The sequence below is a fragment of the Coregonus lavaretus genome, assembly GCF_964263955.1.
Source record: "Coregonus lavaretus genome assembly, chromosome: 10".
NCBI lineage: Eukaryota > Metazoa > Chordata > Actinopteri > Salmoniformes > Salmonidae > Coregonus > Coregonus lavaretus.
Genome location: NC_139997.1, coordinates 1043 through 73131, shown reverse-complemented (window position 1 = coordinate 73131; position 72089 = coordinate 1043). Strand labels below are relative to the sequence as shown.

The 72089-nt window shown below is 43.1% G+C and overlaps 2 protein-coding genes across 3 annotated transcripts; one reads left to right on the top strand and one right to left on the bottom strand.

Moving 5' to 3' along the window:
* Positions 1 to 33876: 33876 nt before the first annotated feature.
* On the top strand, positions 33877 to 39883 carry LOC311135880 (transmembrane protein 267-like). The gene is made up of 3 exons (XM_084169903.1): positions 33877 to 34005; positions 35315 to 35735; positions 35985 to 39883. Exons 2-3 carry the CDS (start codon positions 35358 to 35360, stop codon positions 36318 to 36320), a joined length of 714 nt encoding a protein of 237 aa, XP_084026029.1. The 5' UTR covers positions 33877 to 34005; positions 35315 to 35357; the 3' UTR covers positions 36321 to 39883.
* An 8089-nt stretch (positions 39884 to 47972) lies between these two features.
* On the bottom strand, positions 47973 to 71207 carry LOC311135519 (interleukin-6 receptor subunit alpha-like). 2 transcript variants are annotated; one of them, XM_084169528.1, is made up of 6 exons: positions 71047 to 71207; positions 70399 to 70543; positions 62064 to 62153; positions 55714 to 55807; positions 55435 to 55514; positions 47973 to 51976 (listed from the first exon to the last, which is right to left on the bottom strand). In XM_084169528.1, the coding sequence occupies exons 1-5, from the start codon at positions 71158 to 71160 to the stop codon at positions 55436 to 55438; spliced, it is 522 nt and encodes a 173-aa protein (XP_084025654.1). In that variant the 5' UTR covers positions 71161 to 71207; the 3' UTR covers positions 47973 to 51976; position 55435. The 2 variants fall into 2 exon arrangements, with proteins under 2 accessions (XP_084025654.1, XP_084025655.1); XM_084169529.1 differs by lacking the exon at positions 47973 to 51976 and adding an exon at positions 52242 to 52268.
* Between the last annotated feature and the right edge of the window lie 882 nt (positions 71208 to 72089).

The following is a 72089-nucleotide window of genomic DNA, read 5'->3' as shown; positions in this document are numbered from 1 at the left end:
CACTGGGACTGACCACTACAGTAGATATCTATTTAAACACTTCAACACTGGGACTGACTGACCACTACAGTAGATATCTATTTAAACACTTCAACACTGGGACTGACCACTACAGTAGATATCTATTTAAACACTTCAACACTGGGACTGACTGACCACTACAGTAGATATCTATTTAAACACTTCAACACTGGGACTGACCACTACAGTAGATATCTATTTAAACACTTCAACACTGGGACTGACCACTACAGTAGATATCTATTTAAACACTTCAACACTGGGACTGACTGACCACTACAGTAGATATCTATTTAAACACTTCAACACTGGGACTGACCACTACAGTAGATATCTATTTAAACACTTCAACACTGGGACTGACCACTACAGTAGCTATCTATTTAAACACTTCAACACTGGGACTCACCACTACAGTAGATATCTATTTAAACACTTCAACACTGGGACTGACTGACCACTACAGTAGATATCTATTTAAACACTTCAACACTGGGACTGACTGACCACTACAGTACCTATCTATTTAAACACTTCAACACTGGGACTCACCACTACAGTAGATATCTATTTAAACACTTCAACACTGGGACTGACCACTACAGTAGATATCTATTTAAACACTTCAACACTGGGACTGACCACTACAGTAGATATCTATTTAAACACTTCAACACTGGGACTGACCACTACAGTAGATATCTATTTAAACACTTCAACACTGGGACTGACTGACCACTACAGTAGATATCTATTTAAACACTTCAACACTGGGACTGACCACTACAGTAGATATCTATTTAAACACTTCAACACTGGGACTGACCACTACAGTAGATATCTATTTAAACACTTCAACACTGGGACTGACCACTACAGTAGATATCTATTTAAACACTTCAACACTGGGACTGACCACTACAGTAGCTATCTATTTAAACACTTCAACACTGGGACTGACCACTACAGTAGCTATCTATTTAAACACTTCAACACTGGGACTGACTGACCACTACAGTAGCTATCTATTTAAACACTTCAACACTGGGACTGACTGACCACTACAGTAGATATCTATTTAAACACTTCAACACTGGGACTGACCACTACAGTAGATATCTATTTAAACACTTCAACACTGGGACTGACCACTACAGTAGATATTTATTTAAACACTTCAACACTGGGACTCACCACTACAGTAGATATCTATTTAAACACTTCAACACTGGGACTGACTGACCACTACAGTAGATATCTATTTAAACACTTCAACACTGGGACTGACCACTACAGTAGCTATCTATTTAAACACTTCAACACTGGGACTGACTGACCACTACAGTAGATATCTATTTAAACACTTCAACACTGGGACTGACCACTACAGTAGCTATCTATTTAAACACTTCAACACTGGGACTGACTGACCACTACAGTAGATATCTATTTAAACACTTCAACACTGGGACTGACCACTACAGTAGCTATCTATTTAAACACTTCAACACTGGGACTGACCACTACAGTAGATATCTATTTAAACACTTCAACACTGGGACTGACCACTACAGTAGATATCTATTTAAACACTTCAACACTGGGACTGACCACTACAGTAGATATCTATTTAAACACTTCAACACTGGGACTGACCACTACAGTAGATATCTATTTAAACACTTCAACACTGGGACTCACCACTACAGTACCTATCTATTTAAACACTTCAACACTGGGACTGACCACTACAGTACCTATCTATTTAAACACTTCAACACTGGGACTCACCACTACAGTAGATATCTATTTAAACACTTCAACACTGGGACTGACCACTACAGTACCTATCTATTTAAACACTTCAACACTGGGACTCACCACTACAGTAGATATCTATTTAAACACTTCAACACTGGGACTGACCACTACAGTAGATATCTATTTAAACACTTCAACACTGGGACTGACCACTACAGTAGATATCTATTTAAACACTTCAACACTGGGACTGACCACTACAGTAGATATCTATTTAAACACTTCAACACTGGGACTGACCACTACAGTACCTATCTATGTAAACACTTCAACACTGGGACTCACCACTACAGTAGATATCTATTTAAACACTTCAACACTGGGACTGACCACTACAGTAGATATCTATTTAAACACTTCAACACTGGGACTGACTGACCACTACAGTAGATATCTATTTAAACACTTCAACACTGGGACTGACTGACCACTACAGTAGATATCTATTTAAACACTTCAACACTGGGACTGACTGACCACTACAGTAGATATCTATTTAAACACTTCAACACTGGGACTGACCACTACAGTAGCTATCTATTTAAACACTTCAACACTGGGACTGACTGACCACTACAGTAGCTATCTATTTAAACACTTCAACACTGGGACTGACTGACCACTACAGTAGATATCTATTTAAACACTTCAACACTGGGACTGACCACTACAGTAGATATCTATTTAAACACTTCAACACTGGGACTGACCACTACAGTAGATATCTATTTAAACACTTCAACACTGGGACTGACTGACCACTACAGTAGATATCTATTTAAACACTTCAACACTGGGACTGACCACTACAGTAGATATCTATTTAAACACTTCAACACTGGGACTGACTGACCACTACAGTAGATATCTATTTAAACACTTCAACACTGGGACTGACCACTACAGTAGATATCTATTTAAACACTTCAACACTGGGACTCACCACTACAGTAGATATCTATTTAAACACTTCAACACTGGGACTCACCACTACAGTAGATATCTATTTAAACACTTCAACACTGGGACTGACCACTACAGTAGATATCTATTTAAACACTTCAACACTGGGACTGACCACTACAGTAGATATCTATTTAAACACTTCAACACTGGGACTGACCACTACAGTAGATATCTATTTAAACACTTCAACACTGGGACTGACCACTACAGTAGATATCTATTTAAACACTTCAACACTGGGACTGACCACTACAGTAGATATCTATTTAAACACTTCAACACTGGGACTGACTGACCACTACAGTAGATATCTATTTAAACACTTCAACACTGGGACTGACTGACCACTACAGTAGATATCTATTTAAACACTTCAACACTGGGACTGACCACTACAGTAGATATCTATTTAAACACTTCAACACTGGGACTGACCACTACAGTAGATATCTATTTAAACACTTCAACACTGGGACTGACTGACCACTACAGTAGATATCTATTTAAACACTTCAACACTGGGACTCACCACTACAGTAGCTATCTATTTAAACACTTCAACACTGGGACTGACCACTACAGTAGATATCTATTTAAACACTTCAACACTGGGACTGACTGACCACTACAGTAGATATCTATTTAAACACTTCAACACTGGGACTGACTGACCACTACAGTAGATATCTATTTAAACACTTCAACACTGGGACTGACCACTACAGTAGATATCTATTTAAACACTTCAACACTGGGACTCACCACTACAGTAGATATCTATTTAAACACTTCAACACTGGGACTGACTGACCACTACAGTAGATATCTATTTAAACACTTCAACACTGGGACTGACCACTACAGTAGATATCTATTTAAACACTTCAACACTGGGACTCACCACTACAGTAGCTATCTATTTAAACACTTCAACACTGGGACTGACCACTACAGTACCTATCTATTTAAACACTTCAACACTGGGACTGACTCACCACTACAGTAGCTATCTATTTAAACACTTCAACACTGGGACTGACCACTACAGTAGATATCTATTTAAACACTTCAACACTGGGACTGACTGACCACTACAGTAGATATCTATTTAAACACTTCAACACTGGGACTCACCACTACAGTAGCTATCTATTTAAACACTTCAACACTGGGACTCACCACTACAGTAGATATCTATTTAAACACTTCAACACTGGGACTGACTGACCACTACAGTAGATATCTATTTAAACACTTCAACACTGGGACTGACTGACCACTACAGTAGATATCTATTTAAACACTTCAACACTGGGACTCACCACTACAGTAGCTATCTATTTAAACACTTCAACACTGGGACTGACCACTACAGTAGATATCTATTTAAACACTTCAACACTGGGACTGACCACTACAGTAGATATCTATTTAAACACTTCAACACTGGGACTGACCACTACAGTAGCTATCTATTTAAACACTTCAACACTGGGACTGACTGACCACTACAGTAGATATCTATTTAAACACTTCAACACTGGGACTGACCACTACAGTAGCTATCTATTTAAACACTTCAACACTGGGACTGACTGACCACTACAGTAGATATCTATTTAAACACTTCAACACTGGGACTGACCACTACAGTAGATATCTATTTAAACACTTCAACACTGGGACTGACTCACCACTACAGTAGATATCTATTTAAACACTTCAACACTGGGACTGACCACTACAGTACCTATCTATTTAAACACTTCAACACTGGGACTGACCACTACAGTAGATATCTATTTAAACACTTCAACACTGGGACTGACCACTACAGTAGCTATCTATTTAAACACTTCAACACTGGGACTGACTGACCACTACAGTAGATATCTATTTAAACACTTCAACACTGGGACTGACCACTACAGTAGATATCTATTTAAACACTTCAACACTGGGACTCACCACTACAGTAGATATCTATTTAAACACTTCAACACTGGGACTGACCACTACAGTAGATATCTATTTAAACACTTCAACACTGGGACTGACTGACCACTACAGTAGCTATCTATTTAAACACTTCAACACTGGGACTGACTGACCACTACAGTAGATATCTATTTAAACACTTCAACACTGGGACTCACCACTACAGTAGATATCTATTTAAACACTTCAACACTGGGACTCACCACTACAGTAGTTATCTATTTAAACACTTCAACACTGGGACTGACCACTACAGTACCTATCTATTTAAACACTTCAACACTGGGACTGACTGACCACTACAGTAGATATCTATTTAAACACTTCAACACTGGGACTGACCACTACAGTAGATATCTATTTAAACACTTCAACACTGGGACTGACCACTACAGTAGATATCTATTTAAACACTTCAACACTGGGACTGACCACTACAGTAGATATCTATTTAAACACTTCAACACTGGGACTGACCACTACAGTAGATATCTATTTAAACACTTCAACACTGGGACTGACCACTACAGTAGATATCTATTTAAACACTTCAACACTGGGACTGACCAATACAGTAGTTATCTATTTAAACACTTCAACACTGGGACTGACCACTACAGTAGCTATCTATTTAAACACTTCAACACTGGGACTGACTCACCACTACAGTAGATATCTATTTAAACACTTCAACACTGGGACTGACCACTACAGTAGATATCTATTTAAACACTTCAACACTGGGACTCACCACTACAGTAGATATCTATTTAAACACTTCAACACTGGGACTGACCACTACAGTAGCTATCTATTTAAACACTTCAACACTGGGACTGACTGACCACTACAGTAGCTATCTATTTAAACACTTCAACACTGGGACTGACCACTACAGTAGATATCTATTTAAACACTTCAACACTGGGACTGACCACTACAGTACCTATCTATTTAAACACTTCAACACTGGGACTGACCACTACAGTAGCTATCTATTTAAACACTTCAACACTGGGACTGACTGACCACTACAGTAGCTATCTATTTAAACACTTCAACACTGGGACTGACCACTACAGTAGATATCTATTTAAACACTTCAACACTGGGACTGACCACTACAGTAGATATCTATTTAAACACTTCAACACTGGGACTGACCACTACAGTAGATATCTATTTAAACACTTCAACACTGGGACTGACCACTACAGTACCTATCTATTTAAACACTTCAACACTGGGACTGACCACTACAGTAGATATCTATTTAAACACTTCAACACTGGGACTGACTGACCACTACAGTAGATATCTATTTAAACACTTCAACACTGGGACTGACCACTACAGTAGCTATCTATTTAAACACTTCAACACTGGGACTGACTGACCACTACAGTAGATATCTATTTAAACACTTCAACACTGGGACTGACTGACCACTACAGTAGATATCTATTTAAACACTTCAACACTGGGACTGACCACTACAGTAGATATCTATTTAAACACTTCAACACTGGGACTCACCACTACAGTAGATATCTATTTAAACACTTCAACACTGGGACTGACTGACCACTACAGTAGATATCTATTTAAACACTTCAACACTGGGACTCACCACTACAGTAGATATCTATTTAAACACTTCAACACTGGGACTGACTGACCACTACAGTAGATATCTATTTAAACACTTCAACACTGGGACTGACCACTACAGTAGATATCTATTTAAACACTTCAACACTGGGACTGACCACTACAGTAGATATCTATTTAAACACTTCAACACTGGGACTCACCACTACAGTAGATATCTATTTAAACACTTCAACACTGGGACTGACTGACCACTACAGTAGCTATCTATTTAAACACTTCAACACTGGGACTGACCACTACAGTAGATATCTATTTAAACACTTCAACACTGGGACTGACTGACCACTACAGTAGATATCTATTTAAACACTTCAACACTGGGACTGACTGACCACTACAGTACCTATCTATTTAAACACTTCAACACTGGGACTGACCACTACAGTAGATATCTATTTAAACACTTCAACACTGGGACTGACCACTACAGTAGATATCTATTTAAACACTTCAACACTGGGACTGACCACTACAGTAGATATCTATTTAAACACTTCAACACTGGGACTGACTGACCACTACAGTAGATATCTATTTAAACACTTCAACACTGGGACTGACCACTACAGTAGATATCTATTTAAACACTTCAACACTGGGACTGACCACTACAGTAGATATCTATTTAAACACTTCAACACTGGGACTGACCACTACAGTAGATATCTATTTAAACACTTCAACACTGGGACTGACCACTACAGTAGATATCTATTTAAACACTTCAACACTGGGACTGACCACTACAGTAGATATCTATTTAAACACTTCAACACTGGGACTCACCACTACAGTAGCTATCTATTTAAACACTTCAACACTGGGACTCACCACTACAGTAGTTATCTATTTAAACACTTCAACACTGGGACTGACCACTACAGTAGGTATCTATTTAAACACTTCAACACTGGGACTGACTGACCACTACAGTAGATATCTATTTAAACACTTCAACACTGGGACTGACCACTACAGTAGATATATATTTAAACACTTCAACACTGGGACTGACCACTACAGTAGATATCTATTTAAACACTTCAACACTGGGACTGACTGACCACTACAGTAGATATCTATTTAAACACTTCAACACTGGGACTGACCACTACAGTAGATATCTATTTAAACACTTCAACACTGGGACTGACTGACCACTACAGTAGATATCTATTTAAACACTTCAACACTGGGACTCACCACTACAGTAGATATCTATTTAAACACTTCAACACTGGGACTGACTGACCACTACAGTAGCTATCTATTTAAACACTTCAACACTGGGACTCACCACTACAGTACCTATCTATTTAAACACTTCAACACTGGGACTGACCACTACAGTAGATATCTATTTAAACACTTCAACACTGGGACTGACTCACCACTACAGTAGATATCTATTTAAACACTTCAACACTGGGACTCACCACTACAGTAGATATCTATTTAAACACTTCAACACTGGGACTGACCACTACAGTACCTATCTATTTAAACACTTCAACACTGGGACTGACCACTACAGTAGATATCTATTTAAACACTTCAACACTGGGACTGACTGACCACTACAGTAGATATCTATTTAAACACTTCAACACTGGGACTCACCACTACAGTAGATATCTATTTAAACACTTCAACACTGGGACTGACTGACCACTACAGTAGATATCTATTTAAACACTTCAACACTGGGACTGACTGACCACTACAGTCCCTATCTATTTAAACACTTCAACACTGGGACTGACTCACCACTACAGTAGATATCTATTTAAACACTTCAACACTGGGACTGACCACTACAGTACCTATCTATTTAAACACTTCAACACTGGGACTGACCACTACAGTAGCTATCTATTTAAACACTTCAACACTGGGACTGACTGACCACTACAGTAGCTATCTATTTAAACACTTCAACACTGGGACTGACCACTACAGTAGATATCTATTTAAACACTTCAACACTGGGACTCACCACTACAGTAGATATATATTTAAACACTTCAACACTGGGACTGACCACTACAGTAGATATCTATTTAAACACTTCAACACTGGGACTCACCACTACAGTAGATATCTATTTAAACACTTCAACACTGGGACTGACCACTACAGTAGATATCTATTTAAACACTTCAACACTGGGACTCACCACTACAGTAGATATCTATTTAAACACTTCAACACTGGGACTGACCACTACAGTAGATATCTATTTAAACACTTCAACACTGGGACTGACTGACCACTACAGTAGATATCTATTTAAACACTTCAACACTGGGACTGACCACTACAGTAGATATCTATTTAAACACTTCAACACTGGGACTCACCACTACAGTAGATATCTATTTAAACACTTCAACACTGGGACTGACCACTACAGTAGATATCTATTTAAACACTTCAACACTGGGACTGACTGACCACTACAGTAGATATCTATTTAAACACTTCAACACTGGGACTGACCACTACAGTAGATATCTATTTAAACACTTCAACACTGGGACTGACTGACCACTACAGTAGATATCTATTTAAACACTTCAACACTGGGACTGACCACTACAGTAGATATCTATTTAAACACTTCAACACTGGGACTGACCACTACAGTAGATATCTATTTAAACACTTCAACACTGGGACTGACCACTACAGTAGATATCTATTTAAACACTTCAACACTGGGACTCACCACTACAGTAGATATCTATTTAAACACTTCAACACTGGGACTGACCACTACAGTAGATATCTATTTAAACACTTCAACACTGGGACTGACCACTACAGTAGATATCTATTTAAACACTTCAACACTGGGACTGACTGACCACTACAGTAGATATCTATTTAAACACTTCAACACTGGGACTGACCACTACAGTAGATATCTATTTAAACACTTCAACACTGGGACTGACCACTACAGTAGATATCTATTTAAACACTTCAACACTGGGACTCACCACTACAGTACCTATCTATTTAAACACTTCAACACTGGGACTGACTGACCACTACAGTAGATATCTATTTAAACACTTCAACACTGGGACTGACCACTACAGTAGTTATCTATTTAAACACTTCAACACTGGGACTGACCACTACAGTAGATATCTATTTAAACACTTCAACACTGGGACTCACCACTACAGTAGATATCTATTTAAACACTTCAACACTGGGACTGACTGACCACTACAGTAGATATCTATTTAAACACTTCAACACTGGGACTGACCACTACAGTAGATATCTATTTAAACACTTCAACACTGGGACTGACTGACCACTACAGTAGATATCTATTTAAACACTTCAACACTGGGACTGACCACTACAGTAGATATCTATTTAAACACTTCAACACTGGGACTGACCACTACAGTAGATATCTATTTAAACACTTCAACACTGGGACTGACCACTACAGTAGCTATCTATTTAAACACTTCAACACTGGGACTGACTGACCACTACAGTAGATATCTATTTAAACACTTCAACACTGGGACTGACTGACCACTACAGTAGATATCTATTTAAACACTTCAACACTGGGACTGACCACTACAGTAGATATCTATTTAAACACTTCAACACTGGGACTCACCACTACAGTAGCTATCTATTTAAATACTTCAACACTGGGACTGACCACTACAGTAGATATCTATTTAAACACTTCAACACTGGGACTGACTGACCACTACAGTAGATATCTATTTAAACACTTCAACACTGGGACTGACTGACCACTACAGTAGCTATCTATTTAAACACTTCAACACTGGGACTCACCACTACAGTAGATATCTATTTAAACACTTCAACACTGGGACTGACTGACCACTACAGTAGATATCTATTTAAACACTTCAACACTGGGACTCACCACTACAGTACCTATCTATTTAAACACTTCAACACTGGGACTGACCACTACAGTAGATATCTATTTAAACACTTCAACACTGGGACTGACCACTACAGTAGATATCTATTTAAACACTTCAACACTGGGACTGACCACTACAGTAGATATCTATTTAAACACTTCAACACTGGGACTGACCACTACAGTAGATATCTATTTAAACACTTCAACACTGGGACTGACTGACCACTACAGTAGATATCTATTTAAACACTTCAACACTGGGACTGACTGACCACTACAGTAGATATCTATTTAAACACTTCAACACTGGGACTGACCACTACAGTAGATATCTATTTAAACACTTCAACACTGGGACTGACCACTACAGTAGATATCTATTTAAACACTTCAACACTGGGACTGACCACTACAGTAGATATCTATTTAAACACTTCAACACTGGGACTGACCACTACAGTAGATATCTATTTAAACACTTCAACACTGGGACTGACCACTACAGTAGATATCTATTTAAACACTTCAACACTGGGACTGACCACTACAGTAGATATCTATTTAAACACTTCAACACTGGGACTGACCACTACAGTAGATATCTATTTAAACACTTCAACACTGGGACTGACCACTACAGTAGTTATCTATTTAAACACTTCAACACTGGGACTCACCACTACAGTAGTTATCTATTTAAACACTTCAACACTGGGACTGACCACTACAGTAGATATCTATTTAAACACTTCAACACTGGGACTGACTGACCACTACAGTAGATATCTATTTAAACACTTCAACACTGGGACTGACCACTACAGTAGATATCTATTTAAACACTTCAACACTGGGACTGACTGACCACTACAGTAGATATCTATTTAAACACTTCAACACTGGGACTCACCACTACAGTAGATATCTATTTAAACACTTCAACACTGGGACTGACTGACCACTACAGTAGATATCTATTTAAACACTTCAACACTGGGACTGACCACTACAGTAGATATCTATTTAAACACTTCAACACTGGGACTGACCACTACAGTACCTATCTATTTAAACACTTCAACACTGGGACTGACTGACCACTACAGTAGATATCTATTTAAACACTTCAACACTGGGACTGACCACTACAGTAGATATCTATTTAAACACTTCAACACTGGGACTGACTGACCACTACAGTAGATATCTATTTAAACACTTCAACACTGGGACTGACTGACCACTACAGTAGATATCTATTTAAACACTTCAACACTGGGACTGACCACTACAGTAGATATCTATTTAAACACTTCAACACTGGGACTGACCACTACAGTACCTATCTATTTAAACACTTCAACACTGGGACTCACCACTACAGTAGATATCTATTTAAACACTTCAACACTGGGACTGACTGACCACTACAGTAGATATCTATTTAAACACTTCAACACTGGGACTGACCACTACAGTAGATATCTATTTAAACACTTCAACACTGGGACTGACCACTACAGTAGATATCTATTTAAACACTTCAACACTGGGACTGACCACTACAGTAGATATCTATTTAAACACTTCAACACTGGGACTGACCACTACAGTAGATATCTATTTAAACACTTCAACACTGGGACTGACTGACCACTACAGTAGATATCTATTTAAACACTTCAACACTGGGACTGACCACTACAGTAGATATCTATTTAAACACTTCAACACTGGGACTCACCACTACAGTAGATATCTATTTAAACACTTCAACACTGGGACTGACCACTACAGTAGATATCTATTTAAACACTTCAACACTGGGACTGACTGACCACTACAGTAGCTATCTATTTAAACACTTCAACACTGGGACTCACCACTACAGTAGATATCTATTTAAACACTTCAACACTGGGACTGACTGACCACTACAGTAGATATCTATTTAAACACTTCAACACTGGGACTCACCACTACAGTAGCTATCTATTTAAACACTTCAACACTGGGACTGACCACTACAGTAGATATCTATTTAAACACTTCAACACTGGGACTCACCACTACAGTAGCTATCTATTTAAACACTTCAACACTGGGACTGACCACTACAGTAGCTATCTATTTAAACACTTCAACACTGGGACTGACCACTACAGTAGATATCTATTTAAACACTTCAACACTGGGACTGACTGACCACTACAGTAGATATCTATTTAAACACTTCAACACTGGGACTGACCACTACAGTAGATATCTATTTAAACACTTCAACACTGGGACTCACCACTACAGTAGATATCTATTTAAACACTTCAACACTGGGACTGACCACTACAGTAGATATCTATTTAAACACTTCAACACTGGGACTCACCACTACAGTACCTATCTATTTAAACACTTCAACACTGGGACTGACCACTACAGTAGATATCTATTTAAACACTTCAACACTGGGACTGACCACTACAGTAGATATCTATTTAAACACTTCAACACTGGGACTGACCACTACAGTAGATATCTATTTAAACACTTCAACACTGGGACTGACCACTACAGTAGATATCTATTTAAACACTTCAACACTGGGATTCACCACTATAGTAGATATCTATTTAAACACTTCAACACTGGGACTGACCACTACAGTAGATATCTATTTAAACACTTCAACACTGGGACTCACCACTACAGTAGATATCTATTTAAACACTTCAACACTGGGACTGACTGACCACTACAGTAGATATCTATGTCTGTGTGTGGTGGGGGGGGGCAGCTCCTCTTCCTGGGGTTTATTATGGATCCCCATTAGTTCCTGCCAAGGCAGCAGCTACTCTTCCTGGGGTTTATTATGGATCCCCATTAGTTCCTGCCAAGGCAGCAGCTACTCGTCCTGGGGTTTATTATGGATCCCCATTAGTTCCTGCCAAGGCAGCAGCTACTCTTCCTGGGGTTTATTATGGATCCCCATTAGTTCCTGCCAAGGCAGCAGCTACTCTTCCTGGGGTTTATTATGGATCCCCATTAGTTCCTGCCAAGGCAGCAGCTACTCGTCCTGGGGTCCAGGAAAATTAAGGCAGTTACATACAATTATCAGATTTCACAACACATTTAGTGTGTGCCCTCAGGCCACTACGCAACTACCACATTTTTTTTTTTTTTACATTTTACCACATATAGACAACACAAAATCCATGTGTACAATGAGGGAAAAAAGTATTTGATCCCCTGCTGAATTTGTATGTTTGCCCACTGACAAAGACATGATCAGTCTATAATTTTAATGGTAGGTTTATTTGAACAGTGAGAGACAGAATAACAACAAAACAATCCAGAAAAACGAATGTCAAACATTTTATAAATTGATTTGCATTTTAATGAGGGAAATAAGTATTTGACCCCTCTGCAAAACATGACTTAGTACTTGGTGGCAAAACCCTTGTTGGCAATCACAGTGGTCAGATGTTTCTTGTAGTTGGCCACCAGGTTTGCACACATCTCAGGAGGGATTTTGTCCCACTCCTCTTTGCAGATCTTCTCCAAGTCATTAAGGTTTCAAGGCTGACGTTTGGCAACTCAAACCTTCAGCTCCCTCCACATATTTTCTATGGGATTAAGGTCTGGAGACTGGCTAGGCCACTCCAGGACCTTAATGTGCTTCTTCTTGAGCCACTCCTTTGTTGCCTTGGCCGTGTGTTTTGGGTCATTACTTGTCTCTGTCCCGGCTGCGTTGGTCAGAGGGTCACCTCTTTCCTGTCTGGTATTATCAGGCCTGGTCTAAAGTAGTGCACTATATAGGGAATAGGGTGTCATGGCCCCTGGTCTAAAGTAGTGCACTATATAGGGAATAGGGTGTCCTGGCCCCTGGTCTAAAGTAGTGCACTATAAAGGGAATAGGGTGTAATTTGGGATACATCCATCGTGTAGTCAGCCAACATGCCACATTACTAGAGAGTCAGTCAATGGGATATCACTGCTGTATGAGCACCAACTGGTACAAATGATTTAGGCCCCGTGTAGCTCAGTTGGTAGAGCATGGCGCCTGCAACGCCAGGGTTGTGGGATCGATTCCCACGGGGGGCCAGTATGAAATTGTATGCACTCACTAACTGTAAGTCGCTCTGGATAAGAGCGTCTGCTAAATGACTAAAATGTAATTGAGGTCGATACATTTGTGCCAAGCCAAGTCATTATGAATCACTGATGCTGACTTGCTGATGTTGCAACATATTTATGGTGACGTTTGTAGTTTCTAAATTACACACCCCAAACCACTACAACAAGCCAAACATCTCACACAGACACTCATACACTTTATGGATGTAGACACACACTATAATAATGTGACTCTAACACACACCTGTCCATGCAGCCTCTATGTGTGTGTGTGTCCAGCTGTTGCCTCCCGGCCTGCTGTGATTTATTTTAAGCAAGGAGGGTATGTCATTTCAGAAAGCAGTTGTTTGTTCCTCATTCACACAGCCTTCTGGGGTGTTGTGCTGTCATGAGCGTGTGAAGGTATAAAAGGGGAGATTAAATTCACTCTCAAATTCACACCAAAAAAACACAATATTACGTTGTGCAACGTACAATGTGTGCAGTTCACTACCAGCCTTCAGAGTTGAACACAGACCACGAGGAGGACAATATCTAATAATATCTAATTAGCCTACTGTCACTGAGTCCCGGTGGCCCAGCTGCCACTGTATGTCTGTTGTCAGACTATAAAAGTGTCTGTTGTCAGACTATAAACGTGTCTGTTGTCAGACTATAAACGTGTCTGTTGTCAGACTATAAACGTGTCTGTTGTCAGACTATAAACGTGTCTGTTGTCAGACTATAAACGTCTAGATCCAGTCAGAACATTGGCTCCCATTCTCCTTTTCAAAGATGAATTCAGCACCATTCCCATTCCCAACTCCATCCCCAGCCATCCCCAGCCATCCCCAGCCATCCCCAGCCCCAGCCATCCCCAGCTATCCCCAGCCCCAGCCATTCCCAGCCCCAGCCATCCCCAGCCCCAGCCACCCCCAGCCATCCCCATCCCCAGCCAGCCCCAGCCATCCCCATCCATCCCCAGCCATCCCCAGCCATCCCCATCCCCAGCCACCCCCAGACATCCCCAGCCATCCCCAGCCACCCCCAGACATCCCCAGCCATCCCCAGCCATCCCCATCCCCAGCCACCCCCAGACATCCCCAGCCATCCCCAGCCACCCCCAGACATCCCCAGCCACCCCCAGACATCCCCAGCCATCCCCAGCCATCCCCAGTCATCCCCAGCCATCCCCAGCACCAGCCATCCCCAGCACCAGCACCAGCCAACCCCAGCACCAGCCATCCCCAGCCATCCCCAGCCACCCCCAGCCATCCCCAGCTGTCTGTCTCCACCTCCCTCCCAATAACACTGTCGGTCTCTACCTCCCTCCCTCCATATATATTTTTAAAGGTTGGAATCATTTTATGAGAAAACTAAAGGGTGTGCAACATGCCTCTCTATATAAGGAATAATGGACAATTGAAATAAGGTTTCTAAGTCACGTGGTTGAAGAGCTATTAAAATGTTATATTGTGATCATGCACTTCATTGACGGTCCCTAACTAGTTATATTGCTGGTGCACCAGGCTGCCATGTGATTATAATTATAATAATTATAATTATAATATAATATGCCATTTAGCAGACGCTTTTATCCAAAGCGACTTACAGTCATGCGTGCATACATTTATTTATTTTTTTGTGTATGGGTGGTCCCGGGGATCAAACCCACTACCTTGGCGTTACAAGCGCCGTGCTCTACCAGCTGAGCTACAGAGAAACTCGCATCAGAATCGGGGGGAAAAAGACCTGTGCAATGTTGTACACCTTTTTTCCTTCAAAAGGAATCTGAGGTATGTTGCTCGAGAGTATTATTATTATTATGATGATGTAGTATTATCTACAGTAGTTCCAAATGTCTGGCGAATATCGAATCTCAAACCAACTTTACCACGGTAACAATCAGCTCTAACTCCTCCCAGCTGAGAGAGTTGGACCCGAGTGACAACGACCTGCAGGATTCATCAGTGAAGCTGCTCTCTGCTGGCACCAGGGAGTCAGCACTGTAAACACTGAGGGCAGTTACATGTTATATTTAAGCATGATCTTGTTCACATGTAATTTTTTATTTTTTATTGAAATATGTTGTTTTACAGGGTCAGCCATAGTAGTATGATAGGTGTTGTTTTACAGGGTCAGCCATTGTAATGTGTTGTTTTACAGGGTCAGCCAGTGTAATGTGTTGTTTTACAGGGTCAGCCATAGTAGTATGCGAATTAGGCTTAAGTGCCTTGCTCAAGGACACATCGGCTTGGGTATTCGAACCAACGCTCTAACCACTAAGCTACCTTTCACCCTGATGTATCTACTAGATATTGAGACCAGGCATTACCTATGGCCCTGCCTTTTGGTCCAGAATTGGAGGCGCTGTGCTTTTACCAGTATTTCAGCATTATCCTGCTAGTGTCGCTGCAGGTATAGAATCCTAGGAAACGTTCTGTAACTGACACAAGCTATCTCCAATCGATCAATATCTGGTTGATCATGTATTTGGCAGGGGTTATCGCCTGAGCCAGTGGAAGGTGTAGCTCTGCAAATATTTCTCGCACAGAACCTATTATTTGGCAGGGAGTACTATTTGTAGATCAGTGATTCTACACCTCACTTTGCTCAAGCAGATCCTCTCCAGTGGACTTGGATGTTGTAGCTAAAATGGGTCATTTAGGGGTAGTTAAAGGGGAGGGTCATTTAGGGGCAGTTAAAGGGGAGGGTCAATTAGGGGCAGTTAAAGTGGAGGGTCATATAGGGGCAGTTAAAGGGGAGGGTCAATTAGGGGCAGTTAAAGGGGAGGGGCAATTAGGGGCAATTAAAGGGGAGGGTCAATTAGGGGCAGTTAAAGGGGAGGGGCAATTAGGGGCAGTTAAAGGGGAGGGGCAATTAGGGGCAGTTAAAGGGGAGGGTCAATTAGGGGCAGTTAAAGGGGAGGGGCAATTAGGGGCAGTTAAAGGGGAGGGTCAATATGGTTTATAAACAGTGTGTCAATACATCACTGGGACTTAACATTAGGCTACTTAACATTAGGCTACTTAACATTAGGCTACTTAACATTAGGCTACTTAACATTAGGCTACTTAACATTAGGCTACTTAACATTAGGCTACTTAACATTAGGCTACTTAACATTAGGCTACTTAACATTAAGCTACTTAACTACAAACAAAAATGTGCAATAGACTGAAATCAAGAAATAGAAAATCATCTCCATAGCAAAGGACCAATCAGAAAGGACCAATATGTTCTTCATATTTAGTTTGTCTTGCAAAGGAGAGCTAGGTGTTATTCTGGCTGATTTATTAACAGGCAGTTAACTATTATTAACAGGCAGTTAACTATTATTAACAGGCAGTTAACTATTATTAACAGGCAGTTAACTATTATTAACAGGCAGTTAACTATTATTAACAGGCAGTTAACTATTATTAACATGCAGTTAACTATTATTAACAGGCAGTTAACTATTATTAACATGCAGTTAACTATTATTAACATGCAGTTAACTATTATTAACAGGCAGTTAACTATTATTAACAGGCAGTTAACTATTATTAACAGGCAGTTAACTATTATTAACAGGCAGTTAACTATTATTAACAGGCAGTTAACTATTATTAACAGGCAGTTAACTATTATTAACAGGCAGTTAACTATTATTAACAGGCAGTTAACTATTATTAACAGGCAGTTAACTATTATTAACAGGCAGTTAACTATTATTAACAGGCAGTTAACTATTCAACGGTGTCAGAAAGTACAGCAGAGACCAGACAGTGTACATGTGTGGATACATTTAATCAGGTCATATAAACTCATATTACAACCTGGATCAGTCCGAAAAGAAAGTTTGTTTCAATCAACCAGTTCATCAATATATCAAGGCAACAAGTTTCCCGTTATCTTCTTTCGCTGGCCTGGTTTCATCAAACATTATTATGCAGAACTGGACTAAGACAGGAAACATTCCAAAAAAATATGGATTGAAAGATTGACACAACAGTTGTGGCTTTTTCAACCACCAAGCAGGTTACATGTTGTGTTGCTTTGCCTGTGGGATAATGAAGACAAAATGAATTGAATAATTTTTCATTAATTTCTTTTCACCTATTTATTAAAATGCACGTGACAAAGTGATTCTCAGAGACAATGCTTGTGCACAACATGTCAACAGGTAGGCTATAACAGGTGCAGACTGGGCACGCTACCCAACTTATTCAGAAAGAAGTCGAACTTTGACCAAGCAGGGTCAAATGAAATGAATAATTGATTATAAAAAAATAATTGTTTCCTAAAACACAATGAATCAGTAGTCAAATATTTATGTTGATAATGTCCTTGATATTGACAACAGTGCTGAGTGTTGGCTGACATTTCATTTGAAGTCAGTCCACATGGTTGGGAATTTATTTTGGACTAAATGGATAATTACTTGATGATTTTGGTATTTTGGTATGCACACGTGACAATTAATTAACACATGAGGTGTGAGAAGGTGCTGTATCGGTGTCTTGAGGTGGGATAACTAAATATACCTAAATAACTCATAGTGAGGTGGGATAACTAAATATACCTAAATAACTCATAGTGAGGTGGGATAACTAAATACACCTAAATAACTCATAGAGAGGTGGGATAACTAAATATACCTAAATAACTCATAGAGAGCAGACTGACATGATCAGAATGATTTAAATGTATTTGATTTCCATTCGACTCATTCAACACGTTGAGCTACAATCGCCCAGGAGACTCCGGAGTGAAGCTGCTCTCATTTTAACTCTAAACAGGGAACAATATGAGTGGTTGTGTGAAGCTGGAAAATGACTAATAAAAACAAATATTCACAGTGTACTCATACCTTTCTTAAAGGCGTTGCATGGTCAATCGGACGCCTGCATTGGCCGTGCAGCATTTACAGTGATGTGGCCTCTGCAGAAGTCGGGGCATTCATAGTGCTGAGCTGTTGTGAAGGAAGTTGGCAAGGAAGTGAGTTTGTGTTTATACAGGACCTCCCGCCCCCACCTACCGTCAACCAATCATGTCAATGCAGAGCTATACAGAGCCCTCCTCATTGTTACAACATTTGGGAGGCGCACGGCGATGCGGTAAGGAGCTCCGTTTGGTCTCCGGAGGCTCCGCGATTGTGTCACACCCACCACATGGAGCCTCCGACCACATTTTCGGATCAAGCAGAAATAGACTTTTACAGTGTTGAGCCTGAAGGACTATGCAGGTTTGAGATGAAATGTAAGTATTGTCAAATCATCACATCCCATCTAAAACAGGGCATATATTACTGAGTTTACATCAACATGAAAATGTATTCATCCTAATCAGACAGGTTTTTTACATGGACGATACACTGGAGATAATATAAGACAAGTACTGGAAACAATAGAACACTATGAACAATCTGGGAAACCAGGCCTGCTATTCATAGCTGACTGTAAAGGCTTTTGATAAAGTACGACTGGAATTGATATAGAAATGCAATGGGTTAAAGTTATGTATAGTAACCCCAGGTGTAAAATAGTAAATATTGGCTACTTCTCAGAAAGTATTAAACTGTCAAGAGGAGTGAAACAAGGTTGTCCACTATCGGCATATCTATTTATTATGGCCATCGAAATGTTAGCTATTAAAATCAGATCCAACAATAATATCAAGGGGCTAGAAATCCAGGGCTTAAAAACTAATTATGAGTGTACTATATTACATATTGGATCACAAAAAAATACAACTTTTACATTACTGTGTAGTTTACCAATAAAATGGTCTGACAGTAAAGTGGACATACTCGGTATTCATATCCCGAAAAAAAACAAATTATCTCAATGCAATACATTTTAATAGAAAGTTAGCAAGAATAGATAAGATCTTGCTAGCATGAAAAGGTAAATACTGTCTATTGGTGGAAAAATCACCCTGATTAACTCTTTAGTCATATCCCCGTTTACCTATTTGCTTATGGCCCTTCCTACACCTAACGACTTGTTTTTAAAATTATATGAGTAAAAATTCTCAATTTTATTTGTAATGACAAGCCAGACAAAATTAAACAGCCCTATTTATATAATGACTATGAATTCGGAGGGCATAAGTGATTAAATATTTAAGCATTAGACCTCTCACTAAAGGCTTCAGTCATACAAAAGTTATACATACATCAGAACTGGTTCTCAAGCAGCTTAGTAAGAATGTGTCACCCGTGTTCTAGAATGGCCTTTTCCCCTTTATTCAGATTACAACCTCTCATTTTCAGTTGTTTGAAAATTAAATAATCTCCAAAGTATCGCTATTTTTAAAAGAAGTCATAGAAAGTTGGTTGCAATTTCAGTATAATCCACCAGAAAAGACAGAACAAATAATACAACAAATATTGTGGTTAAACTCAAATATACTAATTGATAGAAAAATGTTATTTTTGGAAAAAATGTTTAAAAACAGTTTATTCTTTGTAAATTATATCATAAATAGGACTGGTGGAGTTGTCACACATGCAGCTAACAAAAATATATGGAAATGTCTGCTCTACCCAAAATTACAACCAACTAATTACCGCAAAAATGGAAGAGGCAAGTGGATATGGCCTCTTCCATTTTCTTCAAGTGCAGTCGCAAAAACCATAAAGCGCTATGATGAAACTGGCTCTCATGAGGACCACCACAGGAAAGGAAGACCCAGAGTTACCTCTGCTGCAGAGGATAAGTTCATTAGAGTTAACTGCACCTCAGATTGGAGTCCAAATAAATGCTTCACAGAGTTCAAGTAACAGACACATCTTAACATCAACTGTTCAGAGGAGACTGTGTGAATCAGGCCTTCATGGTCAAATTGCTGCAAAGAAACCACTACTAAAGGACACCAATAAGAAGAAGAGACTTGCTTGGGCCAAGAAACACGAGCAATGGACATTAGACTGGTGGAAATCTATCCTTTGGTCTGATGAGTCCATATTTGAGATTTTTGGTTCCAACCGCCGCGTCTTTGTGAGACGCAGAGTAGGTGAACTGATGATCTCTGCATGTGTGGGTCCCACCGTGAAGCATGGAGGAGGAGGTTTGATGGTGTGGGGGTGCTTTGCTTGTGACACTCTCAGTGATTTATTTAGAATTCAAGGCACACTTAACCAGCATGGCTACCACAGCATTGTGCAGCGATATGCCATCCCATCTGGTTTGCGCTTAGTGGGACTATCATTTGTTTTTCAACAGGACAATGACCCAAAACACACCTCCAGGCTGTGTAAGGGCTATTTTACCAAGAAGGAGAGTGATGGAGTGCTGCATCAGATGACCTGGCCTTCATAATCATCCAACCTCAACCCAATGTTCTTTGAATTGTGTTCTTGGCACTTTAAATCTGTTTTATTATAATTATTAAGTAAATGTGTTCTTCTAATCTACAATATAAAACCTACCATCCCTTTATCTATCAAATAAGCGTTCAAATCTGCTCACAATGTAAAACAAAATAACACATTATTAGCTACAATCATACTTTTCTACTCGTTTTATTGTCTTCATTCAGACATTACATATATTTTTTATATAGTATTAATATTGTTATTTAGGCTGCAGTAGTTAAGGGATACTTGTGATTGGGATCCACTTGCTTGTAGTTTCTGGATCTTATAGTTTTCAAATTCAAAGTTTGTGTCTCTACCCCCAGTTTATTCATTTCAGTTTCTAATTTAGTTTTTTCTAGGAGCAGCACTTCTTTTTGGAGCATTAAGACCTCCCCATTTGTGGTCTGGGAGCCTTGCCTGCTTGTCTTTCTCCTGAAAGTGAAGAAAAGTTCAACAAATTGCAGCTAAGTTAGACATACAGTGGGAGAAAAAAGTATTTAGTCAGCCACCAATTGTGCAAGTTCTCCCACTTAAAAAGATGAGAGAGGCCTATAATTTTCATCATAGGTACACGTCAACTATGACAGACAAAATGAGAAAGAATACTCCAGAAAATCACATTGTAGGATTTTTTATGAATTTATTTGCAAATTATGGTGGAAAATAAGTATTTGGTCAATAACAAAAGTTTCTCAATACTTTGTTATATACCCTTTGTTGGCAATGACACAGGTCAAACATTTTCTGTAAGTCTTCACAAGGTTTTCACACACTGTTGCTGGCCCAATTTTGGCCCATTCCTCCATGCAGATCTCCTCTAGAGCAGTGATGTTTTGGGGCTGTCGCTGGGCAACACGGACTTTCAACTCCCTCCAAAGATTTTCTATGGGGTTGAGATCTGGAGACTGGCTAGGCCACTCCAGGACCTTGAAATGCTTCTTACGAAGCCACTCCTTCGTTGCCCAGGCGGTGTGTTTGGGATCATTGTCATGCTGAAAGACCCAGCCACGTTTCATCTTCAATGCCCTTGCTGATGGAAGGAGGTTTTCACTTAAAAATTCACGATACATGGCCCCATTCATTCTTTCCTTTACACGGATCAGTCGTCCTGGTCCCTTTGCAGAAAAACAGCCCCAAAGCATGATGTTTCCACCCCCATGCTTCACAGTAGGTATGGTGTTCTTTGGATGCAACTCAGCATTCTTTGTCCTCCAAACACGACGAGTTGAGTTTTTACCAAAAGGTTCTATTTTGGTTTCATCTGACCATATGACATTCTCCCAATCCTCTTCTGGATCATCCAAATGCACTCTAGCACACTTCAGACGGGCCTGGACATGTACTGGCTTAAGCAGGGGGACACGTCTGGCACAGCAGGATTTGAGTCCCTGGTGGCGTAGTGTGTTACTGATGGTAGGCTTTGTTACTTTGGTCCCAGCTCTCTGCAGGTCATTCACTAGGTCCCCCCGTGTGGTTCTGGGATTTTTGCTCACCATTCTTGTGATCATTTTGACCCCACGGGGTGAGATCTTGCGTGGAGCCTCAGATCGAGGGAGATTATCAGTGGTCTTGTATGTCTTCCATTTCCTAATAATTGCTCCCACAGTTGATTTCTTCAAACCAAGCTGCTTACCTATTGCAGATTCAGTCTTCCCAGCCTGTTGCAGGTCTACAATTTTGTTTCTGGTGTCCTTTGACAGCTCTTTGGTCTTGGCCATAGTGGAGTTTGGAGTGTGACTGTTTGAGGTTGTGGACAGGTGTCTTTTATACTGATAACAAGTTCAAACAGGTGCCATTAATACAGGTAACGAGTGGAGGACAGAGGAGCCTCTTAAAGAAGAAGTTACAGGTCTGTGAGAGCCAGAAATCTTGCTTGTTTGTAGGTGACCAAATACTTATTTTCCATCATAATTTGCTAATAAATTCATAAAAAATCCTACAATGTGATTTTCTGGATTTTTTTTCTCAATTTGTCTGTCATAGTTGACGTGTACCTATGATGAAAATTACAGGCCTCTCTCATCCTCTCTCATCTTTTTAAGTGGGAGAACTAGCACAATTGGTGGCTGACTAAATACTTTTTTTCCCCACTGTATAGGGCCTCCTAGGGACTTCAATTGATATCCTATAGTTTATTCTACGTATCTGGCGATCCAAAAGCAGTAGTCAAAGAGTTGATCGGTACTACTTTGGTGGAGGAGGAAACCCTTCCGGCGAGTGAGGTTGATGAAAAGGGTGCTCCGGGTAGTGGGGTGAGTCTCATAGATGGTGCTCCGGGTAGTGGGGTGAGTCTCATAGAAAAAGTTGAAGCAACAGAAATTAGAGCACAAGGATCTCACTATTGACAAAGCTGAAGTTCTTGCAGATGAGTTCGTGTTGACACATGAAAGTGCCTTCACAAACAAAGCACCCAGCCGTTTCTTCTTGTGGGAGCACTCCAGCCCATTAAGTCTCTGGTTGGGACTGGCGTATCTCCTAAACAAGATTTTGGATCAGATGTGTATGAACCCTTTGTTTCAGACAGGTTCGTGTCTCCGCAGAGTGGTGATGCTGTTAAGCAGCCGGTGAAGATACTGCGAGACGCTGGCGATGCCCAGTCCTTCATGTTGGAGGGTGTTTTGCCTTTCTGACATTTCAGCAACTGGTTACAGTGTGTTAGTTCAAGGCGTGGAGATGGGTTGCATGGAAGTTCCTTTGTACACTGCTCAAAAAAATAAAGGGAACACTAAAATAACACATCCTGGATCTGAATGAATGAAATAATCGTATTAAATACTTTTTTCTTTACATAGTTGAATGTGCTGACAACAAAATCACACAAAAATTATCAATGGAAATCAAATTTATCAACCCATGGAGGTCTGGATTTGGAGTCACCGTCAAAATTAAAGTGGAAAACCACACTACAGGCTGATCCACCTTTGATGTGATGTCCTTAAAACAAGTCAAAATGAGGCTCAGTAGTGTGTGTGGCCTCCACATGCCTGTATGACCTCCCTACAACGCCTGGGCATGCTCCTGATGAGGTGGCGGATGGTCTCCTGAGGGATCTCCTCCCAGACCTGGACTAAAGCATCCGCCAACTCCTGGACAGTCTGTGGTGCAACGTGGCGTTGGTGGATGGAGCGAGACATGATGTCCCGGATGTGCTCAATTGGATTCAGGTCTGGGGAACGGGCGGGCCAGTCCATAGCATCAATGCCTTCCTCTTGCAGTAACTGCTGACACACTCCAGCCACATGAGGTCTAGCATTGTCTTGCATTAGGAGGAACCCAGGGCCAACCTCACCAGCATATGGTCTCACAAGGGGTCTGAGGATCTCATCTCGGTACCTAATGGCAGTCAGGCTACCTCTGGCGAGCACATGGAGGGCTGTGCGGCCCCCCAAATAAATGCCACCCCACACCATGACTGATCCACCGCCAAACCGGTCATGCTGGAGGATGTTGCAGGCAGCAGAACATTCTCCACGGCGTCTACAGACTCTGTCACGTCTGTCACATGTGCTCAGTGTGAACCTGCTTTCATCTGTGAAGAGCACAGGGCGCCAGTGGTGAATTTGCCAATCTTGGTGTTCTCTGGCAAATGCCAAACGTCCTGCACGGTGTTGGGCTGTAAGCACAACCCCCACCTGTGGACGTCGGGCCCTCATACCACCCTCATGGAGTCTGTTTCTGACCGTTTGAGCAGACACATGCACATTTGTGGCCTGCTGGAGGTCATTTTGCAGGGCTCTGGCAGTACTCCTCCTACTCCTCCTTGCACAAAGATGGAGGTAGCAGTCCTGCTGCTGGGTTGTTGCCCTCCTACGGCCTCCTCCACGTCTCCTGATGTACTGGCCGGTCTCCTGGTAGCGCCTCCATGCTCTGGACACTACGCTGACAGACACAGCAAACCTTCTTGCCACAGCTCGCATTGATGTGCCATCCTGGATGAGCTGCACTACCTGAGCCACTTGTGTGGGTTGTAGACTCCGTCTCATGCTACCACTAGAGTGAAAGCACTGCCAGCATTCAAAAGTGACCAAAACATCAGCCAGGAAGCATAGGAATTGAGAAGTGGTCTGTGGTCACCATCTGCAAAACCAGTCCTTTATTGGGGGTGTCTTGCTAATTGCCTATAATTTCCGCCTGTTGTCTATTCCATTTGCACAACAGCATGTGACATTTATTGTCAATCAGTGTTGCTTCCTAAGTGGACAGTTTGATTTCACAGAAGTGTGATTGACTTGGAGTTACATTGTGTTGTTTAAGTGTTCCCTTAATTTTTTTGAGCAGTGTATAATGTGGAACAGAAGTCTGGTCTTATTTCTGGTTCCGTTGTCGTTGGAGTGAGGCCTAACCTACCGGTGAAGGAGGTTTCATTCATTTTGAGAAACGATTTGGCTGGAGGGAAGGTCATGCCAAATCCTGTCATTTGTAAGGAACCCGGAATAGGAGAACCTGATGGGTTATCAGTAAAGTACCCTACTTGTGCCATTACACGTGCTATGTCTAAGAAAGTCGCTGGGAGCAAGTCTAGTGTTGAGGAGGATGTCAGCAATCCCACCATGGTCGGTCTGTCTGAGACGTTTATGGATGATCCTGATTTCGCTGAGCCTCCTGAGTTGAAAACCCGCGGTGAGCGAGGGTTCCTACAGCTGAGACGATGGAAGCAGCTGATTGTGGAACACAGTAATGATGTTTCCCTCTCCTGTCTTTTTGCTGAGCTACATCCAGAAGAGGAGTTTGATGAAGTTTGTGTGGGTTACTTTGACAGATGGTGTTCTAATGAAGAAATGGTGTTGTCACACCACTTCTGGGCAAGATGATTGGCCCAGTGTATCTCAAATTGTCATTCCAGTTACGCTTCGACAAGAGATACTGAGGTTGGCTCATGATGGTAGTATGGCAGGCCATCTTGGGCTCAACAAGATGTATGACCATATCTTGTGTAACTTCTTCTGGCCTGGTCTGAAACAGGATGTTGTGTCTTACTGTAAATCCTGTCGCGTTTGCCAGCGGACCAAAACCAAACCAAGCTGTACCGGTTGCACCTTTGCAGCCTATTCCTGTTTTTGACAAACCTTTCAGCAGGGTTCTGGTGGACTGTGTTGGTCCTTTGCCTAAAGCAAAGAGTGGTAACCAGTTTATCTTAACCATTATGTGTGCTGCCATTCTTTTCCCTGAGGCCATTCCACTGAGGAAGATCACAGCTCCCAGTATTGTTAAGGCCCTAGTGAAATTATTTTTCAACATTTGGACTTCCGCAGGTAGTGCAGTCGGACCAAGGTTAGAATTTCATGTCAAAGGTCTTCCAGCAAGTGCTACAATAGTTGGGTGTAACCCACTGCCCCTCTAGTGCCTACCACCCAGAGTCCCAAGGTGCTCTGGAGAGATTTCATCAGATTTTGAAGTCTGTTTTGAGTTTGAGAAAGACTGGGATGAAGGGGTGGTTGTTCAGGAATCTCTTGGTTTTAGTCCGAATTAACTTGTGTTTGGACATCATGTCAGAGGTCCTTTGAGGTTGCTGAGAGAGAGGTTGTTGCAGGGTGACACCTTAAAAACAAAAACGAATCTGTTGGAGCAGGTTAGTGCTTTTCGATACAGATTGCATTGCACCTGTGAGTTTGCCAGTGAGAATCTGGAGAGGGCGCAAACGAAAATTAAAGTTTGGTACGATTGGAAGGCCTGGAACCGCACTTTCGATGTGGGTGACCAAGTCCTGGGTTTTGTTGCCCATTCTGGGTTCACGGTTGCAAGCTCGCTTTTCAGGCCCTTACCCCAAAACCGGTCATCTGGATTACCTCATCGCCCCTCCGGTGTGCAGGAGAAAATCCCGGCTGTGTCACGTCAACATGTTGAACCATACCTCACCCGCTACAATCGGGCGGCGAAACCAGTAGTGATGTTCTGCCTCTGGCCACTGCTGTCACCGTTGACTATAGTCTTCCTCAAGGGTACGAGGAAAGCCTAATACACCCTGTGCCGGTTGGACGGTTGAGTAACTCAGAGATTCTAGGAAACCTTGATGGCTTTTTGGCACACTTGTCTCCGGAGGAAAAAGGCGACATTGTTGCACTGCTTTATGAATATCAGGGTTTATTCTCAGATGTGCCAACCCAGACAAATGAACTAGAGCATGACATTTGATGTTGGTGACTCTGACCCAATCACACAAATTCCACTGAGGAAAATCATGGGAGGAAAGTTACTACGGACATTGCAGGAGTTTCCTCTTGTAATCAGACATGTCCATGGTAAGGACAACTTGGTTGCTGATTGTCTCAATGGTGGGCAGTCAATACATTTTGTGTTTTCCGTTTAGCCAGTGCTGCCCTGGCACACAATTTATTTGGACTGCACGTTTTTCTGTATTGGAGATGAGTTTGGATTTTGTTTGGGCTCGTTTGGTTTGGTTTTGTTTGGGCTCGTTTGGTTTGGTTTTGTTTGGGCTCGTTTGGTTTGGTTTTGTTTGGGCTCGTTTGGTTTGGTTTTGTTTGGGATGAAAGTTATAGAAACATACTTTATTTTACCCGTTTCTCAAACATCAGTTTTAGGCAAAATAAAATAACAAAAATATTGTAGAAAAAAATTTGTTTTATTTATTTAATGGTTGACAGCCAGTTTATATTGCAGAATGTTACGTATTTAAGTTGATTATGTTATGAAATGAAAGTTTCATTTTTCTCAGACACCTGGACCGAGTGGGCCAGAGCTCGGCCCACAATGGCCTGGACCCACACACCCTCATACTCCTCTTCAGCCCTCTGCTGCTCACCGCTGGGTCAGAAGAAGATTGTCAGGTTTCTGCCCAGGTGCAGGAGAGACTGCCTCCCAAGCCTTCCAAAACCAAAGCCATGGCATCCTCTGTGATCAATGGAGACGGCAGCAAGATGGCTGATGCAGAGTGGTACTGGGGAGACATTTCCAGAGAGGAGGTGTATGAGAAGATGAGAGACACTCCGGATGGTACTTTCTTGGTCCGAGACGCCTCAAGCAAGGTGCAAGGAGAATACACATTGACTCTCAGGAAAGGCGGCAAGTACGGCTTCTCTGAGCCGCTGACCTTTTCCTCTGTGGCGGAGCTCATCCTGCATTATCACCAGGAGTCGCTGGCCCAGTACAACCCCAAGCTGGACTCACGGCTACTGTATCCCGTCTCCAAATATCAGCAGGACCAGGTGGTGAAAGAAGACTGCACATTGATCTGGTACTGGTACTCCCTGCATATAGCTCCACATTGATCTGGTACTGGTACTTCCTGTATATAGCTCCACATTGATCTGGTAATGGTACTCCCTTTATATAGCTCCACATTGATCTGGTACTGGTACTCCCTGTATATAGCTCCACATTGATCTGGTACTGGTACTCCCTGTATATAGCTCCACATTGATCTGGTACTGGTACTTCCTGTATATAGCTCCACATTGATCTGGTACTAGTACTCCCTGCATATAGCTCCACATTGATCTGGTACTGGTACTTCCTGTATATAGCTCCACATTGATCTGGTACTGGTACTCCTTGTATATAGCTCCTCATTGATCTGGTACTGGTACTCCTTGTATATAGCTACACATTGATATGGTACCGGTACTTCCTGTATATAGCTCCACGTTGATCTGATAATGTTACTTCCGGTATATAGCTCCACATTGATCTGGTACTTCCTGTATATAGCTCTGCATTAATCTGGTACTTCCTGTATATAGCTCCTCATTGATCTGGTACTTCCTGTATATAGATCCACATTGATCTGGTACTCCCTGTATATAGCTCCACATTGATCTGGTACTGGTACTTCCTGTATATAGCTCCACATTGATCTGGTACTGGTAATCCTGTATATAGCTCCACATTGATCTGGTACCGGTACTTTCTGTATATAGCTCCACATTGATCTGGTACTGGTACTCCCTGTATATAGCTCCACATTGATCTGGTACTGGTACTCCCTGTATATAGCTCCACATTGATCTGGTACTGGTACTCCCTGTATTTAGCTCCACATTGATCTGGTACTGGTACTTCCTGTATATAGCTCCACGTTGATCTGGTACTTGTACTTCCTGTATGTAGCTCCACATTGACCTGGTACTGGTTCTTCCTGTTTATAGCTCCACATTGATCTGGTACTTCCTGTATATAGCTCCACATTGATCTGGTACTGGTACTTCCTGGTACTGGTACTTCCTGTATATAGCTCCACATTGTTCTGGTACTTCCTGTATACAGCTCCACATTGATCTGGTACTTCCTGTATATAGCTCCACATTGATCTGTTACTTCCTGTATATAGCTCCATTCTTGTGTATTTTATTTTATTCCTCCTGTGTTCATTTTTTATTTTTTAACTCTGCATTCACAAATAAAATACACCAGTAGTCCTATATGTTGATAGATAACTGACCATACACCAGTAGTCCTATATGTTAATAGATAACTGACCATACACCAGTAGTCCTATATGTTAATAGATAACTGACCATACACCAGTAGTCCTATATGTTGATAGATAACTGACCATACACCAGTAGTCCTATATGTTGATAGATAACTGACCATACACCAGTAGTCCTATATGTTGATAGATAACTGACCATACACCAGTAGTCCTATATGTTGATAGATAACTGACCATACACCAGTAGTCCTATATGTTGATAGATAACTGACCATACACCAGTAGTCCTATAGGTTGATAGATAACTGACCATACACCAGTAGTCCTATATGTTGATAGATAACTGACCCTGTTCCTTGTGTACACACATCATTCAACTCATTAAGGGATGATGATTAGTTGACAAATTAAATCAGGTGTGTTTGTCCAGGGTTACAAAATAAAGTGCACTGTTGGGGCTACTCGAGGAAAAACTTTGGGAAACACTGCACTAATAGACCTATATTTTAATAGATAACTGACTATTCACCATTACACCTATATGTTAATCCACAAATCTTTGTAAAATGTGTATCTAGTAGGGAAACGTTTGACATTCTTAGTTTTAGCGTCTTACATTTTAACTATCATAGCACTATGTAGCGGTCAAGTTTCAAAGTTTATTTGCCACGTGCACAGGATACAACAGCTGTAAAACAGTACAGTGAAATTCTTACCTTGAGAGCTCGTTCCCAAATAATGCAGTGATAATAATAATAAAATAATAATAACAATAATAATAATAATAATAATAATAATAATAATAGAAAATATAATAAAATAAAAAACACACAAGAAGTACGATTATATTGAAGAAATGAGAATAGTTGGATATACAGGTCAGTGTCAGTACCTTGTTCAATGTGATGAAGGATTTTGAGGCTGATTCCCTGACCTGTCAATGTTTTTAATTTGCTGTTTTTGATATTGTTATACTCTTGTGAATTCATGAATGGTTTTTACTAGATTACTTGTAGTTTTTCATGTTGTCTGTCTGTAATTTTTTGTAATGACTTGGTGCTGCCTATCTTGGCCAGGACGCTCTTGAAAAATAGATTTTAAATCTCAATGAGCCCTTCCTGGTTAAATAAAGGTTAAATAAAATAAAATAAATAAACTGGAGTGGTTGGATATACAGGTCAGTACCTTATTCAATGTGCAGGGGTACTGGAGTGGTTGGATATACAGGTCAGTGTCAGTACCTTATTCAATGGCAGGGGTACTGGAGTGGTTGGATATACAGGTCAGTGTCAGTACCTTATTCAATGGCAGGGGTACTGGAGTGGTTGGATATACAGGTCAGTGTCAGTACCTTATTCAATGTTCAGGGGTACTGGAGTGGTTGGATATACAGGTCAGTGTCAGTACCTTATTCAATGGCAGGGGTACTGGAGTGGTTGGATATACAGGTCAGTGTCAGTACCTTATTCAATGTGCAGGGGTACTGGAGTGGTTGAATATACAGGTCAGTGTCAGTACCTTATTCAATGTGCAGGGGTACTGGAGTGGTTGGATATACAGGTCAGTGTCAGTACCTTGTTCAATGTGCAGGGGTACTGGAGTGGTTGTATATACAGGTCAGTGTCAGTACCTTATTCAACGTGCAGGGGTACTGGAGTGGTTGGATATACAGGTCAGTGTCAGAACCTTATTCAATGGCAGGGGTACTGGAGTGGTTGTATATACAGGTCAGTACCTTATTCAATGTGCAGGGGTACTGGAGTGGTTGTATATACAGGTCAGTGTCAGTACCTTATTCAATGTGCAGGGGTACTGGAGTGGTTGGATATACAGGTCAGTGTCAGTACCTTATTAAATTGTAGGGGTACTGGAGTGGTTGAATATACAGGTCAGTGTCAGTACCTTGTTCAACGTTCAGGGGTACTGGAGTGGTTGTACAATGCCAGGCCCAGCCAATCAGAATGAGTTTTTCCCCACAAAAGGGCTTTATTACTGACAGAAATACTCCTCCGCACCCCACTCCCCCCTCTGACGATCCCGCAGGTGAAGAAGACGGATGTGGAGGTTCTGGTCTTGCGTGGTTACATGTGGTCTGCGGTTGTGAGGCCGGTTGGACGTACAGCCAAAATCTCTTTTTTTTCTTTTTTTTTACCTTTATTTAACTAGGCAAGTCAGTTAAGAACAAATTCTTATTTACAATGACGGCCTACACCGGCCAAACCCGGACGACGCTGGGCCAATTGTGCGCTGCCCTATGGGACTCCCAATCATGGCCGGTTGTGATACAGCCTGGAATCGAACCAGGGGGTCTGTAGTGACGCCTCAAGCACTGAGATGCAGTTGGAGGCGGTTTATGGTAGAGAAATTAACATAAAATTCTCTGGCAATTGCACACTCCTTCAAAACCTGACACATCTGTGGCATTGTGTTGTGTGACAAAACGGCACCTTTTAGAGTGGCCTTTTATTGTCCTCAGCACAAGGTGCACCTGTGTAATGATCATGCTGTTTAATCAGCTTCTTGATATGTCACACCTGTCATGTGATGGATTATCTTGACAAAGGATAAAATCCTCACTAATAGGGATGCAACCAAATTTGTGCACAAAATTTGAGAGAAATAACCTTTTTGTGCATTCAGTATGGAACATTTCTGGGATCTTTTAATTCAGCTTGTGAAACATGGGACCAGCACTTTACATTTTGCATATATAATTTTGTTCAGTGTATATATACGTACTCCGGACTCTTACAATGCTCATTCTAATATTTATTTCTTAATTCCATTCTTTTACTTTTAGATTTGTGTGTATTGTTGTGTATCGTTAGATACCACTGCACTGTTGGAGCTAGGAACACAAGCATTTCACTACACCCACAATAACATCTGTTAAATATGTGTATGTGACAAATAAAATGTGATTTAATTTGATTCGAAATGTCCCTTTAAGAATATGTTTATAGTATGCCAAACAAATAATAAACTAATTATCATGGTTAGACCAATCTCGTCCATGATTGGACATGCATTCTTCCGTAATAAATTACTGACAGCTCTTTCCACCAATAATGTCTTCGGGTACACGCCCACTGAGGGGGCAGAACTGGGATGGATTTGTTCTACTGTACACAGACAGACAGGCAGACAGACAGACAGACAGACATACAGACAGACAGACAGACAGACAGACAGGCAGGCAGACAGACAGACAGACAGACATACAGACAGACAGACAGACATACAGACAGACAGACAGACCAAAGACAATACAGTATAAAGATAGGCTAAAACGGTTTCTCCAATAGAAATACCGGATGAGCTAAACGCATGCGTAGAACCACATAATCGGGTCTAACGGTCGTCTCGTGCCGAACTGCGCATGTGCAGTCCGTCAAATAAAAGGCAGTCCGTACATATAAAGATGCTTTCGACAAAAAATGAAAACGTGACAGTTTGTCACTTTCACGAGGTTTGGTTAATAACATGTTCAACTACTTAATAGATTGTCTCGAATCTAGGTTGTGCTTTTTAGATTTCAAGAAAATTAACAACTACTGGAAAAGTTTTCAATTCTCTCAGTGGTTTCTCAAAGCCCAAACCCCGGCCTGGTCTGTTTGGTCTGTTCGTCAAGCGTTCCCGGAAGTCTCGCCGTGTTGCGCCTCTGGGTTACGGGTTTAGAAACGGTGTGGACAGACGGTAGCTAGCCTACAGTAGATGGACGAATTTAGCTACAATGGGGTGAGTGACAAATGTAGCTATCATTTTCATTAACGGCGTCATTTAATTTCGATAACTTTTGGCCTCATCACATTGTTAGATCTTGGAAATCAAACACACCTGTCGTCTATAACGTTAGCCAACCGTTTCGCAGATAGGATAGCTGTTATTAGCTAGCATTACCTAGCTAATACATTAGCTAGCTAGCTAGCTAGCTAAATGAATCATCTTGAAATACAAAAGTATATTCAGTCTAAAATGAACACATTATGTTGTCATGTGATGTTGCACAGTCTAAGCTGATCCAATAGGTAGCTAGCTATCCAGCTAGTTAACGTCGTGATATCAACTTTTTGACATTGAACATAATGAAGTATTGTAACTAACGTTGGCTAGCTAGCTAGGTAGTTATTTCTTAGTGACATGTTTTAGTCTTCTGCCCGCCTAAACAGACAATCCAACTATTTTCACGGCTAGTTAGCTAGCTAGCTACACCGGATGCATGAGTTGAATTCTGCCTAAGGTTGCATTTTGTAAATCAAACAGATGTGTGTTCTCTACAAAACGAATAAATGTCATCCGTATTCTTCAATGGAACGTCTTGGTACCATAAGGAGCCAAATATGAGCCTTTCCCTGACAGTTCTCTCATCATTCTGGTTCTGCATCATTCAGGCCCGTCTGCATCTCTGTGGAAAGATCTGGCCTTTATTGCTGTCAGTGACTTTGCTTTTGGATGGTAGATTGATTGAAGAAATGACTTATGCACATTGTACTGCCTATTCTGGCATGTAGTCAGGCTAATTCAGGGTCATATTCACAAGGCACCAAATGGAGCAAAAGACTAACAGAAAGGGACTGCACTTAACCAATAAGAAACATAAATGTTAGTTTTTCTGTTTCTAAACGTTTCACTACAGTGTGCACTAATGAATAGAATCCAGGTTATTATGAGTATGGCCTGGTCTACATATCTCCTCAGCTCCAGTAGGATAGAGCTCTATTTAGAGATCATGATCCACGGTGACTTCTTAAAGGAACAGTTGCCTTGGTTATCAAAAGGACAGTAAAGGTAAAAAGACAGTGGCTTTATGCTAAAGTCTACATTGGTGTAGGTTCGATTCTAGCTCTGGTCCAGGACATTTACTTGTGGGTTTCTGATGCTGAGCATTCTTCAAGGCCCTGGACCAGAGCTACTTCCATCATGCCTTATCTATGATGTTACCCTGGACCAGAGCTACTTCCATCATGTCTAATGTATGATGTTACCCTGGACCAGAGCTACTTCCATCATGTCTAATGTATGATGTTTACAGTATTATGTCTTCTAGTGTGCCTGCTAGGTGTTGCTGACCTCCTCTCTCCAGCAGCGCCATGCGAGGGTATCACTCCAAGCTGGACTCCTCTGCTGGTGGTACGGGCGGCTCCATGCCCCTGAGCCTGGCTGTGGAAACAGAGAAAGCCCAGGCCCTGCTCCAGACCTTCTCCTCTGCCTCCCTGCTGGCCAGCACTGCCCTGGGGGCCTTCTGTGTGCTGGCTGATCATGTCCTGCAGCTGACCCTTCTCCAACAGCACCCGTGGCTGCGGGCAGCGCTGGACAACACCGTCCATGGTCTGATAGGCCTCTGGTCCTGGGCGATTGTCATTGGCCTCAGGAAGAAGAGTGACTTCTATGAAGTTATCCTAGCAGGGATACTGGCCTCTGTTATCGACCTGGATCACTTCTATATGGCGGGCTCTCTGTCGCTCAAAGTAAGGAACATTTATGGAACATTCTCCCTTTGGTTTTCAGTGTCATTTATAGATTAGTGTACAGTTTCCCAGACAACAGATTAGGCCTAGCCCTGGACAGAAAATATGAAGATATCCACTGAGATAACTTCAGTCCAGGACAAGGCCTTATCTGTGTCTGGGAAACTGGCCCATAGTGTTTATGAAGGAATATAGAAACAATAACCTCCTATCTCTTCTGATATGTGATCTGACTGTTTCCTCCTGCAGGCAGCCACCAGCCTGCCCCACCGCCCCCCCCTCCACTGCTCCTCTGTAGTCCCTGTCCTCTGCCTCTCTCTGAGGCTGGTGCTGTGGCTGGGCAGGCTAAAGGACTCATGGTGCTCTCTACCCTGGCTGCTCTTTATCTCCCTGGCCTCACACCACATCAGAGACGGGGTCCGCCGTGGCCTGTGGGTGTGTCCGTTCGGCAACACGGCCCCCATCTCCTATTGGCTGTATGTGAGCATCACAGCCACCCTGCCACACCTGTGCTCTGTGCTCATGTACCTGACAGGAACTAGAGACATGATGTCCACCAAGCACGGCATCGCCATCGACATCTGATGGACGGGAAGGGCATCGCCATCTGATGGACGGGAAGGGCATCGCCATCTGATGGACGGGAAGGGCCAACAATATGACTGCGTCCCAAATGGCACCCTATTCCCTATATAGTGCACTACTTTAGACCAGAGAATGGCACCCTATTCCCTATATAGTGCACTACTTTAGACCAGAGAATGGCACCCTATTCCCTATATAGTGCACTACTTTAGACCAGAGAATGGCACCCTATTCCCTATATAGTGCACTACTTTAGACCAGTATATTCTGTTTTATTGTAAGATGATGTCAATCAGCACCACTTCACCAGGTGAAATTCCTGGTACTTGGCGAATAAAGGTGATTCTGATTCCGGACCGGCTCTGGTCAAAACTAGTGCACTACATTTACATTTTAGTCATTTAGCAGACGCTCTTATCCAAAGCAACTTACAGTTTTAGTGAGTGCATACATTATTTTATTATTTTTCATACTGGCCCCCCGTGGGAATCGAACCCACAACCCTGGCGTTGCAAACGGCATGCTACCAACTGAGCTACATCCCTATATAGGGAATAGGGTGCCATGTGGGATGCGGACAATCCCACAATGCCTCAGCCTTCTATCTTCTAACCACTCATCTATCTTCTTCACACCACAGTGATCACGTCTTCCTCCACCACCTCCCTCCCTCCCTCCCTCCGTCCCGTCCCGTCCTCCCTCCCTCCCCTCTCTCCCTCCCTCCCGTCCTCCCTCCCTCCCGTCCTCCCTCCCTCCGTCCCGTCCTCCCTCCCTCCCTCCCTCCCTCCCTCCCTCCATCCACTGTCAGGCTGGGAGGCTGTGTCCTGTGTGACTATCAGTACAGTACAGGAGTGTGTGGAAGTGCTTGATGTCGAGCTGTGAGGTATTTTACTGATGGATCGACAAAGGGAAAGGCTACATGTTGTATTTCTGACTGTATGTTGTTTTACCCCATATGTAACTCTGTTGTTTTTATCACACTGCTTTGCTTTATCTTGGCCAGGTCGCAGTTGTAAATGAGAACTTGTTCTCAACTGGCCTACCTGGTTAAATTTAAAAAAAACATTTGATTCTCTACTCTTCTCCTGAAGTGTGCACTTGGATGGAATGGACTGGAAAGTCTTAGGGAACAGAGCAGTACATTATGTATGAAGCTGAAGGGGACAGAGCAGTACATTATGTGTGAAGGTGAAGGGAACAGAGCAGTACATTATGTATGAAGCTGAAGGGGACAGAGCAGTACATTATGTATGAAGCTGAAGGGGACAGAGCAGTACATTATGTGTGAAGGTGAAGGGAACAGAGCAGTACATTATGTATGAAGCTGAAGGGGACAGAGCAGTACATTATGTATGAAGCTGAAGGGGACAGAGCAGTACATTATGTGTGAAGGTGAAGGGAACAGAGCAGTACATTATGTATGAAGCTGAAGGGGACAGAGCAGTACATTATGTATGAAGCTGAAGGGGACAGAGCAGTACATTATGTATGAAGCTGAAGGGAACAGAGCAGTACATTATGTATGAAGCTGAAGGGGACAGAGCAGTACATTATGTGTGAAGGTGAAAATCTTAGGGAACAGGGCAGTACATTCTTCCATGTGTTTCTGATTGGTGGAGCCTCCTGTTGCTGTCTGATATTAAGTGATGATGTAGAACACATTAGGTCATGATGTCACATTTTAACCTTGCTAGGGCTTCTCTGTTGTTAAGATCTGTTTTGTTTCTATATAAGATGACATTTGGAGCAACACTATTTAAACATTCCTTTTATGATGTTCATCCTTTCTGATCATAATGTTTGAGTTCTATTAGTCTCTTCTCATAATCTTGTTCTCCTGATGAGGGTGAACAGCTGTGGGTGTATTCACTAGGTACTAAATGGAAGAAAACAGATTGAAACAGGCCGGGATTAACCTGAACTTGTCTAAAAAGAAATACTTGTTTTTGTTGCAAAACTTGTTCCTTTGCAAAACGTTTCGCTAAATTGTGCACTATCGAATGGCTGTGTGCTGCAGTTTAACGCCCTGGCCTGCAGAGGGCATCAATGAGTCAACTCATTATACACTAACATGTCAAATCAAATGTTATGTCCATTGTCATTCTGCAACAGAATTATTGATGCTGTCTTTTTTTACAGTGTAGTGAATGTGATATGTTGCATCATGCACATTTTATTTATTTCAGCATTTTGATTTGTTTGAATATTATTTATTGAATTAGAATTTTAAATGTTAAGTACACTACATGACCAAAAGTATGTGGACAGCTGCTCGTCCAACATCTCATTCCAAAATCATGGGTATTAATATGGAGTTGATCCCCCCTTTGCTGCTATAACAGCCTCCACTCTTCTGGGAAGGCTTTCCACTAGATGTTGGAACATTGCTGCGGGGACTTACTTCCATTCAGCCACAAGAGCATTAGTGAGGTCGGGCCCTGATGTTGGGTGATTAGGCCTGGCTCGCAGTCGGCGTTCCAATTCATCCCAAAGGTGTTCGATAGGGTTGAGGTCAGGGCTCTGTGCAGGCCAGTCAAGTTCTTCCACACTGATCTCGACAAACCGTTCCTGTATGGACCTCGCTTTGTACACTGGGACATTGTCATGCTGAAACAGGAAAGGGCCTTCCCCAAACTGTTGCCGCAAAGTTGGAAGAATCGTCTAGAATGTCATTGTATGCTGTAGCATTAAGATTTCCCTTCACTGGAACTAAGGGCCCTAGCCCAGAACATGAAAAACAGCCCCAGACCATTATTCCTCCTCCATCAAATTTTACAGTTGGCACTATGCATTCGGGCAGGTAGCGTTCTCCTGGCATCCGCCAAACCCAGATTCGTCCGTCGGACTGCCAGATGGTGAAGCGTGATTCATCACTCCAGAGAATGCATTTCCACTGCTCCAGAGTCCAATGGAAGCGACCTTTACACCACTCCAGCCGACGCTTGGCGTTGCACATGGTGATCTTAGGCATGTGTGCGGCTGCTCGGTCATGTAAACCCATTTCATGAAGCTCCCGACGAACAGTTCTTGTGCTGACGTTGCTTCCAGAGGCAGTTTGGAACTCGGTAGTGAGTGTTGCAACCGAGGACGGACGATTTCTACTCTACAGCACTCGGCGGTCCCGTTCTGTGAGCTTGTGTGGCCTACCACTTCGTGGTTGAGCCGTTGTTGCTCCTAGACGTTTCCACTTCACAATAACAGCACTTACAGTTGACCGGGGGCAACTCTAGCAGGGCAGAAATTTGACAAACTGACTTGTTGGAAAGGTAAAATCCTATGACACTGCCACGTTGAAAGTCACTGAGCTCTTCAGTAAGGCCATTCTACTGCAATGTTTGTCCATGGAGATTGCATGGCTGTCTGCTCAAGTTTTATACACCTGTCAAGAACGGGTGTGGCTGAAATAGCCAAATCCACTAATTTGAAGGGGTGTCCACATACTTTTGTGTGTACAGTGTATATCTTATTTTCATATTGGTACCTTGTGTTGTAAAGAGTCTGGGTGGATTCAAAGTTGTTCTTTTTCCAAAATAAATCTGTGCCCTGGACCACTCGGTCTGCTAGGTGATGTGTCTGTGTGGACTTTGGAGCTGTGAATGGGTGTGAGTGGGTGTTGCTCTAGATACATGTTAATAGGAATCAGTCTGCCTCTCATAACAACACGACCGATCAGTTCTCATTACAACAGAACACGACCGATCAGTTCTCATTACAACAGAACACGACCGATCAGTTCTCATTACAACAGAACACGACCGATCAATATGAATGTGTCTCATTATTATATTTTCATCAGAAAAGGCAGGAATTGTGTCTACCAGTGACAAAGTTGATTTAAAACTTGAATAGGTATAATTTGTACAAATAGACATTTTGAACCTTTATGTTGAAAACTGCTCCTGTGTGTCAGTCTGATTCTTCTGAGATGGCCCTCCATTGACCAGGGTTTGGTAGTAACAGAATCAGATAACTACCACTGCCACAAACAGACTCTTCTGAGATGGCCCTCTCTATTTAGCCTTAAGGAGGGTCAGTGACTTCAGTTAAGTGCCCTGCTGACAGGAAACAGGAAATGCTGCCCCGGTCGAACAGGAAGGACAGTGTCCTCTGTTCAGGACAGGACTGGTGCCAAGACAGCCAGGGGCAGAGTGGAACAACCTCACACAGAGAGAAGGGTTATGGGACTCTGTTAGGGAGAGGAGGGTTGTCTTATTAAGGGTGTTATTGTATGTTTGTTATGGGGCTTTGACAGGACAGTCAGTGTCGGGGGCCAAGTGGAAAAACCCCAACACAGCTCTGTTGAAGAGAGCAGGGTCGTCTTGTTATGGGGTTGCTAGAAGAACATCATTCATTTGTCTCAACGACAACCCATTGTAACCAGTTGAAGTTCTTGGGTTGAGAAATGTCCTTTTGTCCTTTAGGGGTCACGAGGGTTGGGTAAGGCTGATAACAGGATGGGGGTTGGGTAAGGCTGATAACAGGATGGGGGTTGGGTAAGGCTGATAACAGGATGGGGGTTGGGTAAGGCTGATAACAGGATGGGGGCTGGGTAAGGCTGATAACAGGATGGGGGTTGGGTAAGGCTGATAACAGGATGGGGGCTGGGTAAGGCTGATAACAGGATGGGGGTTGGGTAAGGCTGATAACAGGATGGGGGTTGGGTAAGGCTGATAACCTTCTGCTGCAGCCTGTCAACTATGCCTCTGCCTATCCCTGTTCTCTCCTCTCCGCACAGGCTACACAAACGCCTCACACCGCGTGGCTGCTGCCTCTCTAACCTGGTGGTCCCTGCACGCACCACACACCTGGAGTTCCAGGTCTCAGGCAGCCTCTGGAACTGCCGTTCTGCTGCCAACAAGGCTGACTTCATCCCAGCCTATGCTACCCTCCAGTCCCTCGACTTCCTGGCGCTGACGGAAACATGGATTACCACTGAAAACACTGCTACTCCTACTGCGCTCTCCTCGTCTGACCATGTGTTCTCGCATACCCCGAGAGCATCTGGTCAGAGGGGTGGTGGCACAGGAATCCTCATCTCTCCCAAGTGGTCATTCTCAATTTTTCCCCTAACCCATCTGTCTATCTCCTCATTTGAATTCCACGCTGTCACAGTCACTAGCCCATTTAAGCTTAATATCCTTGTCATCTATCGCCCTCCAGGTTCCCTTGGAGAGTTCATCAATGAGCTTGACGCCTTGATAAGTTCCTTTCCTGAGGATGGCTCACCCTTCACAGTTTTGGGGGATTTCAACCTCCCCACGTCTACATTTGACTCATTTCTCTCTGCCTCCTTCTTTCCACTCCTCTCCTCTTTTGACCTCACCCTCTCACCATCCCCCCCCACTCACAAGGCAGGCAATACGCTTGACTTCATCTTTACTAGATGTTGCTCTTCTACTAATCTCACTGCAACTCCCCTCCATGTCTCCGACCACTACTTTGTATCCTTTTCTCTCTCGCTCTCCTCCAACACTACTCACTCTGCCCCTACACAGATGGTAACGCGCCGCCGCAACCTTCGCTCTCTCTCTCCCACTACTCTCTCCTCTTCCATCCTATCATCTCTTCCCTCTGCTCAATCCTTCTCCCTCCAATCTCCTGATTCTGCCTCCTCAACCCTCCTCTCCTCCCTTTCTGCATCCTTTGACTCCCTGTGTCCCCTATCCTCCCGGCCGGCTCGGTCCTCCCCTCCAGCTCCGTGGCTTGATGACTCATTGCGAGCTCACAGAACAGAGCTCCGGGCAGCTGAGCGGAAATGGAAGAAAACTAAACTCCCTGCCGACCTGGCATCTTTTCACTCCCTCCTCTCTACATTTTCTTCATCTGTTTCTGCTGCTAAGGCCACTTTCTACCACTCTAAATTCCAAGCATCTGCCTCTAACCCTAGGAAGCTCTTTGCCACATTCTCCTCACTGCTGAATCCTCCCCCCCCCCCCCCCTCCTCCCTCTCTGTGGATGACTTTGTCAACCACTTTGAAAAGAAGGTTGACGACATCCGATCCTCGTTTGTTAAGTCTAATGACACTGCTGGTCCTGCTCACACTGCCCTACCCTATGCTTTGACTTCTTTCTCCCCTCTCTCTCCAGATAAAATCTTGCGACTAGTGACTGCAGGCCGCCCAACAACCTGCCCGCTTGACCCCATCCCCTCCTCTCTTCTCCAGACCATCTCCGGTGACCTTCTCCCCTACCTCACTTCGCTGATCAACTCATCCTTGACGCCAGGACAGCGGAGTCACTCACCACCTTCCGGAGACATTTGAAACCCCACCTCTTTAAGGAACACCTGGGATAGGATAAAGTAATCCTTCTACCCCCCCCACCCCCAAAAAAAAGTGTAAAGTGGTTATCCCACTGGCTATAGGGTGAATGCACCAATTTGTAGTCGCTCTGGATAAGAGCGTCTGCTAAATGACGTAAATGTGCCCTTGAGCAAGGCACTTAACCCTAATTGCTCCTGTAAGTCGCTCTGGATAAGAGCGTCTGCTAAATGACTAAAATGTAAATGTAATAACAGGATGGGGGTTGGGTAAGGCTGATAACAGGATGGGGGTTGGGTAAGGCTGATAACAGGATGGGGGTTGGGTAAGGCTGATAACAGGATGGGGGTTGGGTAAGGCTGATAACAGGATGGGGGTTGGGTAAGGCTGATAACAGGATGGGGGTTGGGTAAGGCTGATAACAGGATGGGGGCTGGGTAAGGCTGATAACAGGATGGGGGTTGGGTAAGGCTGATAACAGGATGGGGGTTGGGTAAGGCTGATAACAGGATGGGGGTTGGGTAAGGCTGATAACAGGATGGGGGTTGGGTAAGGCTGATAACAGGATGGGGGTTGGGTAAGGCTGACAACAGGATGGGGGTTGGGTAAGGCTGATAACAGGATGGGGGATGGGTAAGGCTGACAACAGGATGGAAATGAGAACTCATAAGGACCACTTAGAGCAAGTCAATTGTTCAAATCTATACCAAATATGCTTCATTGATGTTATCTATGGTAATGTGGTTATAAATGGGGGCATAAGCAGGAAATCAAGGACTCCTCCAACCGGGGTTTCTGGAAAACCTGGGAATTTTGGGAAAGTTCCCATAATCTTCCAACCCTCTAGTAGTAACCTATAGAAGAGTAAATGCGTTAGAGCGTGTGATAAAATAATCAACTTTATTTCACAGAAGTACAAACATAAAGTAAGAAAAACAGCTTATCGTATTGTTGTGCACCAAAGCAGAGAAATACACTATGTACATCTGTAATGGACGTCTTAATGTTAATATCTTTATCCTTGCTCTGGTCCAGGGCGACGTTGAGCGCATAACCAAACCACACCCTGGACCAGAGATATCTTTCTCCATATAAAACCAACAGCGCTAGCCCCTCCCTCCCACACTGCTCAGCAGTGCTTGACATGGACCGAAATAGGTGCCGGGACTCATTTTGGGTGCCGGTACTGTTTATATTTAGGTGCAGGAGCTCAAGCAGTAGAACATTTGATGTGCTGGTACTCCTGCCCAAGTCAAGCTCTGCTGGTCAGCCAACAGCTATGCACATCAAGAAAGAAAGAAAATATGATACACTGATAAATTGTCAACAGAAAAGATACATACATAGCCTGGTCCAAGACATGTATATATATATATATATATATATATATATATATATATATATATATATATATATATATAGCCTGGTCCAAGACATATATATAGCCTGGTCCAAGACATATATATATATATATATATGCAGTACCAGTCAACAGTTTGGACACCTACTCATTCCAGGGTTTTTCATTATTTTTACTATTTTCTACATTGTAGAATAATAATAACCAACAAAGTGTTAAACAAATCAAATTATATTTGAGATTCTTCAAATAGCCACCCTTTGCCTTGATGACAGCTTTACACACGCTTGGCATTCTCTCAACCAGCTTCATGAGGTAGTCACCTGGAATGCATTTTAATTAACAGGTGTACCTTGTCTGTTATATCTGGTGTAATTCTCGTGTCTTATCCGGTGTCCTGTGTGAATTTAAGTATGCTCCCTCTAATTCTCTCTCACTCCCTCCCCTCCCGGAGGACCTGAGCCCTAGGACCATGCCTCAGGACTACCTGGCCTGATGACTCCTGGCTGTCCCCAGTCCACCTGGTCGTGCTGCTGCTCCAGTTTCCACTCTTCTGCCTGAGGCTATGGAACCCTGACCTGTTCACCGGACGTGCTACCTTGTCCCAGACCTGCTGTTTTCAACCTCTAAATGCCCGGCTATGAAAAGCCAAGTGACATTTACTCCTGATGTCCTGACCTGTTGCAACCTCTACAACCACTGTGATTATTATTTGACCCTGCTGGTCATCTATGAACGTTTGAACATCTTGGAAAAAAATCTGGCCTTAATGGCCATGTACTGTTATAATCTCCTCCCGGCACAGCCAGAAGAGGACTGGCCACCCCTCAGAGCCTGGTTCCTCTCTAGGTTTCTTCCTAGGTTCCTGCCTTTCTAGGGAGTTTTTCCTAGCCACCGTGCTTCTACATCTGCATTGCTTGCTGTTTGGGGTTTTAGGCTGGGTTTCTGTAAAGCACTTTCTGACATCTGCTGATGTAAAAAGGGCTTTATGAAAAGATTGATTGATTGATTGATTATAAGTTAATTTGTGGAATTTCTTTCCTTCTTAATGCGTTTGAGCCAATCAGTTGTGTTGTGACAAGGTAGGGGGGGTATACAGAAGATAGCCCTATTTGGTAAAAGACCAAGTCCATATTATGGCAAGAACAGCTCAAATAAGCAAAGAGAAACGACAGTCCATCATTACTTTAAGATATGAAGGTCAGTCAATCCAGAATGTCAAGAACTTTGAAAGTTTCTTCAAGTGCAGTCGCAAAAACCAGTAAGCACTATGATGAAACTGGTTCTCATGAGGACCGCCACAGGAATGGTAGACCCAGAATTACCTCTGCTGCAGAGGATAGGTTCATTAGAGTTAACTGCACCTCAGATTGCAGCCCAAATAAATGCTTCACAGAGTTCAAGTAACAGACACATCTCAACATCAACTGTTCAGAGGAGACTGTGTGAATCAGGCCTTCATGGTCGAATTGCTGCAAAGAAACCACTACTAAAGGACACCAATAAGAAGAAGAGACTTGCTTGGGCCAAGAAACACGAGCAATGGACATTAGACTGGTGGAACTCTGTCCTTTGGTCTGATGAGTCCAAATTTGAGATTTTTGGTTCCAACCGCCGTGTCTTTGTGAGACAAAGAGTAGGTGAACGGATGATCTCCGCATGTGTGGTTCCCACCGTGAAGCATGGAGGAGGAGGTGTGATGGTGTGGGGGTGCATTGCTGGTGACACTGGCCAAGATTTATTTAGAATTCAAGGCACACTTAACTAGCATTGCTACCACAGCATTCTGCAGCGATAAGCCATCCCATCTGGTTTGGGCTTAGTGGGACTATCATTTGTTTTTCAACAGGACAATGACCCAACACACCTCCAGGCTGTGTAAGGGCTATTTTACCAAGAAGGAGAGGGATGGAGTGTTGCATCAGATGACCTGGCCAACACAATCACCCGACCTCAACCCAATTGAGATGGTTTGGGATGAGTTGGACCGCAGAGTGAAGGAAAAGCAGCCAACAAGTGCTCAGTATATGCGGGAACTCCTTCAAGACTGTTGGAAAATAATTCCAGGTGAAGCTGGTTGAGAGAATGCCAAGAGTGTGCAAAGATGTCATCAAGGCAAAGGGTGGCTACTTCGAAGAATCTCAAATATAAAATATAATTTGATTTGTTTAACACTTTTTTGGTCACTACATGATGTGTTATTTTATAGTTCTACAATGTCGAAAATAGTAAAAATAAAGAAAAACCCTTGAATGAGTAGGTGTCCAAACATTTGACTGGTACTGTATATAGCCTGGTCCAATACTTATATAGCCTGGTCCAATACATTATTCCACCTTTTGTTGCGTTACAGCCTTATTTTAAAATCGATTAAATAAATAAAAATCCTCAGCAATCTACACACAATACCCCATAATGACAAAGCGAAAACAGGTTCTTAGAATTGTTTGCAAATGTATTACAACTACAGAAATATCTTATTTACATAAGTATTCAGACCCTCTGCTATGAGACTCGAAATTGAGCTCAGGAGCATCCTGTTTCCATTGATCATACTTGAGATGTTTCTACAACTTGATTGGAGTCCACCTGTGGTAAATTCAATTGATTGGACATGATTCGGAAAGGCACACACCTGTTTATATAAGGTCCCACAGTTGACTGTGCATGTCAGAGCAAAAACCAAGCCATGAGGTCGAAGGAATTGTCTGTAGAGCTCAGAGACAGGATTGTGTCGAGGCACAGATCTGGGGGAGGGTACCAAAACATTTCTGCAGCATTGAAGGTCCCCAGGAACACAGTGGCCTCCATCATTCTTAAATGGAAGAAGTTTGGAACCACCAAGACTCTTCCTAGAGCTGGCTGCCCAGCCAAACTGAGCAATCGGGGGAGAAGGGCCTTGGTCAGGGAGGTGACCAAGAACCTGATGGTCACTCTGACAGAGCTCCAGAGTTCCTCTGTGGAGATGGGAGAACCTTCCAGAAGGACAACCATCTCTGCAGTACTCAACCAATCAGGCCTTTATGGTAGAGTGGCCAGACGGAAGCCACTCCTCAGTAAAAGGCACATGACAGCCCGCTTGGAGTTTGCCAAAAGGCACCTAAAGACTCTTAGACCATGAGAAACAAGATTCTCTGGTCTGATGAAACCAAGATTGAACTCTTTGGCCTGAATGCTAAGCGTCACGTCTGGAGGAAACCTGGCACCATCCCTACGGGGAAGCATGGTGGTGGCAGAATCATGCTGTGGGGATGTTTTTCAGCGGCAGGGACTGGGAGACTAGTCAGGATCGAGGCAAAGATGAACGGAGAAAAGTACAGAAAAATCCTTGATGAAAACCTTCTCCAGAGCGCTCAGGACCTCAGACTAGGGCGAAGGTTCACCTTCCAACAGGACAACGACCCTAAGCACACAGCCAAGACAACGCAGGAGTGGCTTCGGGACAAGTCTCTGAATGTCCTTGAGTGGCCCAGCCAGAGCCCGGACTTGAACCTGATCGAACATCTCTGGAGAGACCTGAAAATAGCTGTGCAGCAACGCTCCCCATCCAACCTGACAGAGCTTGAGAGGATCTGCAGAGAAGAATGTGAGAAACTCCCCAAATACAGGTGTGCCAAGCTTGTAGCGTCATACCCAAGAAGACTCGAGGCTGTAATCGCTGCCAAAGGTGCTTCAACAAAGTACTGAGTAAAGGGTCTGAATACTTATGTAAATGTAATATTTCAGTTTTATTTTATATAAATTAGCATACATTTCTAAAAACCAGTTTTTGCTTTGTCATTACGGGGTATTGTGTGTAGATTAATGAGGGGAAAAAACAATTTAATCAATTTTAGAATAAGGCTGTAACGTAACAAAATGTGGAAAAAGTCAAGGGGTCTGAATACTTTCCGAAGGCACTGTATATATATATATATATATATATATATATATATATATATATATACATACATACATACATATATATACATATATATATATATATACATATACATACATATATAAAATATGTATTATTATGTTGACCTCACAATGACTTTGGTAGAACATTGATACTAGAAACAGGCAATAGAAAAATGCATTTTCTTTACCATTCAGTTCTACCTTTGTAACTCTGCATTGTTGGGAAAGGGCTCGTAAGCATTTCACAGTAAAATCTACACATATGTCGCATGTGACAAATACAATTTGATTTGAATACAATTTTTCACAATTATCAACCATTTTCCCAATAAATGGTTTGTCTTTACCCAATAATAATAGGCCTACAATCAAGCCAGCATGTCCTGTGGTAGGATTTCCTAGTCTCACGTGTCAGACAATTTCTATTACATATACCCAGTGGTTGACTTGGATTTAAATAGGTGCCGGTACACATTTTGGGTGCCGGTACTGTTTATAATTAGGTGCAGGAGCTCCACAGTACTTTTGAGCTAATATTCTATAAGAGGAACAGGAGCTCAATCGGTAGAACATTTGAGGTGCCGGTACTGGGCTCCAGTGAGCTCCTGCCCAAGTCAATCCCTGCATATACCGTAGAGACTGAAAATCAAGGCCACCACCACATCACAACAACCTTAACCCTATCTCTAACCATCACAACAACCCTAACCATCACAACAACCCTAATCCCTCTTCAACCTACAGTACTGTCAGGTAAAAACACACCATTGTCAACCATGTGTTAGAATCTCAGTATGTGACGGTCGGAGAGAGAGAACATTTAATCAGAGAGATGTGATCAATAATGCTCTGGTGGAGAAGACATGTCAGTGTCTAATGAACATCTTCTCTGAGCATCTCAGGTTAAAAGAGAATCTCAGGTGACTGACAAATCAGAGAACCTCTCAATGCTCCTATAGCCTGATGGGATATCTTGTGTATACTTTGTACTGACTGCACTTTAAGTCTGACAGCTGTAGGATTTCAGTATGTTATGGAAACTGAAGGGTGACCGCTGTAGGATTCAGTATGTTATGGAAACTGAAGGGTGACCGCTGTAGGATTCAGTATGTTATGGAAACTGAAGGGTGACCGCTGTAGGATTCAGTATGTTATGGAAACTGAAGGGTGACCGCTGTAGGATTCAGTATGTTATGGAAACTGAAGGGTGACCGCTGTAGGATTCAGTATGTTATGGAAACTGAAGGGTGACCGCTGTAGGATTTCAGTATGTTATGGAAACTGAAGGGTGACCGCTGTAGGATTCAGTATGTTATGGAAACTGTGGACTACCTCTAAGGACATCTAGGGGGTGAACTCCATGACCCATGACCCATGACCCATGACTCATGTAAAAGTTGCCATTTTCTATATGCATAGCAAGGCTTTGGCACAGATAACAATGTATTGTTAGAGGTAGGGCAAACATTATCCATCACAAACACATCTTTAGGTCTGAAGTTCAATTTGACTTGAACTGGATTAGAAATATAATTAAAACAGGGTTTGAATTGTAAAAATCATACATTGCATAAAGTTCACTTTGATTATCATTGAGACAATCACTTTCCGTCGATCCTTATCACAGAGAACATGAGCATATAAAAATATGATGTCAAATATTAATTACTATTAATCATGAAAAGAACATGATCGTGTGTTGAAATGTGGCTGCGTCCCAAATGGCACCCTATTCCCTATATAGTGCACTACTTTAGACCAGAGCTCTATGGGCCCTAGTCAAACATACAGCACTACACAGGGAACAGGGTGCCATTTGGAACGAAAGGAGTACAGACTGGGAAATATATACTGTATCTGAGCTTCATATCATTGACTGGAGAATGGTGCATACGGAACAGTTTTAGCTAAACATCTCTAAAAATAACATAATATATATGAACTATTTCATTCTGTTGGTTAATATAGAATACAACATCCACAAGGCTTCAATAGGATCCATGCATAGGTACTAGCTTGAGAAAACATTACAGTTGTCAAATAATCTCAGAAAGGAACTTGGAGTGAAGGCACCTTGTGTTTTACATGACTACACAGCGCTGTAAAGAACCAAGACATAACATCACTATCACTGGCATCACTATCACTGGCATCACTATCATCACTATACTGGCATCACTATCATCACTATCACTGGCATCAGAGCAGAATAATGCTGTGTAGGTAAAGGTTTTCGGTCTAGTCTGGTCTGGTCTGGTCTGGTCTAGTCTGGTCTGGTCTGGTCTGGTCTGGTCTGGTCTGGTCTAGTCTGGTGTAGTCTGGTCTGGTCTGGTCTGGTCTAGTCTGGTATAGTCTGGTCTAGTCTGGTCTGGTCTGGTCTGGTCTAGTCTGGTATAGTCTGGTCTAGTCTGGTCTGGTCTGGTCTGGTCTAGTCTGGTCTAGTCTGGTCTAGTCTGGTCTGGTCTAGTCTGGTCTAGTCTGGTCTAGTCTGGTCTGGTCTGGTCTGGTCTAGTCTGGTATAGTCTGGTCTGGTCTAGTCTGGTCTAGTCTGGTATAGTCTGGTCTGGTCTGGTCTGGTCTAGTCTGGTCTGGTCTGGTCTGGTCTAGTCTGGTATAGTCTGGTCTAGTCTGGTCTGGTCTGGTCTGGTCTAGTCTGGTCTAGTCTGGTCTAGTCTGGTCTGGTCTGGTCTGGTCTAGTCTGGTGTAGTCTGGTCTGGTCTGGTCTGGTCTGGTCTAGTCTGGTCTGGTCTGGTCTGGTCTGGTCTAGTCTGGTGTAGTCTGGTCTGGTCTGGTCTAGTCTGGTGTAGTCTGGTCTGGTCTGGTGTTGTCTGGTGTAGTCTGGTCTAGTAATAATAATAATAATAATAATAATATGCCATTTAGCAGACGCTTTTATCCAAAGCGACTTATAGTCATGCGTGCATACATGTTTGTGTATGGGTGGTCCCGGGGATCGAACCCACTACCTTGGCGTTACAAGCGCCGTGCTCTACCAGCTGAGCTACAGAGGACCACTGGTCTGGTCTAGTCTGGTCTAGTCTGGTGTAGTTTAGTCTGGTCTAGTCTGGTCTAGTCTGGTGTAGTTTAGTCTGGTCTAGTCTGGTCTAGTCTGGTGTAGTTTAGTCTGGTCTAGTCTGGTCTAGTCTGGTGTAGTTTAGTCTGGTCTAGTCTGGTCTAGTCTGGTGTAGTTTAGTCTGGTCTAGTCTGGTCTAGTCTGGTGTAGTTTAGTCTAGTCTGGTCTGGTGGAGTCTGTAAGTAGCCACATTGTGGGCCTGTTACAAAACATAAATAATGACGGATTTGACGAATATCCACTTTGTTAGATCAGATTTGTTGAATGTGCCTCCTTTAACGCATCTATATACAGGAAGTTATGACATCATCCTGACACTGCATCTATATACAGGAAGTTATGACATCATCCTCCTTTAACGCATCTATATACAGGAAGTTATGACATCATCCTCCTTTAACGCATCTATATACAGGAAGTTATGACATCATCCTGATACTGCTAGTAATTAGCCAGCATGGATATGGCCGAACTCTGTTCCCTCCTCCTCATCGAATGACCAATAGCAGCAGCCTCGTTTGCAGGGCGTTCCTTCTCCTCTGAATTGCAGTACCTATTCTGCAGAATGCCAATCTGTCCATACCCTCTTCATAACCAGTATATAACCAGTCTAGAACATGTTATAATGCCAATCGGTCTATATAATAATGCTTCTTACATTTGAAGAAGCATTTGAAATGAATAAAGGACCATTAGATCATCAGGTCCCCAGAAAGGAATACTGTGAAAGGTACCAGAACCTATACCTTGTTCAGTCAGTCAGGGTCAGAGGACAGATATGTTGTTGGGTGGTGATCCACACTGTACTGTACAGTACGTAGTGTTGAGCCTTATGGCCAATCAGATGATGTTAAACTCCAGTGGGTGGAGTCAGTCATTCGTTCCACCATGTCTGTCCGTTTGGCGGGCAGCGATCAGGCCAGGCAAACGCTCCAGATGGCTTGTGGGTAGCATGGTGGATTGTGGGTAGTGTTTTGTGGACGCTGCACCCACCTGTTGGGGGTGTGGCCTGGTGGAGACAAGGGGCCCTATAAGGGCTGAGAGGAGGGGCCAACCTAGGCTGAGGAGAGGAGAGGAGGTAAGATAGGAGGAGAGGAGAGGAGAGGAGAGGAGAGGAGAGGAGAGGAGAGGAGAGGAGAGGAGAGGAGAGGAGAGGAGAGGAGGGAAGAGGAGAGGAGAGGAGGGAAGAGAAGGGGAGAGAGGAGAGAAGGGAAGAGAGGAGAGAAGGGAAGAGAGGAGAGAAGGAACAACACATATAAATCACATCTAATAATGCCTTTCTCTGACAGACAGGCCCTGCATAATGACAGAGCTGGGTGATGAATATAGAGAAGATGGACAGAAAGAAAGAGCTGGGTGATGAATATAGAGAAAATGGACAGAAAGAAAGACAGACATTCAGATATTATAGTTTTTTTTCAGTCATCAATCGACACACAATACCCCATAATGACAAAGTAAAAACAGGTTTTTAGAAATTGTAGCAAATTTATAAAAAATAAAAAATAAAAAACGGAAATATTAAATTAACATAAGTATTCAGACCCTTTACTCAGTGCTTTGTTGAAGCACCTTTGGCAGCGATTACAGCCTCGAGTCTTCTTGGGTATGACGCTAAAAGCCTGGCACACCTGTATTTGGGGAGTTTCTCCCATTCTTCTCTGCAGATTCTCTCAAGCTCTGTCAGGTTGGATGGGGAGCGTCGCTGCACAGCTATTTTCAGTTCTCTCTAGAGATGTTCGATCGGGTTCAAGTCCATCTGGCCACTCTACCATAAAGGCCTGATTGGTGGAGTGCTGCAGAGATGGATGTCCTTCTGAAAGGTTCTCCCATCTCCACAGAGGAACTCTGGAGCTCTGTCAGAGTGACCATCGGGTTCTTGGTCACCTCCCTGACCAAGGCCCTTCTCCCCCGATTGCTCAGTTTGGCCGGGCGGCCAGCTCTAGGAAGGGTCTTGGTGGTTCCAAACTTATTCCATTTAAGAATGATGGAGGCAACTGTGTTTTTGGGGACCTTCAATGCTACAGACCATAGTGCACTCCAGGATCCAGTTGCAGAGGGAGGTGTTCAGTCCCATGGTCCTTAGTTTAGTGATGAGCTTGGAGTGCACTATGGTGTTGGACGCTGAGCTGTAGTCAATGAACATCATTCTCACACAGGTGTTCCTTTTGTCCAGGTGGGAAAGGGCAGTGTGGAGTGCAATAGACATTGTGTCATCTGTGGATCTGTTGGGGCGGTATGCGAATTGGAGTGGGTCCAGGGTGTCTGGGATGATGGTGTTGATGTGAGCAATGACCAGCCTTTCAAAGCACTTCATGGCTACAGATGTGAGCACTGTGGGGCGGTAGTCATTTAGACAGGTTACCTTAGCGTTCTTGGGCACAGGGACTATGGTGGTCTGCTTGAAACGTAGGTTTTACAGACTGGGTCAGGGAGAGGTTGAAAATGTCAGTGAAGACACTTTCCAGCTGGTCAGCGCATCCTCTGAGTATTCGTCTGTCCCTGCGGCCTTGTGAATGTTAATCTGTTTAAAGGTCTTACTCACATCAGCTTCGGAGAGCGTGATCACACAGTTGTCCAGAACAGCTGGTGATCTCATGCATGGTTCAGTGTTTCTTGCCTCGAAGCACGCATAGAAGGCATAGAATTTAGCTCGTCTGGTAGGCTCACGTTACTGGGCAGCTCGCGGCTGGGTTTCCCTTTGTAATCCGTGATAGCTTGCAAGCCCTGCTACATCCGAGGAGCATCAGAGCTGATGTAGTAGGATTCAATCTTAGCCCTGTATTGACGCTTTGCCTGTTTTGATGGTTTGTTGTAGGGCGTAGCAGGATTTATTATAAGCGCCCGGATTAGTGTACCGCTCCTTGAAAGAGGTAGCTCTAGCCTTTAGCTCAGTGCGGATGTTGCCTGTAATCCATGGTTTATGGTTGGGTACGTATGGTCGCTGTGGGGACGATGTCATCAATGCACTTATACTCCTCAATGCCATTGGATGAATCCTGGAAAATATTAATGTCTTTGCTAGCTAAACAGACCTATAGCTTAACATCCGCTTCAACGAACCACTTCCGTATTGAACATGTCACTGGTACTTCCTGTTTGAGTTTTTGCTTGTGAACTGAAATCAGGAGGATATACACTACTGGCCAACATTGTAGAATAATTGTGAAGACATCAAAACTATGAAATAACACATATGGAATCATGAAGTAACCAAAAAAGTGTTAAACAAACCAAAATATATTTTATATTTGAGATTCTTCAAATAGCCACCCTTTGCCTTGATAACAGCTTTGCACACTCTTGGCATTCTCTCAACCCCACACCACCCAACCCACCCAACCCACCATCCTTAGCCCTAATATCCCCCACCCACCCCACCAGCCTTAGCCCTAATATCCCCCACCCACCCACTCCACCAGCCTTAGCCCTAATATCCCCCACCCACCCCACCAGCCTTAGCCCTAATATCCCCCACCCACCCCACCAGCCTTAGCCCTAATATCCCCCACCCACCCCACCATCCTTAGCCCTAATATCCCCCACCCACCCCACCAGCCTTAGCCCTAATATCCCCCACCCACCCCACCAGCCTTAGCCCTAATATCCCCCACCCCACCCCACCAGCCTTAGCCCTAATATCCCCCACCCACCCACTCCACCAGCCTTAGCCCTAATATCCCCCACCCACCCACCCCACCAGCCTTAGCCCTAATATCCCCCACCCACCCACTCCACCAGCCTTAGCCCTAATATCCCCCACCCACCCCACTCCACCAGCCTTAGCCCTAATATCCCCCAACCACCCCACCAGCCTTAGCCCTAATATCCCCCACCCACCCCACCAGCCTTAGCCCTAATATCCCCCACCCACCCACCCCACCAGCCTTAACCATAATATCCCCCACCCACCCACCCCACCAGCCTTAGCCCTAATATCCCCCACCCACCCACCCCACCAGCCTTAGCCCTAATATCCCCCACCCACCCACCCCACCAGCCTTAACCATAATATCCCCCACCCACCCCACCCCACCAGCCTTAGCCCTAATATCCCCCACCCACCCCACCAGCCTTAGCCCTAATATCCCCCAACCACCCCACCAGCCTTAGCCCTAATATCCCCCACCCACCCCACCAGCCTTAGCCCTAATATCCCCCACCCCACCCCACCCCACCTGCCTTAGCTCTAATATCCCCCACCCACCCCACCAGCCTTAGCCCTAATATCCCCCACCCCACCCCACCCCACCTGCCTTAGCTCTAATATCCGGTGGTTGGTTGAAATTGCGAGCCCTCTTTTTATACTGCGGTGATTGGTCAGTTGTATGTGATAATAGTGCGGTGATTTGTCAAATTTGCAAGCCGATAGCATAATATGCTGGGTATTATTGATTTAGCAAAAAAAATATGCAATCGCAGAATCCTGGAGGCAATGTAGAGTAGTAGTGGACCTCAACTTCTCCATTTGACTAGTTAGTGATAAGGGTTATAGGTTAGAGGTCAGGGCTCACTCACTTTAGATTGGCATGGACTTCATCTTCACCATTGAGGTCAGTTCCTGTTTTGTCACATTGTCCCGCCTCCATTGCCTCACCCTACATTGAAAAAGCAAAAAAATATTAATATTTACATGTGAATAAATGTTTCAATTCACTTGCTATAGAAACTGTGTATTGGAGTGTGTCTGATTTCGACATACTAGGAAAATAGGTATTATCATTATCATCATTATCATTATTATATGAGGACCGATAGAGAGGAGGCCAGGGCCAGATAAATGGTATATTATCTCACCACATGAGGACCAACAGAGAGGACGCCAGGGCCAGGATGATGCCAGTGAACAGGGCCAGTAGAATCAACAGACTACCACCATCATCCTCGGGGTCTAGAGAGAGAACAGAAGAGAGAGAACAGTTATGGAATGTATGTTAATTCTGTTGTCCTGTCCACTGGATCAGACAACACTTGTATAGCTTAGATTTTTGTCTGCGGTGTAAAATGTTCTGTGTTTTTGTTTTTATTATGATTATTATTTGTATATTATTTTCTTAAGCACCTTGGGTGTGAAGACTGATGTATAGAGAGACTGATGTACAGTACCAGTCAAAAGTTTGGACACACCTACTCATTCCAGGGTTTTTCTTTATTTTTACTATTTTCTACATTGTAGAATAATAGTGAAGACATCAAAACTATGAAATAACACATATGGAATCATGTAGTAACCAAAAAAGTCTTAAACTAATCAAAATGTATTTTATATTTGAGATTCTTCAAAGTAACCACCCTTTGCCTTGATGACAGCTTTGAACACTCTTGGCATTCTCTCAACCAGCTTCATGAGGAATACTTTTCCAACCGTCTTGAAGGAGTTCCCACATACGCTTGCCGTGCGGTAGCAGAGAGAAAAGTCTATGACTAGGGTGGCTGGAGTCTTTGACAATTTTTTTAGTGTTTATAGTGTATAGTGTTGAATCATCCGCATACATAGACACAGTGGCTTTACTCAAAGCCAGTGGCATGTCGTTAGTAAAGATTGAAAAAAGCAAGGGGCCTAGACAGCTGCTCTGGGGAATTCCTGATTCTACCTGGATTATGTTGGAGAGGCTTCCATTAAAGAACACCCTCTGTGTTCTGTTAGACAGGTAACTCTTTATCCACAATATAGCAGGGGGTGTAAAGCCATAACACATAAGTTTTCCCAACAGCAGAATATAATCGATAATGTCAAAAGCCGCACTAAAGTCTAACAAAACAGCCCCCACAATCTCACAGCCAATCATCAGTCATTTGTGTAAGTGCTGTGCTTGTTGAATGTCCTTCCCTACAAGCATGCTGAAAGTCTGTTGTCAATTTGTTTACTATAAAATAGAATTGTATCTGGTCAAACACAATTTTTTCCAAAGGTTTACTAAGGGTTGGTAACAGGCTGATTGGTCGGCTATTTGAACCAGTAAAGCTCTTTAAAATCCAGTTTCAACTGTTCATAGCTGCCCTTCATAATGTCATTAAAACCCACATGGACTACGATAGAATCGATTTCCATGTCCTGATGTAGTACATTTGGGAGCAGCTTAGTAATGTCATTTACTCAAGCTCCTGGATAGGAAATTGTTTTTGCACCAGGAACGGTCACATTTCTTACCATGGAGCTGCCAAAATCACGGCTGGCGAGAAGGAAGAGGAAATCTGCCCACTACTTCGTTAGCTTGATGGCTAGCAGCTTAGCGTCTCTGTCAAGCAGGCTTCAACCTGTCTGTTAAGCGGGATTCCGGGACAAGAAATAGCGGTCCCAGCTGTTAAAAGCTAACTGCGTTGCAGAATCCACGCAAAAACAAGTTCGGTATTTATATTTAACGAATATGGGTTATGTTTAAGTCAAAAATAACAAACTGAGTGTTTCCAGCATACAGTGTTCAGCTGCACAGTCTGATGACGTCAGAGTGATTAGGAGAGTCACTTCCCTTTGTAAGTTGAACCCTGTATTTCCATAGCTGTATATTGTTCTGTACAATGTTCGTGTGATGCAATAACATAAAAAAACTATTTCCACAAGATAGAGGACATCTGGCAACAGCAGATAAAAAAATCTGGCAGGACAGCAGAGAGCTCAAAGAGATTGATACTAAACATTTAATTAAAGCTCCAGTCATCCTCTCTCTCTCCTCTCTCTCTCTCTCTCTCATTCTTCCCTACTCTGCCAACTCAGCACTCTCTGTCATGGAAAACAGAAAGATAATCCAGCAGTCAGAAAGAGATTTCACTTTTCAAAGAGCAACATTGTACTTCAAGCTGCCTCATGCAACAGAAACAGGTGATAGACTCCTGCTCTATGGAACGTTCTGGCTAAGACAAGGCTAACTGCTACAGAAACAGGAGACAGACTCCTGCTCTATGGAACGTTCTGGCTAAGACAAGGCTAACTGCTACAGAAACAGGAGACAGACTCCTGCTCTATGGAACGTTCTGGCTAAGACAAGGCTAACTGCTACAGAAACAGGAGACAGACTCCTGCTCTATGGAACGTTCTGGCTAAGACAAGGCTAACTGCTACAGAAACAGGAGACAGACTCCTGCTCTATGGAACGTTCTGGCTAAGACAAGGCTAACTGCTACAGAAACAGGAGACAGACTCCTGCCCTATGGAACGTTCTGGCTAAGACAAGGCTAACTGCTACAGAAACAGGAGACAGACTCCTGCTCTATGGAACGTTCTGGCTAAGACAAGGCTAACTGCTACAGAAACAGGAGACAGACTCCTGCTCTATGGGACGTTCTGGCTAAGACAAGGCTAACTGCTACAGAAACAGGAGACAGACTCCTGCCCTATGGAACGTTCTGGCTAAGACAAGGCTAACTGCTACAGAAACAGGAGACAGACTCCTGCCCTATGGAACGTTCTGGCTAAGACAAGGCTAACTGCTACAGAAACAGGAGACAGACTCCTGCCCTATGGAACGAGGCTAAGACAAGGCTAACTGCTACAGAAACAGGAGACAGACTCCTGCTCTATGGAACGTTCTGGCTAAGACAAGGCTAACTGCTACAGAAACAGGAGACAGACTCCTGCTCAATGGAACGTTCTGGCTAAGACAAGGCTAACTGCTACAGAAACAGGAGATAGACTCCTGCCCTATGGAACGTTCTGGCTAAGACAAGGCTAACTGCTACAGAAACAGGAGACAGACTCCTGCTCTATGGAACGTTCTGGCTAAGACAAGGCTAACTGCTACAGAAACAGGAGACAGACTCCTGCCCTATGGAACGTTCTGGCTAAGACAAGGCTAACTGCTACAGAAACAGGAGACAGACTCCTGCTCTATGGAACGTTCTGGCTAAGACAAGGCTAACTGCTACAGAAACAGGAGACAGACTCCTGCTCTATGGAACGTTCTGGCTAAGACAAGGCTAACTGCTACAGAAACAGGAGACAGCCTCCTGCCCTATGGGACGTTCTGGCTAAGACAAGGCTAACTGCTACAGAAACAGGAGACAGACTCCTGCCCTATGGAAAGTTCTGGCTAAGACAAGGCTAACTGCTACAGAAACAGGAGACAGACTCCTGCCCTATGGAACGTTCTGGCTAAGACAAGGCTAACTGCTACAGAAACAGGAGACAGACTCCTGCTCTATGGAACGTTCTGGCTAAGACAAGGCTAACTGCTACAGAAACAGGAGACAGACTCCTGCCCTATGGAACGTTCTGGCTAAGACAAGGCTAACTGCTACAGAAACAGGTGACAGACTCCTGCTCTATGGAACGTTCTGGCTAAGACAAGGCTAACTGCTACAGAAACAGGAGACAGACTCCTGCTCTATGGAACGTTCTGGCTAAGACAAGGCTAACTGCTACAGAAACAGGAGACAGACTCCTGCCCTATGGAACGTTCTGGCTAAGACAAGGCTAACTGCTACAGAAACAGGAGACAGACTCCTGCTCTATGGAACGTTCTGGCTAAGACAAGGCTAACTGCTACAGAAACAGGAGACAGACTCCTGCCCTATGGAACGTTCTGGCTAAGACAAGGCTAACTGCTACAGAAACAGGAGACAGACTCCTGCTCTATGGAACGTTCTGGCTAAGACAAGGCTAACTGCTACAGAAACAGGAGATAGACTCCTGCCCTATGGAACGTTCTGGCTAAGACAAGGCTAACTGCTACAGAAACAGGAGACAGACTCCTGCCCTATGGAACGTTCTGGCTAAGACAAGGCTAACTGCTACAGAAACAGGAGACAGACTCCTGCCCTATGGAACGTTCTGACTAAGACAAGGCTAACTGCTACAGAAACAGGAGACAGACTCCTGCCCTATGGAACGTTCTGGCTAAGACAAGGCTAACTGCTACAGAAACAGGAGACAGACTCCTGCCCTATGGAACGTTCTGGCTAAGACAAGGCTAACTGCTACAGAAACAGGAGACAGACTCCTGCTCTATGGAACGTTCTGGCTAAGACAAGGCTAACTGCTACAGAAACAGGAGACAGACTCCTGCCCTATGGAACGTTCTGGCTAAGACAAGGCTAACTGCTACAGAAACAGGAGACAGACTCCTGCTCTATGGAACGTTCTGGCTAAGACAAGGCTAACTGCTACAGAAACAGGAGACAGACTCCTGCCCCATGGAACGTTCTGGCTAAGACAAGGCTAACTGCTACAGAAACAGGAGACAGACTCCTGCTCTATGGAACGTTCTGGCTAAGACAAGGCTAACTGCTACAGAAACAGGAGACAGACTCCTGCCCTATGGAACGTTCTGGCTAAGACAAGGCTAACTGCTACAGAAACAGGAGACAGACTCCTGCTCTATGGGACGTTCTGGCTAAGACAAGGCTAACTGCTACAGAAACAGGAGACAGACTCCTGCCCTATGGAACGTTCTGGCTAAGACAAGGCTAACTGCTACAGAAACAGGAGACAGACTCCTGCCCTATGGAACGTTCTGGCTAAGACAAGGCTAACTGCTACAGAAACAGGAGACAGACTCCTGCTCTATGGAACGTTCTGGCTAAGACAAGGCTAACTGCTACAGAAACAGGAGACAGACTCCTGCCCTATGGAACGTTCTGGCTAAGACAAGGCTAACTGCTACAGAAACAGGAGACAGACTCCTGCTCTATGGAACGTTCTGGCTAAGACAAGGCTAACTGCTACAGAAACAGGAGATAGACTCCTGCCCTATGGAACGTTCTGGCTAAGACAAGGCTAACTGCTACAGAAACAGGAGACAGACTCCTGCTCTATGGAACGTTCTGGCTAAGACAAGGCTAACTGCTACAGAAACAGGAGACAGACTCCTGCTCTATGGAACGTTCTGGCTAAGACAAGGCTAACTGCTACAGAAACAGGAGATAGACTCCTGCTCTATGGAACGTTCTGGCTAAGACAAGGCTAACTGCTACAGAAACAGGAGACAGACTCCTGCTCTATGGAACGTTCTGGCTAAGACAAGGCTAACTGCTACAGAAACAGGAGATAGACTCCTGCTCTATGGAACGTTCTGGCTAAGACAAGGCTAACTGCTACAGAAACAGGAGACAGACTCCTGCTCTATGGAACGTTCTGGCTAAGACAAGGCTAACTGCTACAGAAACAGGAGACAGACTCCTGCTCTATGGAACGTTCTGGCTAAGACAAGGCTAACTGCTACAGAAACAGGAGACAGACTCCTGCTCTATGGAAAGTTCTGGCTAAGACAAGGCTAACTGCTACAGAAACAGGAGACAGACTCCTGCCCTATGGAACGTTCTGGCTAAGACAAGGCTAACTGCTACAGAAACAGGAGACAGACTCCTGCCCTATGGAACGTTCTGGCTAAGACAAGGCTAACTGCTACAGAAACAGGAGACAGACTCCTGCCCTATGGAACGTTCTGGCTAAGACAAGGCTAACTGCTACAGAAACAGGAGACAGACTCCTGCCCTATGGAACGTTCTGGCTAAGACAAGGCTAACTGCTACAGAAACAGGAGATAGACTCCTGCTCTATGGAACGTTCTGGCTAAGACAAGGCTAACTGCTACAGAAACAGGAGACAGACTCCTGCTCTATGGAACGTTCTGGCTAAGACAAGGCTAACTGCTACAGAAACAGGAGACAGACTCCTGCTCTATGGAACGTTCTGGCTAAGACAAGGCTAACTGCTACAGAAACAGGAGACAGACTCCTGCTCTATGGAACGTTCTGGCTAAGACAAGGCTAACTGCTACAGAAACAGGAGACAGACTCCTACCCTATGGAACGTTCTGGCTAAGACAAGGCTAACTGCTACAGAAACAGGAGACAGACTCCTGCTCTATGGAACGTTCTGGCTAAGACAAGGCTAACTGCTACAGAAACAGGAGACAGACTCCTGCTCTATGGAACGTTCTGGCTAAGACAAGGCTAACTGCTACAGAAACAGGAGACAGACTCCTGCTCTATGGAACGTTCTGGCTAAGACAAGGCTAACTGCTACAGAAACAGGAGACAGACTCCTGCTCTATGGAACGTTCTGGCTAAGACAAGGCTAACTGCTACAGAAACAGGAGACAGACTCCTGCTCTATGGAACGTTCTGGCTAAGACAAGGCTAACTGCTACAGAAACAGGAGACAGACTCCTGCTCTATGGAACGTTCTGGCTAAGACAAGGCTAACTTACTCTCTGACTTGGTGTCAGCTGTAGAGGGGTCTGTGTCTGAGTCATTGTAGTCGACAGGAAACGTTTCTTCAGTAGGCTCGGCAGCGCCACCTGTAGGGATTCACAAAGACACACAAGACCTGTTAACCACACCTCCGACCAAGTAACTGTAGTGAGAAAGTAAAGTCTATTCAAACACTGTGCTAATAAAGGTCCAGTTGTAGACAGTTCACAATGTACCCTCCATGCAGCCCCAGCAAACCAACACTGCTTCTGTGGTAGTTCCCAGAACATTTGTTAGGTTGCGGCAAATGTTCTCATAACACAAAAACTGTCCAGTCGTGCTGATGATTATACAATGTTTGCATAAAACATTCACCTGATGTTGCAACAACGTTCCCAGAAACACATTTAGTCTGTTCTTTAAAGGTTCTCAGAATGTTTCATTAGGTTGTGGGAACAGTCTGGTGGGAACATTGTGGGGACTTCACAAAAGATGAATTGTCCAGTTGTATGGATGATTATACCATGTTTATTTTAGGGTGCAAAAAACATTCACCTGATGTTACAAGAACGTTCCCAGAACACATGTTTTATGTTCTTTAAATATTCCTAAAACATTTATTTAGGTTGCGGGAACATTATGGGGATATGAGATAGGTTCCCAAAACACTAAAACGGTCTAGTTGTGCTGCGTTCAGATAATGTTTGTTTCAGGATGCATAAAATATTCCTTTGATGTTGCAAGAATGTTGAGAGAATAGTTCTTTAAAGGTTCCCAGAACATTTTTTACATTTTAGACATTTAGCAGACGCTCTTATCCAGAGCGACTTACAGTTAGTGAGTGCATACATTATTTTTTATTTTATTTTTCATACTGGCCCCCCGTGGGAATCGATCCCACAACCCTGGCATTGAAAACGCCATGCTCTACCAACTGAGCTATATCCCTGCCGGCCATTCCCTCCCCTACCCTGGACGACGCTGGGCCAATTGTGCGCCGCCCCATTGGTCTCCTGGTCGCGGCCGGCTACGACAGAGCCTGGATTCGAACCAGGATTGAACCAGGATCTCTAGTGGCACAGCTAGCACTGCGATGCAGTGCCTTACACCACTGCCTCTGCGGAAGCACAGTTCCCGCTCTGCCCAGTCAAAACTGTTCGCTGCTCTGGCACCCCAATGGTGGAACAAGCTCCCTCACGATGCCAGGACAGAGTCACTCACCACCTTCCGGAGACACTTGAAACCCCACCTCTTTAAGGAATACCTGGGATATGATAAAGTAATCCTTCTACCCCCCCTTACCCCACCCCCCCAACAACAAAAAATAAACATATTGTAAAGTGGTTATCCCACTGGCTATAAGGTGAATGCACCAATTTGTAAGTCGCTCTGGATAAGAGAGCGACTTAAGAGCGTCGGCTAAATTACGTAAATGTAAATGTGTGGGTACATTACAAGAGATAGGTTCCCAAAACACAAAATATGCTTAGTTGTGATGACATTCATACAATGTTTAAGGCCTAGATTCAATCAGATCAAGTGTTAAGTGGCGCCAGCCGACACCCGTATAGCTGATGTATTGGCGATGTCGGAGGTGGAACTGCATTGGAGCTGCTCTTGATCATTGTCACGAAGCCACACCCACACCACTCGTATTAGACGAGAAAGTGTAGGCTATATAGAAATAACTACGCTCAAATTGAAAATCATTAAACTCAATAATGAGGATTTCTATCAGCCTAATCGAGGTGTGGATTACATCTCACATTCCAGTGTAAAAAGGCTAGTTTTTAACTCTGCATTGTTGGGAAAGGGCTCGTAAGTCAGACTTTCATGGTAAAATCTACACCTGTTGTATTCGGCACATGTGACAAATAACATTTGATTTGATTTTACACTTAATTAAGTTATGGGAGTTGTCTGGGATGTTGCAAGAATATTATTGTGATATTCACATATTGTACTTAAGAGGTGGCACAGAACATTCGAACAATGTTGCACAATGTTCCTCATTTTCCAAATAAGTCAGTTTTTATGACGTTCAAAGCATATTTGTTTAAGGTTTAACATAATATTCCATTGATGTTCACACAATATACATTTGACCTTGTCTTGGAGGTCCTCAGAACATTTCAAGAGAACATTAATAAACTTTATATTTAAGTTTTATCTAATATTACTACAACATTTCTAAGCATGCACAGTTCTAGTTCCTTAAAGTACAAGAAACAAGATTGGAACTAGAGGTCATCACGGATACACCTGTAGCCGAGTACCCGAGACCCGATCCAGGACCCGAGCGGAATTCTAAATAATGTCACGGGTCCGGGTCAGATCTGATATGATTGTCACGGGTCTTGGGTATGTGTCATTTTAACTGGCTTGTCCAGAAGGACCGATACAGATCTGTGCAGTATATATATATATATAGAGAGAGAGAGATTGTATAATTTATTCTGCTACTCTTTGCTTTTCACCAGAGTCGAGCGTGGAGATTGTTGTTGGCCAATCAGAAGTCATCAAAGCAGACAAGCAGACAAGCAGACAAGCAGACAAGTGTGTAGGGTAAGCGTTACCTAATATTTGGACACTTTCTGTGTTTGATATTGCTACTATGCAAGTATGCAAGTATTGTCACTGTACCGTTTACACCTTCTGTATTCTGTGCATGTGACAAATAAACTTAGATTTTATTTGATATAGCTTGTGTTTACCACATGGTCTCACATGTGAATCCTTAAAGAGATGGGTGGGGCTAAGGCTTAAGAGGGTGGGAACGATGCTGAATAGGTGTAGACAAAGAAGAGCTCTCCAGTAGGTGTACCAAAACATTCATGGGCCATTTTCTCAAATTGTGGGGTTACAAGTTTATCAACTTTCAAAGCAGAATTAATTTCCCACTGTTCCTCAACTGCAGTGTATGATTTATGAATTTTCTAGCTCTGAGTCTCTAATTTTCTTCAATGTAAAAAACACATTTTCCAAATGTTGCTACATAAGTCCGAATCGAGGCAGTTGGTCAAATGTTTTACACTTCGTATGCAGCCAGATCTTTAACTCTATGCGCCACCAGGGGATAGCTGTGGTATTGAGGGGGGCTTTCAGTCTATATAAAATGTTATCTAGCCTGCCTCGTTTTATCAAAAGATAGGTACAGGGTACCTACATAAGGAGCAATAACGTTATATAACGTCATAAGCTAAGTTATACCAGAGAGGTCATTATATTCCAGTATCTCTGGTTATACTCACCACTACCGGTCGTTGCACACCAAGCTAGCAATACTGGTGAATACTTGGGAACAACAACTATTCCGACCGAATACTACGGTCCTTCGGCAGGGTATGCAAACCATAGAACTTTGGCTGCGGAGGCATGGTCAATCCGTATACGGCCCGTGATCCTTTGAACGCGTTTGGGGGCGACGAAACAACAAGCCCCATTCAATGAAGGGAAGCGAAGTGGGCAGAGGGGCGATTTGCACGTGGAGCTTGACGAAAGGGGACGTGATTTGTTGACATATTTGTAATCCAAACCCAACCTTAATTTACTTGTTGTGACACACTGAGGTTCCAAACTCCGTTTTAGATGAGACTGACTTGATGACCAACATTATCCTGTTTACACTTTTGTAGTCAATTTTCACACTAGAATAAATGTTTCTGACTCATATCGATGCCACAGGCTGTCTTCAAAGGGATTTGTTCCTTTTTAGGGACAGTCTCTGTTTAACCTCTACGGGATCGGTGACCCTTATACGGGACGGTTGTTGCTCAATATGCGATATGTGACTAGAATGGTGTTGTAAACAACAGCCGACTTTCCGGAGCATAGACATGTCTTATACGGGCAGAAAGCTTAAATTATTGTTAATCTAACTGCAGTGTCCAATTTACAGTAGCTATTACAGCTAAAAAATACCATGCTATTGTTTGAGGATAGTGCACAACAACAAAACACTTTTATCACGGCAACTGGTTTGGTACATTCACCTCTGAAGGTAAATAATGTACTTACTTTCAGTAATCTTGCTCTGATTTGTCATCAATTTTTATATTCAAATGTAGGAACTGGGTTCTACAGTTTGACCTCTGACTCCATACCCACCCCGCCCGGCCATCTAGATGTGTGAAGGTTAGTGTCTTTTCTATAGGGAAGCTAATGATCCATCATTTATGACATTCCTGGGAGTGTGCAAACTTACATTTTGTATTACCATAGCATTTTTGTATGTTCTCTATAGTTATGTATTTGAAAACCAATTCGGCACATTTGGTAAAAACTCCTGGCAGACTTGAAACAAAATATTGTGTAGTGATGTAATTCTTCACTGGATCAGTCTGAAACTTTGCGCACACACACTGCTGCCATCTGGTGGACAACATCTAAATTACATCTAGAATCCTACATCACTGTCTGGCCTTTCTCTTGCATTTCAAAGATGATGTTTGTATTATCTTTTACTAGATCTAATGTGTTATAGTCTCCTACATTAATTTCACATGTCAACAAACTTCAAAGTGTTTCCTTTCAAAGGATATAAAAAATATGCATATCTTTGCTTCAAGTCCAGAGCTACAGGCAGTTAGATTTGGGTATGTCATTTTAGGTAAATTTTTTACAAAAAGGGTCCAATCCTTAAGAGGTTTTTAAGGTAATAATTATTTGAAGTAAAAGTTGTTGCTTTGTTTGCTGAAACTGTTGCTGGGGAGTGACGTAGTTAACTTTAGCTAGCTAACGTTAGCTTGCTAGCTAACGTTACCTTGGTTAAATGTTTCCTTGTGTGCCTTTTTCTGCAATCATTCTATACATCGTTCTGTTTGTGTCTATCAACGTTGAACATAGGTACTAACTAGCCACCTAGCTAGCTAATGTTCGCTAGCTACATTAGCTAGATATCTAGCTAGGTTAGGCAACGTTTGAACATTGATAGCTAGCTAGCTCCCGGAGCGAAGAGGCTATCCTGTTAGCTGACCTTAGCTGTCTTTCCACCTGCAGTCAGTCTGTTGCTAGGAGGGTGTGTGGATGGACTTTACACCTGCAGTCAGACTGTTACTAGCAGGGTGTGGGTGTGGATGGTCTTTGCACCTGTAGTCAGTCTGTCTGTTTCATATTCTTGTTTGTGCTAAGGAGATCCAGTAGGTTAATGTGAACACTACTGACGACTGTATTACAATCATGATGGTAAGGTTGACTTGAGTTAAATATTGTTATATTTTTTATGTTTTGGTATAGTAATAATTTCTGTAATTGGTCTTCCTTGCATTTCAATAGATAAGTTGTTTATGAATTACACAATTGCCAGAAAGTCAGGATAAATCAGGGTATGATTCTGTAACATCAGTCAACAGTCAGCTTAGTGCAGAACAACATTGTATGGACACATACAGTTGAAGTCGGAAGTTTACATTCACCTTAGCCACATACATTTAAACTCAGTTTTTCACAATTCCTGACATTTAATCCTAGTAAAAATTCCCGGTCTTAGATCAGTTAGGATCACCACTTTATTTTAAGAATGTGAAATGTCAGAATAATAGTAGAGAGAATGATTTATTTCAGCTTTTATTTCTTTCATCACATTCCCAGTGGGTCAGAAGTTTACATACACTCAATTAGTATTTGGTAGAATAGCCTTTAAATTCCACAATGTTTCTTTAGACCTGCCAAAACAAAATAACACTGAACAAAAATATAAACACAACATGTAAAGTGTTGGTCCCATGTTTCATGAGCTGAAATAAAAGATCCCAGAAACGTCCCATACGCACAAAAAGCTTATTTCTCTCAAATGTTGTGCACAAATATATTTACATCCCTGTTAGTGAGCATTTCTCCTTTACCAAGATAATCCATCCACCTGACAGGTGTGGCATATCAAGAAGCTGATTAAACAGCATGATCAGTACACAGGTGCACCTTGTGCTGGGGACAATAAAAGGTCACTCTAAAATGTGCAGTTTTGTCACACAACACAATGCCACAGATGTCTCAATTTTGAGGGACTGTGCAATTGGCATGCTGACTGCAGGAATATCCACCAGAACTGTTGCCAGAGAATGTCATGTTAATTTCTCTATCATAAGCCACCTTATGATACCGTCACGAGATCCTGAGGCCCATTGTTCGTGCCATTCATCCACCGCCATCACCTCATATTTGAGCATGATTATGCACGGCCCCATATCGCAAGGATCTGTACACAATTCCTGGAAGCTGAAAATGTCCCAGTTTTTCAATGGCCTGCATACTGACCAGACATGTCACCCATTGAGCCTGTTTGGGATGCTCTGGATCGACGTGTACGACAGCGTGTTCCAGTTCCCGCCAATATCCAGCAACTTCGCACAGCCATTGAAGAGGAGTGGGACAACTTTTCACAGGCCACAATCAACAGCCTGATCAACTCTATGTGAAGGAGATGTGTCGCGTTGCATGAGGAAAATGGTGGTCACACCAGATCAAACCACATTTGATTGGTCGCATACACGTTTAGCAGATATTATTGCGGGTGTTTTTTATCCACACCCCTACCTCTTGTATTCCCAGACGTGAAATCCATAGATTAGGGCCTAATCAATTTATTTCAATTGACTGATTTCCTTATATGAACTGTAACTCAGTAAAATCTTTTAAATTGTTGCATTGTCACGAATTCAGCCGAGGCTGCCCCTCCTCCTTGCTCGGGCAGGTTTCGGCGTTCGTCGTCACCGGCTTACTAGCCACTACCGCTCCATATATCATCACTCCATTTGTCTTGTCTTGTCAATCACACACACCTGGTAGTCATTCCCTCATTAGTCTGTGTATAAGTGTTCCCTCTGCCCCCTTGTCCTTTGTGAGTGATTGTTCATTGTGAGAGTGTGTAACTCGGTTGAGCTACTATTTCCGTGTATGTAGCCAAGGTGGATTTTCCCCTTGTGCTAGTTTCGTTTTGACGCTTGCTGTGCTTTATTCATGTACACTGAATAAACTCTGGATTTCTGTGTTTTACCTCCTGCGCCTGACTCCGTCATTCACACCTCGTCACATGCATGTTGTGTTTGTATTTTTGTTCAGTGTATGATGGACTTCTTCTTGAACTAGTGATTTTAGTTTTTACTTATAGCCTTGAGTAACATAAACTAATGAAAATGTTATTATGTTCTTTGAAATAATATTTTTTTTAGTATTCTAATGCTACGTAAGACCTTCATAAACAACCAAATGATTGTTCTTCCGATATAATACAGTATATGAAATGTATTTATTAGACTGTTAGAATGTTGATGCGTCATCGGCTGGAAGTGTCCAATGGGCTTTAGGCCTACGTTTTTCACTAGGCCTTTGTAGAATTACACCAAACATATCCTCTATCTAAACAAATAACTATTGTTGTTATATTTTTTAATGGATATATTTCCACTAATATTTCTTCATGCAATTAATCCTTTATAATTGTTTATGCACTATTTATCATGCGTTGGTGCTTATGTTTGCACACCTTGCGGGTTGATATGCACCTGATGCGTTTGCTAAAGGATAAGCCCTGCAACGTCCTCAACGTTCTCTAGCGGGTACTTATAGACTGAAAGGCCAGACGGTTCTAGTGTTAAAGAACTTAGACCAGGTGTTCTGTCAACATTCTTACAACATCAAAGGAATGTCAGCACATCTGGACAGTTGTAGTGTTGTGGGAACCTCTTGTCATGTTCCCACATCCAAAATAAATGTTTTAGGAACTTTTAAAAATCATTTAAAAAATTGTTCTAAGAACGTTCTTGTAACATCAGGTAAATGTTTTTTGCACCCTAAAATAAACATTTTATAATCATCCGCACAACTGGACAGTTCCCATCTTTTGTGATGTCCCCACAATGTTCCCACCAGACTGTTCCCACAACCTAATGAAACATTCTGGGAACCTTTAAATAACAGACTAAATGTGTTTCTGGGAACGTTGTTGCAACATCAGGTGAATGTTTTATACAAACATTGTATAATCATCAGCATGACCGGACAGTTTTTGTGTTATGAGAACATTTGCCACAACCTAACAAATGTTCTGGAAACTTTCATAGAACCAATTTTGGTTTGCTGGGAACATTTTGGTGAATATTAGGAGAACATTCCAAGGATATTTCATTTAAAACATTAAAAAAACAAAAATAATCAACATTTGCTATCAAAAACATTATTTGAATGTTTTTTGGGATGTTTCCATTGTAACGTTAGATAAAACCCTAACTAGCACTTAATGGGGGTCTTAGCTAATGTTCTGGGAATGTTCCTGGTTAGCTGGGAAGGCCCTGGTCAAAAGTAGTGCACTGAATAGGCAATAGGGGGCCATTTGGGACACAGTAGTGTTCTCACCGCTCCATGGACAGCCCTGCAGCAGGGGGCTCCAGTCGCTCCACTGGCTGTCTGGGTTGATCTCGTCCTGGGCTCTCACCTGCAGCTGGTGGGCGTGGCCTGCTAGGGCGTCGGTTATCAACAGGGGGCTGGCCTTAGACTCCACCTGGAGGGGGAAGAGAAGGAGAGGAGAGAAAAGAGAGAGAGATCGATATAGAGGGAGGGAAAGGGGGAGGGGGGAGATAAAGATATTAAGGAAAGGAATAGGGGGAGGGGAGAGATATAGGGGGAGGGAGGGGAGAAATATAGGGGGAGGGAGGGGAGGGATATAGGGGGAGGGAGGGGAGAGATATAGGGGGAGGGAGGGGAGAGATATAGGGGGAGGGAGGGGAGAGAGGGGAGAAATATAGGGGGAGGGAGGGGAGAGATATAGGGGGAGGGAGGGGAGAGATATAGGGGGAGGGGGGAGAGATATAGGGGGAGGGAGGGGAGAGATATAGGGGGAGGGAGGGGAGATATATAGGGAGAGGGGAGAGATATAGGGGGAGGGAGGGGAGAGATATAGGGGGATAGTATAGGAACTGACTAATATAATATAATTAGTGGGTAGGATAGTATAGGAACTGACTAATATAATATAATCTCCAGTATGATAATAGAGGAACTGACGGTTGACCAGACGCTGGATCCTACAGGACGGTATCGGAGCTGGAAGACGAGGGGGAAGGGCACAGCGTCGTGGAGCCAGGAGGCAGGGTACCTCCAGTACACCCGGAGAACCATGGGGTATCCTACCACCCCCACTGCTGTTACTGCCTCTGGGGGATCTGGCTGCACTGTAGACACACAGAGAGGGGGTGAGGAACCATGCAACCAACACTGGTACACACACACTGGTACACACACACTGGTACACACACACTGGTACACACACACTGGTACACACACACTGGTACACACACACTGGTACACACAGACAGAGAGAGAGGGGAGTTAGGAATCAACAACTAACAATGTGAAGATTGAAAAGGACAGACAGGTACAGACAGGTACAGACAGGTACAGACATGTACAGACAGGTACAGACGGGTACAGACAGGTACAGACAGGTAGAGACAGGTACATACAGGTACAGACAGGTACAGACAGGTACATACAGCGAGACAGACATGTAATAATAATAATAATAATATGCCATTTAGCAGACGCTTTTATCCAAAGCGACTATGTACAGACAGGTACAGACAGGTACAGACAGCGAGACAGACAGGTACAGACGGGTACAGACAGGTACAGACAGGTACAGACAGGTACAGACAGCGAGACAGACAGGTACAGGCAGGTACATACAGGTACAGTGGGGAAAAAAAGTATTTAGTCAGCCACCAATTGTGCAAGTTCTCCCACTTAAAAAGATGAGAGAGGCCTGTAATTTTCATCATAGGTACACGTCAACTATGACAGACAAAATGAGAAAAGAAAATCCAGAAAATCACATTGTAGGATTTTTAATGAATTTATTTGCAAATTATGGTGGAAAATAAGTATTTGGTCAATAACAAAAGTTTCTCAATACTTTGTTATATACCCTTTGTTGGCAATGACACAGGTCAAACATTTTCTGTAAGTCTTCACAAGGTTTTCACACACTGTTGCTGGTATTTTGGCCCATTCCTCCATGCAGATCTCCTCTAGAGCAGTGATGTTTTGGG

Excerpts from the sequence above, each read along its gene's own strand:
- LOC311135880 (XM_084169903.1), top strand. The coding sequence starts at position 35,358 with ATGCGAGGGTATCACTCCAAGCTGGACTCCTCTGCTGGTGGTACGGGC. Across the intron at positions 35,736-35,984 it reads CGGGCTCTCTGTCGCTCAAA|GCAGCCACCAGCCTGCCCCA; the intron begins GTAAGGAACATT and ends TTCCTCCTGCAG.
- LOC311135519 (XM_084169528.1), bottom strand. The coding sequence starts at position 71,160 with ATGGTTCTCCGGGTGTACTGGAGGTACCCTGCCTCCTGGCTCCACGAC. Across the intron at positions 62,154-70,398 it reads GCAGGGCTGTCCATGGAGCG|GTGGCGCTGCCGAGCCTACT; the intron begins GTGAGAACACTA and ends GAATCCCTACAG. Across the intron at positions 55,515-55,713 it reads TCTCTGTTGGTCCTCATGTG|GGTGAGGCAATGGAGGCGGG; the intron begins GTGAGATAATAT and ends TTTTCAATGTAG.